The following is a 72,089-nucleotide window of genomic DNA, read 5'->3' as shown; positions in this document are numbered from 1 at the left end:
CTCAGTAGATAATTATTATAAAATCTTTAGAGGTTTTTTGTGATTACCATTACTTTAAATTTGTTGCAAAAACATAAAAGAAATAGCATGAACACATTTGACACCAAGATTTAATATGGAAACCCAATTTGGGAAAAACCACTAAGTGCAGCTAGTTACTATTTTCCACTCTACTGAAGTGAGCCCTGTTAGGAGCCAACCTTGTTAAAGGTTACAAAACACACTATTAGGTATGATCCTATTAGAGTATTTAATCACCTTGTTAGGAGTGGCCTTGTTAGAGGTCTTTAAGACAATTCAATAGAACTACCACCTTGTTAGAGGATTTACAAATAGTTGTTAAGCCAACTCTATTAAGAGATTTACATCATTGCTACAATGGTTAGAGAGTAACAATGACATTGACCTGGTTTGGATGCAACTGAATTTTTTATTACAAATCTCAATTTTTTCTTGTATACTTGATCCTTCTTGATTGAATATATCTTTTCAGCTTGACAAGGATATTCTACTTATCTTTCTAATTTTCTTCCTCTTTGCATCATTAGATCTTCAAAATATTTCATGCTTTCACATACTTCACACAACCTTTTATTTATATCTTTCATATTGTCAAGTTAGCTCAAATAAAAGTTAAAGTAACTAATATTCATATTCTTAATTGGCTAGAACATTTAGATAAATCAATTGAACTCAATATGCTAAAACAAGAAAATTCCTTTGTTAGCCAACCTACCTCGATAGACACTAACTCATAAATGATTTTTCCGTGTAAATCAAGTAAACTTGGCTAACATTGCATACTCACAAAGTTTATTTGGTAACTGAGTGAGCTTTATTAGCATTGGTTTCATCCAACATTTCCTTTATTAAATGAGTGAGCTTGGTTAACACTCATCTTTCATAGACTTTCCTTTGGCACCCGAGTGAACTCAGTAGGCACTACCTTCTAAACTAGGAAAACTCTAGATTGCTCAGTATGCATTGATTGGTAATGATATGTCATTTTGTGTAACATCAAAGACAATACACAATTAATCAATTATTCCAACAATATCCCTCTTTGGCATTGATGGCAAGACAACATGACATAATCACAATAAAATTTTGGAGCAAAAATAAAGTAAGGAACATATCCTTAGTTTTATTCTGATTCTCATCCATGAGAATTCCCTCTATTAGTGTGAACTCTTTCTACCTTCAGTTTTCTCCCTCTGTCAGAAAATTTCTATCTGCTAGAACTTTTTCCAAGTTCATTCTTCCTTTTTGCCAATTCTTTCTATGATAGCAAACTTCTCCCTCTTTTCAGAATAAAAATTCTATGAGATATGATAGTAAACTTATCCCTCTTTAACATCTCATGCTAAAGACAATAATCAATGAATATTAATGTACTTCAAGTATAGATTCATTTACAATATGCCCTTGCCAATTATGCATCAATCGATTGATCTTTACTATGCTCTGGTTGATGCATCACTAAACTTCATTTAGTGAGCCTCAAATAGGGGAATGACCCCTAGCTTACCTCTTAGATGCAAAAATGCATCCTTAGGTAATGGCTTGGTGAATATGTCTACAATTTTTTCTTTTGTATTCACATATTCCAATCCAACTTCTTTATCTTGCACCAATTCTCTCAAGAAATGATATGTTATAGCAATTCGTTTTGTTTTGGTATGCATCACTAGATTCTTTGATATATTGATTGCACTAGTGTTATCATGTATATGACTACTGGATCCTTGATCTCTACCTTCATACCTATCAATAGTTGTTTGAACCAAATAATATTAGAACAATTAACTATTGCTACCACATATTCTACCTCTACTATGGACTAAGAGATACAATTATTTTTCTTGCTTGTCCAAGACCCTAGTCTTTTACCAAGAAAGAATGCTCCACCACTAGTGCTTTTTTCGTCATCAATACTTCCTACCTAATCAATGTCTATAAATACTTTTAAGTCCAAATTATCTCCTATTTTGTACCATAGACCATATTCTTTAGTACCTTTTAGATATTTCATGATTCTTTTGACTGCCATCATGTGATTTTCTTTGGGATTTGTTGAGAATCTTGCCACCATACCAACTGCTAATGCAATATCATCTCTTGTGTACACTACATACTACAATTTTCCAATCATTGATTTATATGTGATCTGGCCTACCTCTTTGAAATCATCATTTTTTAAAAGCTTATGTCTAGTAGATATAGGGGTTCCAACTGGTCTTGAATCTTCCATTCCACATTTCTTTAGCATCTCCTTGATACATTTAGATTGAGTGATGTAGATACCATCTTTCTTCTATTGAATCTACAATCTAACAAAGAATTTTATCTCTCCAAACATACACATCTCAAATTCTTTACTCATTTATTCTGAAAATGCTTTGCAAAATTCATCAACAAATATTTCTACCAACACAATCTTCTTATCTAGTCCTTTTTTGATATACAAGCTACTATTATCATTTGTTCTTTGAAAACTAATATGTATCAAGAAGTTATGAAGTATTTCATACCAAGCTCTAGGAGCTTGCTTGAGACCATATAATGCCTTGTGTGATTTACAGACCATGTCCTTTTTTCTAGGATCTACAAAACCTTTTGGTTGTTCAATGTAGACTTCCTCATCAATAATTCCATTCAAGAATGCAGATTTTACATCCATTTGATAAACTTTAAATCCTCTTTGAGCTGCATATGCTAGAAAAGTTCTAACACCTTCTAATCTTGCAATAGGAGAAAGAGTTTCACCATAATCAATACACCCACTTTGTGCCAATGGGTCTAGGAACAAGAACAAGAGTTTTTTTCTTCTCTATCTATTATATTTCTTCATTCATTGCTTCAATCCAACTTTCATTCTCCAAAGCATCTTTAACATTTCTAGGTTCAAATTTAGCAAGTAAACATGTACCTTTCAATTTGCTTCTTGTCATTTTTCTATTTGATTTGTCTCCAATCATCTAATCAGGCAAATGATGCCTTCTAACATATCTTGCTAACACGGGTTCTCTGGATTCACTGATTTCATTGTGAACTTTAGTATCAAGCTCAAGTCTCATTGTTTGTGACTCAAGCCCATTAGACTTAGTATTCTCTAGTTTAGTAGCCTCTGACTCAATTCCTTTAGATTGTGACTCGAGTTGCATTGTCTATAACTTGATAGTTGTTGGAGATTTTGGGGACTTGGGAGGTGAAGCTTGCTTTCTTTTAGATAGATTTGGTAGGGTATCAAGTTCATAGTAAACAAAATTTTTGAAAACCTCGAGCTCTTTTCTACTTTTTTCTTCACTCTTTTCTACAAACTCATCAATTCTCACATGTGCATTTTCTATGATTTATGAGTAGACAAGTTTAGACATTTGTATGCTTTACTATTGTAGGACTATCCAAGGAATATTCCTTCATTGCCTTTGACATCAAATTTTCCTTTTCTAGATTCTTTCAAGATGTAACATTTTCTACCAAATACTTTAAAGTAACTTACATTAGGTTTGTAATCATACCATAATTCATAAGGAGTTTGGTTTGAGTCTTTATTTAGATGTACTCTGTTCAAGGTATGAACTATAGTATTGATAGCTTCCTTCCAGTATTTGATTACCATTCTGCTCGAGTATACTAGGGGCTGATACTTGTCTTTTAATTAATTTTTCAATGTAGAATTTATTGAATTCATTGGAGATGAATTCACCACCTCTATTTGATCTCAAACATTTCAATTTCTTTTTAATTTCTTTTTTCTACTCTTGCCAGATATCACTTGAATTTTTGAAAAGCTTCTAATTTTTCTTTTAGATATATTACAGTCATCATTCTACAATAATCATCAACCAAAAGAATGAAAAAAAATTCTTCACTAAAACTTTCTATTCCAATAGGTCCACATAAGTTTGTATACACAAGGTCTAAGACTTCTTTGAAATGATAGTTTTTGCTTTTGAAACTAGTCTTTCCCATATTACCAATTTGGCAATTCTTGCATAGACCCATTTCAGGTTTCCTCAAGCTAGGAATACCTCCTACTCTTTTATGTTTGATTATCTTAACCAGATTATCAAAGTTTACATGACATAATCTTTTTTGCCATAAAAATCTTTCTTCTACTTGAGCAATGAAACATGAACTTTCACTGAGATCAAGATAAAATAGATTACCTTTTGTTTGTTTTTTGGATCCAACCAGATTTTCTTTTCCATCCAGCAATTTGGCCTTCCCATTCATAAATTCTACCTTGAATCCAATGTTGTTCAACTATGCCACACTCAATAGATTATGCTTTAATCCTTCAACCCAATAAGAATTATCACATACAAGTTCATTTGTTAAAGAAATACATCCTTTTCCTTTTATGCAACAAGGTTCATTGTTTCCAAATCTCACACTACCACCATCATAATATTACATATGTTCAAACTTTTTTTAATCCCCAATCATATGATGTGAGAAACCACTATCAATAATCCATGTATATTTTTTGCTAATATGAGAGATAAGTGCCATCTTATCTCCTTCATCATGAAATTCATCTTTTACAACAATTTATACCATTTCATCTTCACTGTTATCAGAATCTTTAGCCATAAAACAAGATTTCTTTCCTTTCTTAAAAAAACTTTTCCTTTCATCCTTGTTTTCTCTGTTTGGGCACCTAGTAGCAATATGACCAATTTATTTAGAAGAAAAATAGATTAGAGTTTCCTTGGCCTTTTGAATATTTCTTTGCAAGTGAAGCTTCAACAATTTCAAGATCACTGTCAAAACTTTCTTTAGTTTCTTCTTCACTTCCTGATTGATTGATTTTTAATTTCTTGCTCTTTTCCTTGAGCAAGAGTTTGGATTCAAATGCAAACTCAATAATTTTGGAACTAAGAACATAGTTATCATAGTTATCCAACTAAATAGTTCTCAGTCTTCCAACTAGAGCATCCAAAGTTATTTTGTTATTTGGATCACATCTCATTCTTGAATAGTTGACACTATAATTTTATTAATTGTAAGAAAAGTTCTAAGTACCTTGCTTACAACTATTTTTCCATCAATATCTCCTCCAAATGCTTTGATTGTGCTCACACTTGCTTTGATTTTTTTCACATATTTTGCAATGTTTTCATCTTCTCTCATTTTCATTTGATCAAATTGTCCTCTAAGACTTTCTTCTTTGCCTCTTCTTACATTATCGTCTCCTCCATAGATTTCTTTCAATTTGGTCCACATTGCATGAGCTATTTTTCATTCTTTTACTTCATCAAATTTAGCATAACTAAAAGTAGATGCAATATCAATCATCATGGTGTTATGATTTTTCTTTTCAGCAATATCTTCAACTAATAATGTTCTAGTGGGAATCTTGTATTTAGCATCAAGATAATTAAAACCTAAATTACTAATGGTTGCTAGATGTAACCTCATAAGTCCTTTCCATATTGCAAAGTTGTCTCTGTTCAACTTGGGATTCTCTCTTCTATAAGACATCCTAATCTTTAGCTTAGGTCCTTGATGTTGGCATTAAGTTATGTTTGTTATTAGTGATAACAATTATTCATAATTCTATATGGTTTTTGAATTCATCATTTAGTGGTTGCCAAGTGAGTTTAGTAGTTTGATAGTTCACACCAAGCATTTTAGAGGTTATCAAATGGAAATAGGTAGTGTGAAATACAGCAGCTATCATCAAGCAGTCAGTGGTTACCAAGCTTCACAATGTCTACTAAGTCATCAGGTAGAGCTCTCCTCAACTTTGGATGATCTTAAAAATTCTTTTACGAATGTAACATCTCTTTTTGCCAAACTGTGTGATGTTATCGAGTATACAAAGGAGATAAAAGGAAAATTGAATAAAATTGATGAGGATCTAAAGACTAGCACTCAAAAGTTGTAGCTTGACCCTAGCTCAAGCTTGACACATCACATAAGGGTCAAATTATTATCTGACATGCAGGCTAAATTATTGAGAGAGGAAGCAAGGATCTGGTCTACACTAACAGACATCTAGAACATGATCCTTCCAATCATGGACACAATGTAGAAGCATAGTGCTTATTTAAAAATATTGATCCATGATCACAATTTTTCAATTGTAGATCATATGATTGAACTCTTAGCAAAAGTACAAGTTGCACTTCAAATCTACAAGATTTTGCAAGAAAACTGGGATAAGACATTAGCTCTTATTCTTAAGGTACATTCTAATTTTTTCTCACATTTTAGTGTCTCTATGTAAGTATGTATAAATGTTTGGCATTATTGTCAAAAAGGGGGAGAAAGAGATACTTGTGGAAAAACGTATTACAGTACAAAATAAAAAAGGGAGAGACTTGTAAAGAAGAAGAAATAGTTGTATATACACTTTGCATGATATTATGTTATGTTATGTGCATTGAATGGGGGAGATATGTGAAAATGTATATACAGCAGAATTACAAAGATAAATTTTGAAAAATCAAAATCAGCATGACACTATACATAAGTTTTGGCCAATAAGTGTTTTTGTCACTAATTCCAAAGGGGGGGATTGTTAGCATTAAGTTATGTTTGTCATTAGTGACAGCAATTATTCATAATTTTGTATGGTTACCAAGTTCATCATTCAGTGGTTCCCAAGTGAGTTCAATAGTTTAGTAGCTCACACCAAGCATTCTAGAGGTTACCGAGTGAAAACAAGCAGCGTGAAGTCTAGCAATTATCACTGAGTAGTCAGCAGTTACCAAGCTTCATAGTTTCTACCAAGTCATCAAGTCTTGTGATGTGAAGCCAGTGTCAATCGAGTGATGGGATGAGTAGTGTTTACCAAGTGCAAGCAATGTAAACATGGTATTTAGTTTCTACTAAGTGACACTATATCTACTGAGTCTCCCATGTTCATTGAGTTCAAAAGCTATATTGAGTGATTAGTATGGATTGAGCCTCTACTTCTACTGAATGCATGATGATGTTGAGTAATGCAATGGACGTCAAGTATCAGAAGGTAACCAAGTTAGCTTATAGAATCTGAGTTTCTACATTCGGGTTGACTCAGTAATATTTGTATTAACTTGTGTTTTAGCCCACCTTTTAATTATGAGAATTGGGATGGTATATATGTAATTTATTGTGTCATACCCAAGTAATGAATGATGATGATGATGAAGTTATTTTTTGAGAAGAGTAAATGCAAATGTGAATCAACAGTAGAGAAAGGCATACAGCAAGGTCAAATCAGGAGCATCAAAGTTTTATCTATCACAAGAGGTGATTAGCATTTCAAGGATCTAATCAGAAATTTAGTTGTAAGTCAAATCTATTGTTTCATCCAAACAGGTGAATCAGATTCAAATCCTATAACAAGGTAGACTTAATAGTGTTTTCTTTAAATCTTTTAACTGAGTGCATACTTCATTGTATGTTTGTAAAACCTCTAACAAGGTGGACCTAGCAGTCCTAATTGCTCCTAACAAGGCAGATCATGAGAAGTGATCAATTAAGCTTTAACAAGCCAACTTTATATATTAGTATTGAAGTTTTGTGGGTATCATCCCCACCCCAGTTTTACTTTCTTATTGGAAGGTTTCTGGGTCACCAAATATTGTGTTCATGTGGCATGAATTTTTATCTTTCAATTTCTCATGCATACAGTAGATTAGATCAATTAATGGTGAATGGATTATTTTGTTAAGTGTTGAATTTGATAAAAAAAATTGAGGTTACTGATTCACCCCTCCCCTCTCGGTAACCTAGCTAGTCTTGATTATTTCCAACACTTGAAACCTTCTTCACAAGCACCAAAAGCTCTAATACCAATTAATGAAAATATAAGAGGAGTAATTGAGAGGGGAGGGGTGAATTAGTTACTACAAAAATAAATTCTTGATCCCTTAGATGTTAGTACAAATTAATCTTTTAAAAGTTGGACTTGGTTGATGCTCAGCAAACACACTAAAAATGTTGTAACTCAGTAAATAATTAATATGAAAAATTTAGATGTTATCTATGATTACCATTACTTTAACTTAGTCACAACACATTAAAAAAATAGCATGAATACATTTGAAACCAAGATTTAACGTGGAAACCCAATTTGGGAAAAATCACTAATTTGAACTAGTTACTATTTTTCACTCTTCTAAAGTGAGCCCTATTAGGATCCAACACTATTAAAGGTTAAAAAACACACTATTAGGTGTAACCTTGATAGAGGATTTAATAACCCTATTAGGAGTGGCCTTGTTAGAGGTCTTTAAGACAATTCAATAGAACTACCACCTTGTTAGAGGATTTACAAATAGTTGTTAAGACAACTCTATAAAGAGATTTAGATCACTACTACAATGGTTAGAGAGTAACAATGACATTGACCTAATTTGGATGCAACTAAATTCCTGATTACAAATCTCAATTCTAGCTTTTATACTTGATCCTTCCTGATTGAATATATCTTTTTAGCTTCACAAGGTTATTTTTCTTATCCTTCTAATTCACTTCCTCTTTGCATCATTAGATCCTCAAAATCTTTCATGCATTCACATACTTCACACATACTTTCTAATCCTCAACTTGACCTTTTATTTATATCTTTCATATTGTCAAGTCAGCTCAAATACAACTTAGAATAACTAATATTCATCTTCTCAGTTGGCTAGAACCTTCAAATAAATCAATTGAACTCAATATGCTAAAATAAAAAAATCCTTCGTTAACCAACCTAGTTTGGTAGACACTAACTTAGAAATGATTTTCTTGTGTTAACCAAGTGTGCTCGGTTAACACTACATACTCACAAAGTTCCTTTGGTAACCGAGTGATCTTGGTTAGCACTGGTTCCATCCAACATTTCTTCACTAGTACATTTTCACTTATTTTTCTACCAAAATTTTCAACCAAAGCTATGAATCCTTCTTTTTTATTTTATCTTTCATTCCTGCGTTGGTCAAAAATAAAACTTATATGCCCAATTTGGTCAAAATTTTGACCAACTTGAGTTTTCCCAAGTTGGTCAAAATTTTGACCAACTTGAAATTCGCATAATGTTATAACAAAAACCTTTTCATTATGTTGTAATGAATTCACTTGCTAGCTTCCTTCATTCATAGTAAGGGTTCATAGTAACAAGCACTCTTCCTTTATTCACAGTAATGTAAAGGTTCGCAGTAACAAGTACTCTTCTAGGTGGGGCCTTATAATAGTAGGTGGTTCCTTTGATTATGTTGCATTAATATATTTGTAAACCTTTTCATTCACATGGGCAATAGAAAAATTAGGGTTTCATGGAAAAAATCACCTCTGGTAATCCATTTCTAAGGGCCCGCTATCTATATTGATGGAAGTGTTAGTCAATTTCAGGGATTGCAATATCATTTGGAGAACCCATGTATGATTGGTGAGGGCTCATCTTGTATTCAAAGGTGCCAAGGATTCCATATCAGCATCAATGGTAAAGATTCTTAATACCCCAACAAGCTGAAATATCTACAAAAGGATTACAATAGTTATCAATTTAGTCATTCCAAGTTTTCATAATTATTGATTAATTTCATCTTTTTAGATTCCAATAATTGTTGTTGAGATGAATCAAATTTCTTGTTGAATAAATTGGAGTATTTTTGTTTGGATTTGCAAAGCAAATAGTTTATTTTGTGCATCATTCTATGTTAAGAAATTACAAAATCAATGAAATACAAACAAAATAAAACATACATATATGCAAGAATCAAAATTTAAGGATTGCATAGTAACTATTTGATGAAATTCCAATAGGTCAAATTGGGTTTTCAAGGGTAGAACTAAAGTGATTGACAAAATGTCAAACATTCAAAATTGCAAACCCAAATCAGAATTGAGACTATAACCTTGTGTGAGATATTATAGATTTAAGGAAGCATTTTTTAGCAAATTTTTAGAGAATAGTAAGGTCTAATTCAAGAGGTAGGTTAGTACTTATCACATCACTCTTTGGGGTTTTGTGCCTCATTCAAAGGGATTGGTGTCTCCTACTGAATTGGTGTTTGATTGTAGGGTTTGGTACCTCTAATGGATTGGTGCCTATGAATCATCTAAAGGGGACTAATGTCTCTAGTGAATTTGTGCCTACAAATATTGTAAGAAGTTTCAAATGAAAATGAGCTATTTTGTCATGGTTTTCTCCCACAAAGTTTTTTGATGTAAACCTTGTGTTCATCTTATGTTTCTAATTGGTAAATCTTCCATTTATGTTACTATTATGGATGTCTAAGTTTTGAAATTTTTTTATTTGTGATTCATTGAGCTCTCAAAGAGTAAAAGGTTATTATTTTGCTAATCAACCCACCTCTCTAAATAACTCAGTTCTCTTCATTCAAACTCATTGACACATATTTCATGAGTAATAGTTTGCACAAACCCATTTTTGATGAGAATGCATTGTCTCCTAAGCATTCATTACATCAAGGTGATGCCAACAGGGGTGAAGCATCAAGACTTACTTGAGGGAAGCCACCCATGCCAATAGTACTCTGACTTGAATGTGGTTAACCATGGAGTTTTCCCTAGGATCAAACCCACTTAGCTTGTTACCTCATCAAGTGTTCTACCTTATGAACCATTTATCATAAAGCCCCTTTAGTTTGTAAATTGATGAGTGATTTCTTTCGTGTGTCAAATACACATTAACATTAGAATTATATTGTGTAACTTTTGGTTCAAATTCGTTGAGCCATATTTTATAATATCAGTTCACACAAAATCCAACTCTCTTGATAAAATTTATATACAAGTCCCCTTTGACTGACTTTCAATCCAAATTTTTTGGGAAACCTATGTTAGAGTAGTATTCTAGTCTCTCAAGGATTTCTTAGTCTTAGTAAAACAAATCAATTATTCTCTCTGAGTCTTAAAACCAACCCAACTGATAGTTTGTGTAGATTTCCCTTGCACCACAGTGATGGAGGAGGGGATGGCTAGTGAAGTCTTTTTTATTGCAAGCAAACATTGCACTTGTAAAGGCCAAAAAACCCTATTTTCTTAGATTATGACGTGTCACTTTCTTCTATATAGTGGCTAATCAGAGGAATGCATTAGTCTTGAGGAATCCAAATGTTCTCCATTATCTAGTTTCACAAAGGGAAAAGCATGATTGGGTTCTAACCTTTCTAGCCTCGAGCAAGTTGAAAATGGTCAATTTATAAGCAACTGTAACAATGACTAAAGAAGACTCCTCTACGTACTTCAGATTGTCTTTCTAGATGCTCTCAGAGATTTGTATCTACCTTGTAGACTTTAGCAAAGGTGATCATGCAAGAAAAGCATACTCTTAAGTTTTTTTTTATTATTCTTTATCACATAATTGCTTGGCTGATTCCAAAATCTTAATTTTATAAAAATAGACCATGAGAAATCAAAGGTGTGGAAAGGACCCAATCATCCTTCTAGAATCACAACTTCTTGACCACTTCTGATTTCCTATATAGTATACTATTCTAGTTAGTCAAGTGGAGGAGCTAGTAAAAGTACAAAGTACAGTTTTGTGAGGGAGCATCTAGGGTTCTGTAGTAATTATTCTCTTCATAATAAATTGTTGCTAGTGTATACATTATAAACTTATATGTATATTTCATTTATACTCAATAATAAATGACCAACTTATTTTTATTTTATAGTTCCTAAAGTATTCATCTTTAATTGTATTTATTCCCATTCTCTGGAAGAATCAAATACATTATAAAATAGGTACTCACAAATTTCATTTTAATGGAAATATTTTTTTGCACCTAGGGCTTGATTTATAAGCAATTGTCAAGCAATTCTTGTTTGTTTTTAAATTTTGTATCATCTCAATTTATTTTCCCTTTAATCTGTTAACTATTTGATGAGAACCCATGCCACTTTATTAAAACATAAGTGAATACAAGTTACATCAATACTACCATGCAAGAAGGAAATAAGTGGAAGAGAATGGAAATCTTAGAGGAAGAAGAGAAACCTAAATTGAACCATAATGAAAAGAGAGGAAGACATGAATCCACAAGAAGAGTTAGCTATATAAAACAAACAACTAAAGGATCCAAGCCAACACAAAATTAAACTCTTTTATTATTCTAAAAAATGAGATCATCCTTGGTCCATTGAACCCTCCTCCATGGCTTCCTCGATTTTAATGCCTAGTTTTTCTGCCTCTAACTTCCTTCCATTTTACATCTTTAAAGCACCACTATCTAGTTGTGATTTAATCCTTACAACCTAAGAAATCTCACATTTTTGTGGAGAAGCTAGCACAATGTTATGATTTTAATAATCAAGAGTTGTATCATCCAAACCCTCATGAAAGGAAAGGTGCTTTTTGACTCAAAGCAATGTTTATTTGGCTCATATGAAATATCAGTCATATTATTGTGAATAGGAATGATAGGAGGAAAAGCCTTTGTAGGCTGCACCAGAGATAAAGACTACATAGGTTGCATTATATTAGGTCTTGAGATTGCTTGGGATCTATAAAGTAGCCATGATTTCTCCAAGGAAAATCAGCATCCAAAATTTCAAACTTCTTAATCTATTTTTCGAGGCTAACATGCCTAGTGCTAAACAAGCACTAGAAAGTGCAGGTGTCAATTTTGACCCTACTTGTTTTAGCAAAAGCATCAAAATGAAAGCCCTTCAAATTTTAAAACTCAAGTCCAATAACCAAAAGAAGAGTGAATCTAGACAAAAGGTGTAGAAATATCTACGATAGCACAGTCTAAGAAATCTCACATTTTTGTGGAGGGGCCAACAAAATGTTATGATCAAAATAATAAGGATTTGCATCATCAAGACCAACCATGAAAGGAAAGGTGCCTTCCAACTCAAAGTCATCCTTGTTCGGCTCATATGAAATATCAGTAATGTTATCATGAATAGGAATGACTGGAGGAAAAGCCTGTGTAGGTTGCACTGGAGGTAAAGATTTCATAGGCTACATTATATAAGGTCTCAAGATAGTTTGGGGATTTATAAACCTAATATGTTTATGATAGCACAAGCCCTAATGAAGCTACATGCAACAACCACCTCTTCCATATCTAGCCTAACAAAGGAACCCATTTGATTGATTAGGTTTATGATGAATCAATGTTTCACATAACCAAGAGTAGATAGTAAAGCTTGTTTTAGATGGGAACATATATGATCTAGCTTGTGGTTGGGTTAGTAAAGGTATCCATGGAATGAGAAAGAGGCATGATTGCACAAAAAATCATGGACCATTTTGATGGCAGCATTTATCAAGCCACCAGAATGTAAATCTTACCAAGGAGAGTTGGGGGTTAAAAAACCTAGAAAAGAAAAAGTCCCTTCTGGGTAAAATTTAGATTTTGATGGCTGCACAGGCGCTTCCCATTTTGAACTATGAAATTATGATCTGCAACTAAGTTGAAACTAAATATTAAAAACCCAAAATCCAAAGATTCAACTACAGGGATACTCAAACTAGTCCAGGTAGATTTAACCCATTTAGTATCAAGCCAAAAGAAGGATGCCTCTGCATAAATCTCAAAATAAAAGAACATCCTCCAAAATTAGCAACAACTGAATTGATAGTCATCTGAAATGTGGAATTCTATTGGCTAGTCAAAGAATTTCACCTCCACATCTCCAACAAAGTAGAGAGAGCCTCCATTTTGATGGACAAGCTTTACTATGGGAGAGGAAGGTGGCCCCAAACAATAGGTACTGTACTCATGGTTAGGGTTTGTTATATTTGTGCACACTATGAGGGTTTCAAAATTGAATGTCTTCCAATTGCACCATTGGGTTCTTATGCATTTTGGATATGTTTTGCATAACCTAAGTATGCACAATATCACTAGAGCAATTTGGAAAATTCAATTTGGGTTGGAAGATATTGAGGTATTTGTACAGGTCTATATATACACTATGATAGTTTTCTAATTTCTTCTAAATGATGACAGTCAAGACCATGCCCAATTATTTGATTTATTTGATCTGTTGGAATAGTTGGACAAAGGCTTTGAATAGGAATGGTTAAAGAAAGATGAGTGAATTTATAAGAGAAATAATAAAGTTAATGTTTGAGAGAACATTTAACTTACTAAAGTACTTGTTTTCACTTAGGTTTGCACCCTTTTCCAAAGCCTATGCATGAGGACAACCTAGTGAAACATGGAAACAACCTCCAAGCTATGGGACTTGAACTGTGAGGTTGAGTCTTCGGAGAAGGCCAGCTTCCTCTTACTATTAGGGTGCACCTAACTACTCTTGGAGAGGAAAAGGGAGAAGGAGAGCATGAAAGCAAATCTACCTAGTATAATCTAAAGAGGGGATGCACCAAAATAGAGTGTTCAGACCAATCTCTGCCTATATATGTGCTTTTTGAACAAGAATGAAACTAAAGATATACACATTCAAAGTTGCTTTAATCTAATAATCACATGCAGATCAGAAGACCAAGATGAATGACACAAGGAAAGAGAGATTTGCTTATATTATCATTCATAGGCCAAGGAGATACAGTCATACAGATCATAGAGATACACCAGCAGCAGGTAAAAAAGAGTTTTGACAGGAAGGCGAGGGTTAGAATCTTCCAAGAGGGAGATTTGATTCTAAAATTGGACACAGATAGGGAAAAACTAGGAAGACACCCAAAGTTTCATGCATTATGGAGTGGTCCTTATTTTATTGTCAGTTGTAAGTAGGCCAATGCTTTCCAGTTAAGCAAGCTTGATGGTGAGATTCTACCTATCCCAGTCAATGCGATCTATCTCAAGCCATGTTTATGAGGGTTTGAGATTCCATGTACATAGTTAGCTTAGTTTTGTTTCCAATTTTTTCCTTGCTTTTCCAAGAAGTGCATGAGCACAGGATTGTCTCTGTGAGATAGTAAGTTTTGAAATTTTGAAGGTCGCAGAGGAGGAGCTTTGGTCTCTGATTCCAGTTGCAAAGACAAGGGTTTCATGGTTTTCCTCTCAGAAGTAGGGTTAGGGTTTCATAGTATACATAGGATCCACATTTTTTTTGACTTTGTAGCAGTAGGATGCATGAGGTCACTGGTCTATGCATAGCTGGCTTGTGTCCCCTTTGAGTCACCAGATTTGTTGGTCATTTTTGCCTTCTCACCAGAATCACTACATTTGAATTTGACGTATTAACGTTCACAAGTTTTAAATATTCAAATATTCAAAAGGGGCACAAAATAATTTATGCTAACCTCATATATTTCTTTTCGTATGCATTTTAATGTTTCTACAGGCCCGCAGTCCCCATCGTCAGATCAATCTAGATCAATGGTTGGTGCTATCTTGCTATGGGAAGTTGCACGTTGTCACGCCTAATGGGACAACATCTTAGAAAATTTCAAGCCTACTGGTGTCAAAAGGTAAGATTTCAAGATCAATATCGAGGAGATAGTACTGGCTTCGGTGTTTAAGCCTTCAAGAGGCTCATTCTTCAAAGTACTTGGCAACTTTGAGCTTCAAATACATATCTGGTTCCAGACCAAAGTTGCAGTGATTCATGCCTAGAGCTAAAACAAGGGCATCTTCTAGAGGTAAGTTTCAGTATCAAGAGCTTTCATTTTCAAACCCTAGAAGAAGGAAGACTAGAATATCTTTATCATCGGTTGGGAGTACAATAGTAACAAATACACCTACAAGATCTATCTCTACTCCTCCTACTGTTAGATCTTAGCCTAGACTGCCATCAATACATATCAATAGATCACTTGTCTATATGGCATTTCCTAGAGCTCATACTTTTGCCACCTTTAATGGTGTGAGCCCTCTCTTATTAGCCCAAAGACATGACATACCAGTAGGTGCCCTCAAACATATACCAGAGTTTACTGGTGAAACTTCTATCTCTCCCTTAGAACACATTCAAGAGGTTGTAAATGTCTACAATATCCATGGTATTATAGAGTATGATGTTGCAGTTAGGCTCCTAGCCTCATCTTTGAAAGGAAAAGCACTACAATGGTATAGAGGTTTAGCTCATGGTTCTATAACAGATTGGGATGGATTAGGAGCAAGATTGTGCAAACATTTTGAGGATAAAAGTGACTATTTGTCACTTTTAGAGTAGTTGACTACTATAAAAAGAGCCCCCCATGAATGTATGACTGATTTTAATTATAGATTTCAAAAGACATGGGATAGAATACCTACTTCAGTGAAGCCTACCCCTGGTAATGCCTTCTTGCATTACCTTAGAGCTTTTAACAGTGATATTGCCACTACAATCCAAACTATGGGAGGAGATACCTTGCCTAATGCTTATGATGTAGCAATAAAATCAAAGAAAATCCTAATTGAAGGAGGTAAGCTAGCTCCAATTCCTCCTATGCCTTTCTTCCCTAATGTTCCAAATCATCAACCATCAATGGCTCCTCTTCCCACAACTTCTACATCACAATCCCTTGTCCTAGTCCCTCAAGCTTCCACATCTTCAAATGGGATAGATGAAATCAAAGAGATGATGCAATCTCTGATGTAGAACATAGATAAAAGAGAAAAGAACCTAAAGAAAAGATTGCAAGATTATGGGAAGAACCTGAAGGATAGCTCCTCTATGATGCAGAAAGTAAGCAACAAGGTGGTGACTTTAGAAAGATAGCAAGCTCAAGGTAGTAAGCCTCATCAATTGCAATATCAAACTCCAAGTAGTGGTAGGCCTCCAAATCCTAATCATTGGAACAATTCTTTTGATCAGAGTAGGTAGGGTGGCCATGCTTCAACCTCAAATGTAAACCAAAGTAGGGCCATAGTCCCTCAAAACAATATGGCTTAAGATCAAGATTTTTTTCCCTCCTGTAACTACTCCTATGCCTATTGTATGTGTCAGAAGGCTTAATCTTTTATGGCTTTGATAGTCCAAGAACCTACAGCAAAATAATCATACAAGGAGGACCAATTTAAAGATGCCTCAAACATGCAAAGATAGGGCAATTGCTCTTTTATGAATCATCAGATGGAGGAGCATTGTAATGTAAACTAGGATTCCATTGCTCATAACACTAGAAGAAAAAGAAGAGTTATGGAAGATGTTATCCCCCCTCCCAAGTAGGTCTCAACTTCAAATGCAACATCTTATGAGCAAGAAGCAAATAATCAATCAAGTGCCTTTACGCAACAAAGGCAAAATCATAGCAAAAAGGATGAAAGTGATCCTCAGGTTATTCCATCTCAACCTCATACAATCACAGCTCCCAAGGGTTATACCAAAATACCTACTATGTCATTCAGTGTAGTAGAGAAAATGAAGAAGATAAATGTGAATATCTCCATGTGGGATGTTGTTGCTACTATACCCATGCAAAAGAGGTTGATGTAGCAAGAATTGGAAAGAATTGAACCAAAAGATCAAACACCTAGTATGGAAAGTGGCACAAGCCTAGTACAACCATCAAGGGAGGTAGAAACAAGTAAAAAGGTTAGACCTCCTCCATTCTACATTTCTCTAATTATAGGGGGCAAACTAATCCATAATTGCATGATTGATTCAGGGGCTAGCAGTTCAGTGATGCCTAGGTGTGTTGCTGATGTTTTGAAAATGAAATATGAGCCCATTGTTAGGGATGTATTACAGTTGGATGGTAGTACTGTTAAGACCATAGGGATCCTTAGGAATGTGGAGATGGCCTTACATGCATGCCCTGGTTGTACTATAACCAAAGATATCTATGTTGTTGAGGTCAAGCCATATTTTTCCATATGTCTATCAAGAGACTTCACTACCCAAATAGGTGGTTTCATATCTTTTGATCAGTCATATATGTCTTTTAAAATGAGATATGGAGGCAATGCTTCAATTAGAGTAGAGCCTCAAGCCCTCCATCATAGTGAATCTTACACCCCCAACCCCATCAACATGAATTGCCCTATTCTAGAGATGGATGAGAATGACATAGTGAATCAACCCACCACTTCCCTAGTAGAGATACCTGATTTTTTCTTGGATGAATGGGCTGATGCATATCAATTTGATCTTATGCCAAAAACCCTTCAGATAGGTCTCAGTACATATTGTATATTGGAGAAAGATTCTCTAGTTCCCAATCTTGTCGAGACTACAGAAGATATGAGTGGGATATGGAGTATGTACTTTGATGGATCAAGGAATAAAAATGGATCAAGGGCTAGTGCGATGTTGATTTCTCCCACACAAGTAAGGTACTACTTCTCCTTTAGGCTCCAATTTAGTTGTACTAACAATGTGGCTGAGTATGAATCCTTTATTCAGGGTCTCCTACTTGCTCAAAAAAAGGGGAATCCAAGCCTTAAGAGTATATGGAGATAGTGAGTTGGTGGTTAATCAAGTGAGGAATCAGAATACCACCAAGAATGGTTTGCTCAAGTCTTATAAAAGTAGGTTATGGGATTTGCTTCAAGGTTTCAATGCATTTAATATTCAAAGCATCCCTAGAAAGGAAAATAGACATGTTGATAGACCTGTAGCAATAGGTGCATCTTATGATGTGCTAGGGAATCTTGAGGAGGAGAAGAAGTAACAAATTAGAGTGGTAGTAAGGCCTACCATCCTTGATAACAACATCCATTGGCAAGTGTTTGAGTCTGAAGAGAAAATTTTGAGCTTCTTGTAGAATGAGGCAGAAATTTTAGAGAGAAATCAGTCAAGACTGTAGGATTAGTATGGTGATCAGATCATTCATCTCAATTCTAACAAATTTCCTAAGAGTCTCATTACCTTAGAAAGTGTTTTCAATCTTGATGACCAAACAAGAGGTAGGGCCATCAACATAGCTGCTGATGAAGATGACTACACTCCAGTCATGATTGGAGATGGAAAGTTGTTAAACATGGGGAAGGTATGTTCTGAAATTGAACAAGAAAATTTTATTCATCTATGTCAAGAATTTAATGATGTATTTTTTTGGACATATGATGACTTAAAGGGCTTTAACCCAAGGTTGGTTCAGCATACCATAGATTTAATTAATGATGTAAAACTAGTAAGACAAAAATAGAGACCAATGAATCCCAAGATTGAACCCCTAATGAGAAAGGAGCTATCCAAGTTGATTGAGGCCAATATAATTTTTCCCATCAAACACTCATCATGGGTAGCAAACCTTATCCCTGTTAGGAAGAAGAATAGAGAAATTAGATTGTGTGTGGATTTTAGGGACCTTAACCAAGCTTCCCTTAAAGATCATCATCCTATCCCTTCTATGGAGCAGATTTTGTCCAAAGTTAGTGGTTCAAAGAGATTTTCATTTCTTGATGGATTTTCTGGCTACAATCAAGTGTTGGTTAAAGAGTCTGATAGGTACAAGACTACATTTACCACTAAATGGGGTACCTATGCTTATTGTAAGATGTTATTTGGGCTAACCAATGCAAGTGCTACATTTTAGAAGGCAATGAAGATGGCCTTCAAAAGATTGATTGACAAGTTTTTCTTAGTTTACCTTGATATCACTATTAGTCTCAAAATGGTTTTTGACACTTGAGTGCCAACACACTTAATCACTTTCTACATTAGAGCCAAGTACACCATGTATGCCGAGCCACAAAATCAGCTGAGTCAGGGAAGCCTTCAGGTGCCGAGTGAAGATCAGGTGTTGAGCATGATACAAGTGTCGAGTGACATTTGAGTGCCAAGTCATAGATAATGCTGAGCAATATAGAAATACAACAAGTGCCGAGTAAGCCAGTTTAATTAAGTGCTGAGCATAAAAGATCAGTAAGTGATGAGCAACACAGAATGCACATATGAGTTTGTAACTTTATAAATTCATATGTAAATCATTTTTATGGCCGACATATGATAAATCTCGAAGGATTAAAAGATAAGATTGAATCTTTTGTTTTTCCCATGCAATCAGCATGCAACCAATAAGAAAAATGAAGAAGGCATGCAACCAATTGTAAATGTGCAAGGAATAAGTGAGAAATAGAGATTCAATATGGATCATAGATCCATACCTAACCCTAAGTCTTCGAATGTCTTTATAAGGAAGATGAAATCGCATTGAACCCTATGGTGGATGGATTAGGGTGTGCAAGGAAAACTAATTCTCAGAGTGAAGAGTATCAGATCACAGAGGATCAAGATCAGAAAAAGTTTATCAAGTGCCTGTATTCAACAATCAAAGGATTGTAAGCTATCAAGTTTATTATACCTACTACTCTCCAGCAATTGTATTAGAAAGAAAATCCTATGGTAATAGATTAGCGTAGCAGCTATTTTGTAAATCCTATAAATAGGTGATGAAATCCTTTAGCAGGGTAACACTTCTTGTAAAGTGTTTGAAATTCTTTAACCAAGTCACTATTGATATAGTGTAAAGCTTTTAACGGGCCAGGCCTTTAATAGGGCAGACCATCAGAAGTGGTTAAACTATATTGCTGCAGTAATTTTTGTGGGTATCATCCCCACCCTAGTTTTACCTTCTTATTCCTGGAGGGTTTTTGGGTTACCAAAATCTTAAGTGTTATGCTTATGTGTTTTTCATAATTGTGTGATATGTTTATATGCATGCAATTTACTTTCAGTTAAGAAGAAAAAAAGGTTTTAATAGTCAAAGCATAGTACTTCTAATTCACCCCCCCCCTCTCAAAAGCATTATTCCTATTTGAATATTCCAAAAATTGGTATCAGAGCAGCAAGGTTCTCACAAGAAGTCTAACAACTTGGAGAAAAAGATCTAAAGATGGAAGTCTTCAAACTTGGGAAGATTATTGACAATCAAGTGATTGATGTGCAACTAGCTCTACACAAAGTAGAGGAAGCAAGGGAGGAATTGAGAAAATCCTTGAAGAGAAGGAAGGATATAGTCATAGCTGAAAATGATATAAACTACAAGGAGATTGATACCACAAAATTGTGTACCAATGGAGACACTAAAGAGTTTGATGCAACAATAGCAGAACTGATGGAGAAAAATAAAGTTCAAGCAAACGAGATAAGATCTCTCAAGATGGAACATGAATCTCAGGCCATATTGTTATGTGAAATCACTGAACAAAATAAAAGAGCAGTTGAGGATAAAGTCATGATGGAAGATGACAAAAGAAATCTTGCAAACAAACTTGAAGAAAAATGTACTGAATTATCAAGGATCTCAAACATGCAGATAGATACACTTGCCCAAATAATGAATCTTCATCATGAACTCAACATAAAAGATATTGAGATCTCTACTTTGAAGATGCAGAATGAACAACTTCAGAATGAATTGAATACAGAAAAAGAGGTAGTAGAGAATCTTAACAAATCAAGTGAAGCCATCAAGTACTTTGAACAATTGATAAAATTTCCAAAATCAGCCCATGATACATTAGGACTTGAATACAACAGCACTAAAATTGGAGAATCATCAAAGAGCATTGAACAAAGAAGTGACAAAGGTAAGGATTCTAAACCTAATTGTCATTACTGTAATAAAAGGGGCCATACTACTAATGTTTGCAGGAGTGGAACAATCAATCAGACAAATACACCTAAAAATAAAAGTTACTATGACAAGTGCAACATGCAAGGACATATGATACAAGATTTCAGATCCAAAGTTACAAGGACACAAAGATTTGATGGACATTTTTATAGTTGTAAGAAGTTTGTACACAGAGCATTTGAATGCAGATCAAAGCCTATGTGGACATCAAATCAACAAAAAAAAAAAAAGGAAATGAAAATCAGTGCCATTGGGATTACAACACCAGGTATAGCTATCATTATTGTCAGGAATATGGACATATACCCTAGAATTGCATAAAAACACATTTCAGAGGGAATTATAGTAGGTGGCTAAGCCAAATCACATGTTTTAGTTGCCTGAAAACTGGTCACATCAGCAAAAACTGTCCTACAAGGTCAAAAGCACCAAAAATTGAATCAAATAAGGGCAAAGAAAAGATTGATGAGGAATACATCAGAACAAACATGAAGAAGACATGGCAAAAAAAGAATGAATCAAGTACATCCAATGAAGGGTCACTTCACCCACAAGGTCAAGTGATCATTTCTCATCCAATTAATCTCAAGATAAGTCTATGGGGTTGATACATACAAGGAAGTATCATACATCAGCCCTAAATCATGAAGAAGCAATGCAAAGTACAAATCTGCATGAAATAAGATGCCAAGATAAAATTTTAAACAATGATGCCAAGCTGTCTTTGGATGTCGAGTAAAATCCTAGTGGAAGCCAAGTTCCTTACATTGACTAAGTTGATGACTGATGCTGAGTTAAGAAACTCCTATGGAAGCCAAGTAAAATGAAAATGTAGTGCAAGTTGAGTAGTGTTAAAAATTCTTCATAAGCCAAGTTTGCAGTTCAGCATTTAATGTAGGAAATAGGGTATATTATTGCGATTTCAATCATTTTACTTCATCGCGATCAAGAAGCAAAGGAGATAAAGAGCACAGAGCAACTTCACAATAGAGAATCTAGTATTCCAACTGATTGCAACCTCCTACAATGCATTTTCATCGATCTTGAGGTATTTTCATTTGCGTCAAGCTACGCAGTTTCGTATTTCTTTTTAAAAAAAACCCTAGTTTACATAAATGGCTTCAAGTTCCAAGAAAACCCTAGAAAAAGAATCATTTGAAGTCCAGCTAGTGTCTAATGAGGTTAGGCAACTTGATTTTTGCCCTATTCTTGAAGTGACATACAAAAATAACCCAGCCGAAGCCCTTTCTTGCATACCCCCAAACATTGTCATGGTTCAGGATGTAAGAAGATGTTACAATTGCAAGATAGGAGCCCTAGGAGACATGGAAATTAGAGAAGCCTTTGTAAAGCTATGTGTCGATGGAGTATTAAAAGATGAATACAAAATTGTTGAAAGGGTTTGACACAAGTTTTAAGTTTTCCCACCGTATTCAAGACAAAGTGGATCAGACTTTTATTGAGCAAAATTCATGATGGTAGTCTATGGTTAGAAGATGTTCCTATCAAATTAAAAAAAAGAATAATTCATAGGGTAACTAGATATCCTACCCTAGATTGGCACAAGACCTTGAGAAGTGATTCCAAGGAGGTCATTGAAAAGAAAACAGGTGCTCAGTGGAACAAGAGAGGAATGACTATTCATACCATTCAAGATCCTCTAGTTGAGTTTGTTGTTAGAGTTATTGCCCACAAATTCTACCAATCCTATAGACTCAACAGTGTGCCATGTATAGCAATAGATATAGGTTACAAACTGGTGAAAAAGGATCATACTTATGATCTTGCTGAACTGCAACTACAGCAGATAAATGAAAACCTAACAGCCATAAGAAGGACAAAGGGTGCTCAATGTAAATTTGGAGCAATTTTGGTTTGTATATTCTTTTATGTTCAAAAAAAAAATTTATTCTTTTGGTAAAGTTACATTAAGGAGTGATAGGACTATCATATCCCAAATAAATGAGTATATAGAACAAATGGGAGAAAATTTTGATACTCTGATGACAAGCTATTTTGAGGATTTCAAGAAATCCATGAAGCAAAGGGTGAGAATACTAGTTTCCTTAGTAGAAAAACATATTAATGATATATGTTTCTTAGTTGATATTGACTTCACCTACATTCAAGCTGCAATTCCAAGGGTGAGATGGCTAAGGCCATTTGGTTATGAAATCAACGTTGATGAAGCATCTAAAACAATAACTGCATTATTGGCAGAAGAAACAAGTAAGAGTGCCCCACATTTTGCCATTTATGATGTTGTAAGATCATAAATAAATATGGAATTAAAAACTGCCTCCACATTGAAAAAGAAAGATAAATTGATGAAGAAAATTAAGAAGCAATTTGTTGAAGGGGTAGAGGCTGAAGTTGAAGATGATGATGATGACAATGATGATGAAGAGGATGAACCAGAGCAAGGCCCAATGGAATTAACTCAAGGCCTAGGTGAAGACAAGGAGCAAGGTGCTAAGGAAGAAAAAACCAAGGAAGCACCAACCCAGGCTGAGCCAAAGAAAAGAAAGGCAAAAGATTAGCCTCTAGCTCAGCCCAAACCAAAGAAAGCTACCATGCCATCACCCCAAAAGCCAACAACCAGAACTGCAACAAGGGCCTCTACTCAAAAAGCTAAAGAGAAAGCAACAAAGAAGAAACCAATCAAGAAGACACAGGATGAGCCTAGGAAAAGAAGAAGATATGTAGCTCAACCTAATACTGATGAAGAAGATCAATCTGAAAAGGTAAGTCATTCTTCAATTGATATATTATGTAAAAATATTAGAAATGGAGATTTAAGCAATATAAATAAAGTTGATTTCAATAAGTTCACTAAAGAAGAACAGAATAGAATAGAGGAATCAATTTATGGAATGATGGCACAGCTCAAGTACACCCCTCTTGAACTAGATGGACAATTGCCAGATGAACTGTCAAAAATTGTAGAAGACAGATGGCATTTTTGTTTAATAATGGAAAAGGAGATGAGAGAAATAACCCTAGCAACCATACTGCCTGATTTGACTAAGGAGAAAATAGAAAAAGTAGTCAAAAGGCACAATGCCAGGTTTACACCTAAATACAGGGCATTCTTCATTCTCCAAAACAAAATGGAAGATATTGTACAAAGAACAACCAAATCATGGAAGAAATTGTACAAAAAGATTGAAGATTTTCTTGAAGAAGAATACAAGGAAGAAGCTTCTGCTCCACTAGAAGAAAGAAGAAAAAGGAAAGAAGAGAAGATAGAAGTAGAGCAAGGTAAAGAAGAAAAGAAACAAGAAGATGAGAAGAAGGAAGAAGAAAAGAAAGAAATAGAGGAGGAGACACAAAAGAAAACTAAAATGGGAATAGCTAAGGAAAAGTAGCAACAAGATCAAAGTGTGCAAGACGCACAAATGTCGCCTTCTAGCCCTCCTCATGTACCTATCACACCTGCAGAAACAATAGTTGTACAGGATGTTCTTGACACTTCTGCTCAGAACATTAATCCATTAAATGCAGAGGATCTCAAAAGAATCCTTGACCAATCTATGCAACAAGAAAGATTATGTGCAGATCTAGTATTGGTCAGTATGGATGAACCACAAAAACTAGTAGAAAACACAATTAGAGATAAGGTGAATCCATAAGAACCACCTTCCATCATCTCTACAGCTACTAGTGGTCAACTTCAAATGTCAACAGTTGTTTCAACAGGCATAGTTGACACCACAGTTCAGAAGCCAAGTGCAGGAGCAGACAAAGAAATAGTACAAACATGACAGACTATTACATCTGATCCTACAGCACAAACACAAGGTGCACTTCCTACAATTACAATAACTGGTCAAGGTAGACAGTAGGAGGAGAAAATAGAAGAAACCCCTAAAGAGCAGGAGGCAATACAAACATTGATAAATTTTCCTACCTCAGGGACTCCTTCACAAAAGCCTTTACAAATATCAACCCAAGGATCAAGCTTTACAAATATTGCAAGGGTACTTCACTATGGAGACCTTGAACTAGATGAGGAGATAGTCATACCGAGTTATGACTCAAAAACAATAAACATTGATCAAATCAATAAGGCGTAGGAAGCACTAAATAGAAGAAAAAGGCAAGAGCTACTCAAAAAGGAGTATCAACAATGCAAACAATGCATGAAATTAAAGATATATTTATAGAAGCTGTTGGTGCTCAAAATTGCATTCTCATTTTGAGCGACCATTTAAAATTTTGAATCAAGTCAAGCCTATGAAAGCCCCATAAATGCAAATGTACCCGGTTGTACCCTTAAGGCATGTGAGGTGTTTAATGTTTCTAACACCTTTCATTCAGTCTGCCTAAGCATTCCATGAAGTTCAATTGTCATTTTGAGTCATTTGGCAAAGTTCTGTTTTAAGCTAGTATCAATTTTGCATTTTCACTTTAAGTGTCAAATAGTGACAGGAGGCTATATTTTCCAATGAATATCTTGCATCCAGAAATGTGTCATGACTTTCCATTTTGAGATTATCTAGTGTCCATACCCAAGAACTTATGTTTTAGGTTTCAAGTCGTTTCGAAACCATTTGACTAGGTTTTGAATCCCTCAAAGTTGGTCAGTTACTATTTTCACACATTTGCAAAATGTTCATAATTCTGGGAAGCTCTGTTTGACAAGTTATAATTGTTGACTAGTTGATCGAAATGCTAAAATTCCTTTTGCGTTGCATTTTAGACATCAGATATTTGTCATGTTTCAAGTTTCAATTCTTGACGAATCCGTTTGCACACTTTTCCAGGGTCATTCCATTCGTAAAAAAATGCTTTCTATCAGCATGTCCAGTCTGCAAATTTCCAAGTAGCCTACTTTGAACGTTAGCCATTTGCGCCCAGTTATTCATCTTGAGCCCAAATTGCATATTCATATCATTCTCATAACAGAGAACCAACGCCCCAAATTTCGTTTTCCCAACTATCTATTTATCTAGTTTTCAAAGCCAAATCCAAACCCAGTTTATCATTTTCTAACTTGTTTTCTTGCAGGCAATTCTGAAAGGGTAACTTTAAAAGTCAATATCTTTTGACTGGAAATTCCTCATGAGCCGAGATTTGACGGGGTGGAAGAATGTAGAGCAGAGAGTCAGTGTGCCAGTTTTCAAAGCCCAATTAAGTGATTTGGTCAATTTTTAAGGCCAGTCAATGGACATTTTGGCACTAATTTGACAGTTGACAGAAAGTGATAAAATGGGTTTTTAATGATAGATTGTTGATTGAATTTTCTTCGAATCAGTATCGAAGGTTCATTATATCATTTTGGAATATCAGTTGTCCAAAAACGAAAAAAAATTTAGCCGAACCCACTATGGGACCTAGCTAAATTCATCAAAATTGTGAATACTAGACCAGATGGATCTATGGAGGCACATCTTAGAATGATGTAAAAGGGATGGTCATTTTAGATATTGAGACAATTGCTTTGGATCCTAAATTTTATATTACATACCACAGCCATGTAGATGTTGAGTTGCTCTATAAATCATCTAGCAATAAGGAGTTAGGGACTCAAGATAAGTTGAGGGAGTGCTTAAGAGCTTGTGCAATGATTGAAACAGCAAATAATGCTAACAAGACCATCAAAAACTCTAATAGTGTTTCCCCATCTCAATGCTTTGCACGTATGATAGAAAACAAGCATTTGACTGGTGAGGACTATGAAAGAGGTGTGCGACACATTGAGTTTAACTTGGGATGTTCAGACATTTGATATGAAACTAGCAACGTCATTGAAGTGATGCTAAGCCAAAATGTAGCTGCAATTGATGCTTTCTAACCTTTATTAATACAATAAAAAAGATAAGCATCTAAGAATGAAAAGAGACGCCAAGTAGAGCAGCAAACATTAGAAGAAAAGGACTAGAAAAGGACCAGAGGCCCAACGTAGGAAGAACAACACCCACATGTGAAAAGGAGTAGCTCATGCTATTAAATGGCAAGCAACGATAAGAATAAGTGACTGATGAAGAAGTCACCCACGCAATGAAGGAGATCCTGCGGTTTCAAAAGGTAAAAGACCCCACATTTTGAAGCAGGGGTGGAAGTCAAAGCCGCCTGCAGAGAAAGAAAATGCCCATGTTAAGTTGGCAGCCTTGTGAGCAGACAAGCCGATCAACTCCATCATCAATTTTATTCAGCTGCCGTGAGCCATGTGAAATAGCTAATTGTCCCTCCTATAGAAAAATTTGCCCATGTCTATTGTAGAGGGAGTGTTCACACATGTTAGAGTTAGAGCATTAATAAAATAAAGCTCTCACAGCATTGAAGGGATATCCAATAGCATGGGGAAACCATATAGTCTGCATTTGTTACAAGAAGAGGGGCCCTCCATATATCTGCGTATGGAGATAGTAGAGATCAGTCAACGCAATCAAACAAAAGGGAGCAGCAGTCTTAGCACCAATACAAAGAAGAAACCACTGTTTAGAAGCAATGAACAGAGGCATTTCAAAAAGGAAGCCACCAAATTATGTTGCAGAGGAGGTCACGTGAGTAGCAAGAAGTCGCCAATCCACTAGTAGTAGCATTAGAAAGAGGAGCTGCCATGATGCAACTCATGTGATCAAGGAGGCAAAATGGCCGCAGTCTTAAAATTGAAGAGAAGCTGCCAAATGGAAGGAGGCAACACATAAAAATGACTCCATGCATCCAAGCAACGCTTGTCTAAGCAGATCCAAGGCACAAATAAAGAGGAAAGTGCAGGAAAAGTGCTTCAGTGATATATCCCACATTGTACATGTGGTGATAGTTATAATTTTTAAATACAAACCATCAAAATATGTATAATGACTTAAAGTGTGAGCCTTTTGAGGGCAAGGCTTGAGTGCGCGGGTCCCAGCTAGTGGTGGATGACGTCAGTTGAAGGTGAATAACACAAAATTTTAATCAAACTTGCATGTGAGCTGATGTGGCGCCCGAAACTCAGATTGCGACAGATTGCGCCACGTGGCCGCATCTGACGACATGCGCATTTCTGCATTATGAAGATGTCGGTAGTTAAGTAATGTAGGGAAGCGCATTTCTGACAAGTGGCGGGAGGGCCCGCCCAGTGATGACGAGGCAGGTGACATGGCTGGGCCAAGGGTGAGGTAAGTTGGTGATTAGGCAATTGGCCAGCCAATCAGGGGCCACCACGTGGCAGCCCGGGTGGAGCCCGGTGGGCCCAGAGAAACATAGAGAAAATTCAAAAATGCAAAAATAATAATTTTAAATTATTATTTCAAAAACTAGTTTACACGTGATTAAGTTTTAATTCAAATGGATGCATATTATAAAGTTTAAACATTAGATATTTTTAATTTTTGAAATTTAAACTCCAAATGTGCAGACCTGGTTCTCTAGCAAAGGAGTCATTTTCAAAATGACTTTCAGTGGGTTTCTGAGATGCAAAATAGAAGATGTTATATATCGCCAAAATCGAGAGAAGATGAACTTTTCAATTTTGGAGTCAATTTTTGCACAGGTAGCAATGTGTTCCTGCTACAGGGGGTTTTGTCCCAGGTTTCCAGGTTGCAACCATTTTCAGACCAGGAAGTTCAGTTGTGATTTTTGGCAAGATAATAGCTTGAATATGCATAAAAGACAAGGATAATTTAGTTGGGAGCATCTCTGAGTCAATTAAAGCAAGTTTTATCAGCATTTTGATGAAAATCAAATTTCTAGCAAATAACAGATTTCATCATTCAGGAGGGGATATTTTGCAAATCAGTTGCAATGTAATGATGAAACAGAAAATCAAATCAGATGGAAGAAAGAGGTTAGAGAGAGTCTTTACAGTTGCAGGAGATGGATTTCTAAGTCGACAGATGGCAGTCGCAGGTTCAATCCGGGAATTCATCTTCATCCTATATTATTCTTTCTTTCTTCCATTTGAGGGGTTCCAATTTTTTGGGAAGTTCTAGTTCCTTGGAAGAAATCTGCTCATGACTGTGATACCAGAGCTTGGATCTAGTTCTGGATGCATTCCCATGATTTTGACCACATTCTTTAGCAATATTCTTCTTGTATGAACAGCAGTAGGAAGATAAATACATATAGTTTAGATCTGTTAGGTTGTTTCATGTTTTTCATTTCATGCATATGACTGTATAATTTAAAGGAAATAACGCAAAGAGCAGTAGATGATTAAGTTTCAGGTGAATCTTGTCTCCATTCTCATTGAGTTTCAATATTTTATGATCTCTGAACAAAGAGTTTAGGTCGTAGTTGCAGTCCCCTAAGACTGTATGTTGTTTCATTGTTGCTAATAATTCAAGAAATTGTGTAAATGCTTCATAGAAATCAACAGGGTTGCAGATTTATTGAGAAGGATATCAAGTAAGAACGAGATTTTAAACTGAACATAGATGTCTATTTACAAGTTAAATAGATAGATCTATATCTGAAGATACACATATGTCTCAGATATTCACATGTATGTTTGTGATCCATGAATTTGCCCAGTGGAATAGGTATTGATCAGCTACAGGGTCATTACTTTCTTACTGCTGCATATCTAAGGGTTGTTGAAATCAACATTATAAATCAAATGCTTTCCCCTTTCATGTTGAAGAGCTATAAAATTTGAACCCTCACTCAGCTTATGAATGTCATAGATCTATATTTAGCTACTGTAGATTGTTGTTATTTCATGAGTTAATAGGAGAAATAAGGGTTTTATCTGCTCTGAATAGATTCAGTGTATGCTTTGACAACTGGTACCATATAAAGAATCTGTAGGTCCACCCACCTAGGTTTTGCAGAGCCTGAAGAAGAAGAAGGGTCATGCCTTATAGTTGGCCTGGTGTCTGAATGGATGTGTTGATAATGGGAGTTAGCTACCCCTAGATGTTTTTTGTTCTCATCAAGGTAATTGGAAATAGGTAACATTTTCAAACACCAACAAAATGGTGACTCTGCTGGGGAGTCTATGAAGAAATTCATTGATAGAACTACTGGAATCTCTGGTATAAATAGCAAGGTCATGAATTGCTTTCCATTTCTTTGCTGAAAGATTCATATCTCCCAGTAAGGTTTTATTCATAATCAGCAGTATGTTATAAAACTAGATGAAAATTGTGTTCTATGACTGTCATAGGTCTATCTTCAATCAGTTAAGTTTTTGCAAATACTATTGAGAAAGTTTCAGAGTCAAGAATTCATTTATAAAGTATATTTTCTTTCGAAGATAATAGTGATCTGCAAGTTTCTCCTACATTGAAGGTTTGGTTCAGATTTGATGTGACAAATTATGTTTTATTTCTCACCAAGTGTGAGTGGCGACTCTCAAATCTTTGTACTAGTTTGTTCCTAATTGATTTCATTGCAAAATTTTGAAAGACTTTCAGTTGTATGGGTAGATCTAAAGCTTTTGGTAGTTTCTTGAAAAGGAGTTTCAAATTATTGATAAGTTTTTAAGTGCTGGTTGCAATCTGCTATTATAAATAATTGAAATGTAAAAGTAGATCACAGCAGTGGTTATTTTCATTCCTCTTGCAAAGAGGTGGCGACTCTACAAAGTTTGATCAGTGGTGTAAAGGATTTTCTGTCTTGCACCTGTGCCAAATCAGCAGATCTATCAGCACTAGAGGTATTTTGGTTTTCATGTTTTCTTCTCATGGAAGTCAAGTGTTTAAAGAAGTTGCCTCTATTTAGTGATTTTCAGCACTAGAAAGAAGAGGTAGAAAGTTTGTTTTATGATGGAGTCAGATCTTAGATCTGAGAATAGTTCACCAAATTCTGAGAGTTTGAAAATCGTGAATAATAACATTACTATGTTGAATACAATGGTTTACAAAAGGATTGTAAATCTTATAAGAATTGAGGTAGGCAGTACTCAAGGTTTAAGTGTCGAACAATGTTATTTAAGGCTTAAGTCAGTAATCAGTAAGATGCCTTTTCATTGTAGACCTAAGGAATCTTCCCTGCCAAATGTTTTCCTTGATGTTCTAGTACCCAATTCAGTCAATTGGCCAGCACCTATAAGGTTACAAATAATTTTGGAAACTGAAAAATTCCTTAAGGAGATGCAAAGTGGTGATTATAGATTTCATGACATGTCTTCTAATGATAATGAAAGTGCTGAAAGCCAAGGTAGCAATGAATATAATTTATCCGTAGAGCAAGATAATCTTCCTTCTGAATGTGAAGGGATGGGTTCAAATGGTAATGAATCAGGTAACAACAATCAGCATGAAAAAGATGGATATAAAAGAGAAGATAAATTAAGTTATAGTACATATGAAGTTGAAGAAAGTTGTAACAATAGTAGATCCAGTGATTGCCATAATAGAAATGAATGTTGTGATAATACTGATTTTCCATATTGTTACACTAAGGATCCTGTTGTTGTAAGTTCTTCATGTTTTCCAGATAATAACCACAGCCGGGAGAAGATTTGTGAGGCAATCTTCTTGAGTTCTGATGAAATCTCTGTTTCGTTGGCTCATGAGTTTAAAAAACACGTAAGCATCTCTAAGGATCTTCATATTTTCTCTCATAATACTTTCTCATTTAGTCAAATCAATTCCCCAAAGTTTGATATGGAAAAAGAGGTAGAATCCGAACTATCTTTGTTAGACTTTGGAGGTGTATATAACAAAACCTCAAATGTTTTTGCACATGAAAATTTGTTGGATGTAGAGAATGTTGATGAAGGGAAGTTTAATGTTGTTTCAGATTCTTTTCATGTTGATCTTGCTGAACATTGTTTTGATGTTTCATATGATGAAGTGGAAAATAGTGAGTGTTGTCCATCCAGTTATATATTTTCTTCATGCACTGATAAGTCTTGTGAAGATAAGTTCAAGGTGTATTCTGACTTTCTGTTTGATGAAGAAGATGATAGTGATCAACATAGTTTGGATCAGTACTGTCAGAATGAGTTTTCAATTTTGGTGACTAATCAATTATTTGAATGTGAAGAGGTTTCAGCAAAGGATAAATCTGATTCGATGAGTAACATGGTTGCAAGTAGGCAACGATCAGATTTCACATACTCTTCATTTACGGAGGCACAAGGTGAGTTACAATCTGATCCATATAACTTGTTGAATAAAGTTGAATATGAGCACTTTGTGTTTCTAGTTGAAAGAATCCATGATTCAATCAGTAGTGATCAATTTTAGTTTGATATCAGTTGTTATGGTCATGCTAATCCATTTTTTCATAGTGGGCAAGATGAAGAAAGTATGTCTAATTTTTATACGCACTATGAAGATGATGATAGTTTTGTTTTGCCTATTGAGCTAATTGCAAATGTTGATACATTGGGTGAAAAAAATGATAATGAGAATTTCAGTTTACCTCAGAAGGATGTAAATGAGAATCAGCTTTTTGACAGAGGTAAGGAGTTCTGAAACTTTTCGATGGCCCGGGTCATCGTGTGTACATAGTAGAGTAGTTTTCCTGTTTTCAATAAAGTTGTTCAAGAGTTTTGTTGTTCAGGTGTGTGGTCTGCTTCTCCCAGAGATCTGAATCCTTGCCATGCCCGCAAGGGACATGCATCCCCAGACAGAGTCACTGTTGGTGCTCAAAATTGTGTTCTTATTTTGAGCGACCATTTAAAATTTTGAATCAAGTCAAGCCTATGAAAACCCCATAAATGCAAATGTACCTGGCTGTACCCTTAAGGCCTGTGAGGTGTTTAATGTTTCTAACACCTTTCATTCAGTTCGCCTAAGCATTCCATGAAGTTCAATTGTCATTTCGAGTCATTTGGCAAAGTTTTGTTTTAAGCTAGTAACAATTTTGCATTTTCACTTAAGTGTCAAACAGCGACAGGAGGCTATGTTTGCCAACGAATATCTTGCACCCAAAAATGTGTCATGACTTTCCATTTTGAGATTATCTAGTGTCCATACCCAAGAACTTATGTTTAAGGTTTCAAGTCATTTTGAGTCCGTTTGACTAGGTTTTGAATCCCTCAAAGTTGGTCAGTTACTATTTTCACACATTTGCAAAATGTTCATAATTCTGGGAAGCCCTATTTGACGAGTTATAATTGTTGACTAGTTGATCAAAATGCTAAAATTCCTTATGCGTTGCATTTTAGACATCAGATATTTGTCATGTTTCAAGTTTTAGTTCTTGACGAATCTGTTTGCACACTTTTCCAGGGTCATTCCATTCGTAAAAAATGCTTTCTATCAGCATGTCCAGTCTGCAAATTTCCAAGTAGCCTACTTTGAACGTCCGCCATTTGCGCCCAGTTATTCATCTTGAGCCCAAATTGCATATTCATATGGTCTTCATAATAGAGAACCAACGCCCCAAATTTTGTTTTCCCAACTGTCTATTTGTCTAGTTTTCAAAGCCAAATCCAAACCCAGTTTATCGTTTTCTAACTTGTTTTCTTGCAGGCCATTCTGAAAGGGTTACTTTGACAATCAATATCTTTTAACTGGAAATTTGTCATGAGACGAGATTCGACAGGGTGGAAGAATGTAGAGCAGAGAGTCAGTGTGCCAGTTTTCAAAGCCCAATCAGGTGATTTGGTCAGTTTTTAAGGCCAGTCAACGGACCTTTTGGCACTAATTTGACAGTTGACAGAAAGTGATAAAATGGGTTTTTAATGATAGATTGTTGATTGAATTTTCTTCGAATCAGTATCAAAGGTTCATTATATCATTTTGGAATATCAGTTGTCCAAAAATGAAAAAAAATTTAGCTGGACCCACTATGGGACCTGGCTAAATTCATCAGAATTGTGAATACTAGACCAGATGGATCTATGGAGGCACATCTCAGAACGATGTAGAAGGGATGGTCATTTCAGATATTGAGACAATTGCTTTGGATCCTAAATTTTATATTACATACCACAGCCATGTATATGTTGAGTTGCTCTATAAATCATCTAGCAATAAGGAGTCAGGGACTCAAGATAAGTTGATGGAGTGCTTAAGAGCTTGTGCAATGATTGAAACAGCAAATAATGCTAACAAGACCATCAAAAAGTCTAATAGTGTTTCCCCATCTCAGTGCTTTGCACGTATGATAGAAAATAAGCGTTTGACTGGTGAGGACTATGAAAGAGGTGTACGACACATTGAGTTTAACTTGGGATGTTCAGACATTTGATATGAAACTGGCAACGTCATTGAAGTGATGCCAAGCCAAAATGTAGCTATAGTTGATGCTTTCTAACCTTTATTAATACAATCAAAAAGATAAGCGTCTAAGAATGAAAAGAGACACCAAGTAGAGCAGCAAACGTTAGAAGAAAAGGACTAGAAAAGGACCAGAGGCCCAACGTAGGAAGAACAACACCCACGTGTGAAAAGGAGTAGCTCATGCTATTAAATGGCAAGCAATGATAAGAATAAGTGACTGATGAAGAAGTCACCCACGTAATGAAGGAGATCCTGCGGTTTCAAAAGGTAAAAGACCCCACATTTTGAAGCAGGGGTGGAAGTCAAAGCCACCTTCAGAGAAAGAAAATGCCCATGTTAAGTTGGCAGCCTCGTGAGCAGACAAGCCGGCCAACTCCATGATCAATTTTATTCAGCCGCCGTGAGCCATGTGGAATAGCTGATTGTCCCTCCTATAGAAAAATTTGCCCATGTCTGTTGTAGAGGGAGTGTTCACACATGTTAGAGTTAGAGCATTAATAAAATAAAGCTCTCACAGCATTGAAGGGATATCCAACAGCATGGGGAAACCATATAGTCTGTATTTGTTACAAGAAGAGGGACCCTCCATATATCTGCATATGGAGATAGTAGAGATCAGTCAACGCAATCAAACAAAAGGGAGCAGTAGTCTTAGCACCAATACAAAGAAGAAGCAACTGTTTAGAAGCAATGAACAGAGGCATTTCAAAAAGGAAGCCACCAAATTATGTTGCAGAGGAGGTCACGTGAGTAGCAAGAAGCTGCCAATCCACTAGTAGTAGCATTAGAAAGAGGAGCTGCCATGATGCAACTCATGTGATCGAGGAAAAATGGTCGTAGTCTTAAAATTGAAGAGAAGCCGCCAAATGGAAGGAGGCAACACATAAAAATGACTCCATGCATCCAAGCAATGCCTGTCTAAGCAGATCCAAGGCAAAAATAAAGAGGAAAGCGCAGGAAAAGTGCTTCAGTGATATATCCCACATTGTACATCTGGTGATAGTTATAAGTTTTAAATACAAACCATCACAATACATATAATGACTTAAAGTGTGAGCCTTTTGAGGGCAAGGCTTGAGCACGCGAGTCCCAGCTAGTGGTGGATGACATCAGTTGAAGGTGAATAATGCAAAATTTTAATCAAACTTGCACGTGACCTGATGTGGCGCCCGAAACTCAAATCATGGCAGATTGCACCACGTGGCTGCATCCAATGGCGTGTGCATTTCCGCATTATGAATATGTAGGTAGTTAAGTAATGCATGGAAGTGCATTTCTGACAAGTGGCAGGAGGGCCCGCTCAGCAATGATGAGGTAGGTGACGTGGCCAGGTCAGGGGTGAGGTAAGTTGGTGATTAAGCAATCGGTTGGCCAATCAGGGGCCACCGCGTGGCAGCCCGAGTGGCGCCCGAGTGGGCCCAGAGAAACATAGAGAAAATTCAAAAATGCAAAAATAATAATTTTAAATTATTATTTCAAAAACTGGTTTGCACGTGATTAAGTTTTAATTCAAACGAATGCATATTATAAAGTTTAAACATTAGATATTTTAAATTTTTGAAATTTAAACTCCAAATGTGCAGATCTAGTTTTCTAGTAGAGGTGTCATTTTCAAAATGACTTTCAATGGGTTTCTGAGATGCAAAATAGATGATGTTATATATCGCCGAAATCGGGAGAAGACGAACTTTCTGATTTTGGAGTCAGTTTTGCATAGGTAGCAATGTGTTCCCGTTACAGGGGGTTTTGTCCCAGGTTTCCAAGTTGCAACCGTTTTTAGACCAGGAAGTTTAGTTGTGATTTTTGGCAAGTTAATAGCTTGAATATGCATAAAAGACAAGGAGAATTCAGTTGGGGGCATCTCTGAGTCAGTTAAAGCAAGTTTTATCAGCATTTTGATGCAAATTAGATTTCTAGCAAATAAGGGATTTCATCATTCAGGAGGGGATATTTTGCAAATCAATTGCAATGTAATGATGAAACAGAAAATCAAATCAAATGGAAGAAAGAGGTTAGAGAGAGTCTTTATAGTTGCAAGAGATGGATTTCTAAGTCGACAGATGGCAGTCGCAAGTTCAATCTGAGAATTCATCTTCATCCTATATTATTCTTTCTTTCTTCCATTTGAGGGGTTCCAATTTTTTGGGAAGTTCCAGTTCCTTGGAAGAAATCTGCTCATGACTGTGATACCAGAGCTTGTGTCCAGTTTTGGATGCATTCCCATGATTGTGACCACATTCTTCAGCAATATTCTTCTTGTATGAACAGCAGTAGGAAGATAAATACATATAGTTTAGATCTGTTAGGTTGTTTCATGTCTTTCATTTCATGCATATGACTATATAATTTCAAGGAAATAATGCAAAGAGCAGCAGATGATTAAGTTTCAGTTGAATCTTGTCTCCATTCTCATTGAGTTTCAATATTTTACGATCTTTGAACAAAGATTTTAGGTCGTAGTTGCAGTCCCCAAAGACTATATGTTGTTTCATTGTTGCTAATAATTCAAGAAATTGTGTAAATGCTTCATAGAAATCAACAAGGTTGCAGATTTATTGAGAAGGATATCAAGTAAGAATGAGATTTTAAACTGAACATAGATGTCTATTTACAAGTTAAATAGATAGATCTATATCTGAAGATACACATATGTCTCAGATATTCACATGTATGTTTGTGATCCATGAATTTTCTCGATGGACTAGGCACTAATCAGCTACAGGGTCATTACTTTCTTACTGTTGCATATCTGAGGGTTGTTGAAATCAACATTATAAATCAAATGCTTTTCCCCTTTCATGTTGAAGAGCTATAAAAGTTGAACCCTCACTCAACTTATGAATGTCATAGATCTATATTTAGCTACTGTAGATTGTTGTTATTTCATGAGTTAATAGGAGAAATAAGGGTTTTATCTGCTTTGAATAGATTCAGTGTCTGCTTTGATAACTGGTACCATATAAAGAATTTGTAGGTCCACCCGCCTAGGTTTTGCAGAGCCTAAAGAAGAAGAAGAGTCATGCCTTATAGTTGGCCTGGTGTCTGAATGGATGTGTTGATAATGGGAGTTAGTTGCCCCTAGATGTTTTTTTTTCTCATCAGGGTAATTAGAAACGGGTAACATTTTCAAACACCAATAGAAGCTTTTAGTATTTAGTCACTAGATGAGTCAAAACATATCATGAAAAAATTATCAGATATTGTTGAATAGGTGACAAATGCAGACCTAGAAACAAATGCAAAACTCATGGAATGGTCTGAAAGAAAATTTCATGGAAAAGTTAATGAGAAAATATCTAGTGAAATAGAACTTTCTCAGATTGAATTGGCAAAGGTCATAGACAAAGTCAAAAAGATACTTGAGAATATATTCTCATTATACAAAAAGTTGTGTGACTTTTCATATTTCACACAAGAGACTAGCTAAAAGATAATGAGCCTGGAGTGAAATTTGAATATTTCTAGCATGCAGCTACCTAAAGATCCAGCTCAAAGTATGAAGTATTTTACTTAGATGCTTCACACTCAGAAAGAGATAGCTGTATTAACAGTAGAAGAGGCCACCATCAAGGCCAAACTATTATAGCTCCAACCTTCTATAACCCCACATTTGGAAATCCTCCATAAAGAATAAGTCTATGCTAAAACTATTCTCAAGAAAGACCCTAATCTTTCTTCTTTAGAAGGACTTATTCATCTTGCTACAGAGACTGTCCTCCAACATAAATCATTGGAAATTGCTTTGCATAATTAGGATGTAGCTCTTAGGATGATTATGGGGGTAAATAGCACATTTTTGGCGAAATATGATCTTAACCCTTAAAACCCTTTGACATAAGTGTCAAAAAGGGGGAGATAATAGAAAAGGGGGAGACAAGATAACAAAGGTGGAGCATAATATACAACATCAAATTTTGTTTACCAAGATAGCACTGATAATGGCACAATCAACTTAGGGGGAGTTACAATACTTTTGAGGTATATATATTGTACATTAACAAATTTTGATTAAGGTTTTTGTACTCATAAGGTTAGTTAAGTGTTTTTGTCACTCATGTCAAAGGGGGGAGATTGTTAGTCTCAAAATGGTTTTTGACACTTGAGTGCTAACACACTTAATCACTTTCTACATTGGAGCCAAGTACACCATGTATGCCGAACCACAACATCAGCTGAGTCAGGGAAGCCTTCAAGTGCCGAGTGAAGATTAGGTGCTAAGCATGATACAAGTGCTAAGTGAAATTTGAGTGTCGAGTCATAGATGATGCCGAGCAATATAGAAATATAGCAAGTGTCGAGTAAGCCAATTTAATATAAGTGTCGAGCATCAGAGATCAGTAAGTGACGAGCAACATAGAATGCACATATGAGTTTGTAACATTATAAATTCAGATGTAAATCATTTTTATGGCCAACATATGATAAATCTTGAAGGATTAAAAGATAAGATTGAATCTTTTGTTTTTCCCATGCAATCAGCATGTAGCCAATAAGAAAAATGGAGAAGGCATGCAACCAATTGTAAATGTGCAAGGAATAAGCGAGAAATAGAGATTCAATATGGATCATAGATCCATACCTAGCCCTAAGTCTTCGAATGTCTTTATAAGCAAGATGAAATCACATTGAACCCTATGGTGGATGGATGAGGGTGTGCAAGGAAAACTAATTCTCAGAGTGAAGAGTATCAGATCACAGAGGATCAAGATCAGAAAAAGTAGATCAAGTGCTTGTATTCAGCAATCTAAGGATTGTAAGCTATCAGGTTTATTATACCTACTACTCTCCAGCAATTGTATTAGAAAGAAAATCATATGGTAATAGGTTAACTTAGCAGCTATTTTGTAAATCCTATAAATAGGTGATGAAATCCTTTAGCAGGGTAACACTTCTTGTAAAGTGTTTGAAATCCTTTAACCAGGTCACTATTGATACAGTGTAAAGCTTTTAATAGGGCAGGCCTTTAACAGGGCAGACCATCAAAAGTGGTTAAACCTTATTGTTGTAGTAATTTTTGTGGGTATCATCCCCACCCCAATTTTACCTTCTTATTCCTGGAGGGTTTCTGGGTTACCAAAATCTTAAGTGTTATGCTTATGTGTTTTTCATAATTGTGTGATATTTTTATATGCATGCAATTTACTTTTAGTTAAGAAGAAAAAAAAGGTTTTAATGGTCAAAGCACAATACTTTTGATTCAACCCCCCCCCCCCCCCCCCCTCTCAGAAGCATTATTCCTATTTGAATATTCCAACAATCACTGTGTACTCAAAGGATGCAGAGGATCATTTTGATCATCTAAGATAGGTATTCTTAAGATGTAGAGGGTTTGGTGTTTCCCTTAACCCAAGCAAGTGTGTCTTTGCTACTAACCAAGGAAAATTATTAGGACATATTGTATATGAGGATGGCTTAACCATCAATCCAGAGAGGACAAAAGCAATACTTTCCCTCCCTCTTCCTAAACACAAGAAAGGGCTACAAAGTTTCCTAGGTAGGATAAATTTTGTGAGAAGATTTATTCCAAATCTTGCTACCATGGTGAAACCTCTTACAGCTATGCTCAAGAAAGGTATGGTCTTTTCATGGACCAAGGAAGGGAAGGAAAGTTTTGAAGAGATCAGCATAGCCATAGTCTCAGCCCCTACTCTCATGAATCCAAATTTTGGGAAAGATTTCATCCTTTATACCTTATGTGGTGAGTCGAGCATTTCTACTATCCTGACTCAAAGAAATGATAAAGATGAAGAGCAGCCCATAGCTTTCTTTAGTGAAGGGCTTAAAGAATATGAAGATAAACATAGCTATGTAGAGAAGCAAGCCTTTGCAGTCATCAGAACTTTAAAGAAATTTAGACATCTCCTTTCTCATAATAAGATTCATTTGTTAGTACCCCATGCCAGTGTGAAGGATTTCCTTTTGAGCAAAGATATTAGTGAGAAAAGAGCTGGCTAGATTACTAAAGTGATGGAATATGATATTGACATTCAAATTACCATGCTGGTAAGAGGGAGGGGGTTGTGTAAATAGATGTTATCATCTCAAGAACCTGATGAGGACGCTGCTATGATACTGACAGAGTAACAAGAGGTAAGAAATGGCAACCCAAGGAGTTGGATGGATAATATGATGAATTTCTTATTAGGCAATGGATACCCTCAAGGATTAGATAGAACTAAAAGGAGACAGTATAGATTACAGTCAATTCCTTATGTCATAGTTGACGGTGTCCCCTTTAGAAAAGATTTTAATGGAGCCCTATTAAGATGCTTTGATACAGACCAGGCTGAAAGAATGATCAAAGAACTTCATGATGGTCCTAATGCTGGCCACTTCTCAGCAAGGACAACTACAATGAAGATCATGAGGGCTGGTTATTATTGGCCATCTATGTTTTAGATTGTCATAAGTATGTGAGGAAGTGTGAAAAATGTGCCTTCTTCTCTAGAAAATAGAAGCTTACAGCTCTTCCCCCTCATCCCACTCAGGTGGACCAGCCTTTTGCCCAATGGGGATTGGATTTCATAGGCCTTATCAATCCTCCTTTTAGTTTAGGTCACAAATGGATTTTAGTTGCTACAGATTACTTCACCAGATGGATAGAGGTAGTTGCATTAAAGGATGCCACTGAATCTTCAGTTGTGGAATTCCTTGATGGAATTGTGACCAAGTTTGGTGCCCCTTCAACCATTATTTTAGATAATGCAAAGTCTTTTGTTGGAGCTCAGATTTGTGCATGGGCAGTGGATCATAATATTTATTTGAGCACATCCTCAAATTACTATCCTCAGGGTAATGGTTTGGCTAAGTCCTCCAACAAGAACCTGATCAGGATCATGAAAAGGAATATAGAAGATAACCAGAGGTGCTGGCATAAAAAACTAAAGACTGCACTGTGGGCTGATAGAATATTGCCTAAAAGGTCAATAGGAAATTCACCATTTGTGTTAGTCTATGGTAGAGAAGAAAGGCTTCCACTTTCATTGGAGTTCCCATCCCTAGAGCTAGCTCATCAGCTAGAGTTGATTGAAGATGATGCCATGGTAGTAAGAATGGCAGAGCTGATGGAGCTGGAAGAGAAGAGAAGTAAAGCCATGTAGACCCTAGAGACACACCAGCAACAAGTAAAAAAGAGTTTTGATAGGAAGGCTAGGGTCAGAATCTTTCGAGAGAGAGATTTGATTCTAAAATGGGACATAGATAGGGAAAAACCAGGAAGACACTCAAAGTTTGATGCATTATGGAGTGGTCCCTATCTGATTGTCAGTTGCAAGCAGGCCAATGCTTTCCAGTTAAGCAAGCCTGATGGTGAGATTCTGCCTATTTCAATCAATGGGATCTATCTCAAGCCATGTTTCTGAGGTTTAATATTAGATGTACATAGTTAGCTTAGTTTCATTTCCAATTTTTTCCCTGCTTTTCCAAGAAATGTAGGAGCATAGGATTGTCTCCGTGAGACAACAAGTTTTGAAATTTTGAAGGTCACAGAGGAGGAGCTTTGGTCTCTGATTTCGGTTGCAGAGACAAGGGTTTTAGGGTTTTCCTTTCAGAAGTAGGGTTAGGATTTCACAGTATACATAGGATCCACATTTTTTTTGACTCTATATTCCAATGGATGCATGAGGTCACTGGTCTATGCCTAGTTGGCTTGCATCCCCTCTGAGTCGTGAGATTTGTTGGTCATTTTTGCCTTCCCACCAGAATCACCACATTTGAATTTGACGTAATAATGTTCACAATTTTTAAATATTCAAATATTCAAAAGGGGCATAGAATACTTTATGCTAACCTCATATAGTTCTTTCCTTGCACATTTTAATGTTTCTGCAGGCTCGAGGTCCCCATCGTCGGATCAATCTAGATCAACGGTTGGCACTATCTTGCTATGGGAAGTTGCACGTTGTTTTACCATAGCGACATAGCACCTTTTGGCCGCATGTCAGGTGGGTCCTCCCTTTCCTTGTTATTTCTACGGTGCCAAGTTTTGATAAATTGATGGTGGGCATTATGGAACTATTGGAAAATCTATGTTCCTCGTCATTAGCGACATAGCACCCAGACAGAAAGTGATCCTGTGGTGACATCAGAAGGAAGGTGGGTCCCAAGCATGCCCCATTGAATATCAGTGATGAAATTTTGCACACATGGTAAGACCTCAGGCAACATAGAAGGATGAATGTGCTTGGAATGAGGCTTTGATTCATCGCTAGCTAGGCAGTTCGTTGATGTTAGTAGTTACCTGGACCCACGCCCCTTTCAAACACATGAAGATTTCCTCACCCTCCGATCAGTTTGGATCGATGGTAGGTGCTATCTCGCTATGGGAAGTTGCACATTATTTTGCCATAGTGACATAGCGCCATTGTGCCATGTGGATCAATGGGGCTAGGTCACGCCAAGATGAAGATGCTAGGTTGTGCCAGGTGGTTGCCAAATGTTTCATGGGCCCAAAATTTTGAGGAGGCAAGCATAGTATTATGAGGATCTTCCATGATTGTTGATCTCATGGAGATCAATGATCAATGCTTTCCCATAAGATGAAATTATGAGGATTTTTAAGACACGTTGGTGCATGGCCAGTTTCTTATTAGTTGGTACACTAATAGGTCAGATCCATTTTTCTCGCCGCCAGATCTTGAAAAATCAATGGTGGGCACTATCTCGTTATGGAAAGCTACAAGGATATTACCCATAGCAACATAGTTCCTTGATGACACGTAGCAAGGTGGGGCCAAGTTGGATGCCAGGCGTGCTAAGTTGGTTTGTGGGTCCAAAATTTTTAAGGGTAGAGCACAGTAATACGGCGAGTCTTCATGATCATCAGATCAGTTTGGATCCATGGTGGGCACTATCTCGCTATGGGAAATTGCTTGAAGGATATGCATAGTGACATAGCACCTCGATGACATGTGTCCCAGTGGGTTCAGTGGAGGCAGTAACAGTTAGCGATCGGTAGTTAATGTGACTATCGTGGTCAGGGTTACAAGGTGGTAGAGTTAGTAAAGAAAGATTGGTCAACCTCAGGAAGACCTTGTGGGTGGCAAAGAGAAATGAACTGATTGGTCCACGTGGCCTATTTTGCTTGCAGTTTTCGGTTGACTCACTGACTCTATTGATTCATGAACCAAAAATGATAAGAAATCAAGTTTTTAAACAAACCTGATCTTCATGATCAATTCCAACCACCAGAAGTGAATGTGAAGCATGCAAAGACACTCTACCATCCTGATCTAATCTATCTACTTGGTCAGAGCATAGTTATAGCACTGCCTCTATCTTCTCAAGGCCCTATTTTGGTTAACAATTAGATTTTATGGTACCTAAAGCTATACTTAGATCAAATTTCTTTAGATCCCCATGATTTTCCTTGGCAGAGCCTTGATGGCAGTGGTTGTAGGATAGTTTTGGAGGGAAAATATCAGTTATGCCTGAACTATGAAGGCAATTTTTGTAAATTTTGTAGGGGTCGACCTTTCTCTATTTTCTTTGTTACTGCTCTACAGATTCTCAATGTAAATTCCCCTATGCCTTTGAACTACATGATTTCCTGTCTTATCTCTTTCAGCCATTGGTATGAAAGTACAAGAACTCTTTGCCTCTTACTGGTGTTTTGTAGAGATCTATGATCTGCATGACTGTATCTTCTTGGCCTATGAATGATAATATAAGTGAATCTCTCTTTCCTTGTGTCATTCATCTTGGTCGTCTAATTTGCATGTGATTATTAGATTAAATCAACTCTAAATGTGTATATCCTTAGTTTCATTCTGGTTCAAAAAGCGCATATATGGGCAGAGATTGGTCTGAAAACTCTATTTTGGTGCATCACCTCTTTAGATAAGACTAGGTAGATTTGCTTTCATGCTCTCCTTCTCCCTTTTCCTCTCCAAGAGTAGTTAGGTGTGCCCTAATATTAAGAGGAAGCCGGCCTTCTCCTAAGCTCAACCTCACAGTTCAAGTCCCATAGCTTGGAGGTTGTTTCCATGTTTCACTAGGTTGTCCTCATGCATAGGCTTTGGACAAGGGTGGAAACCTAAGTGACAACAATACTTGTGTTTAGGAATTTAAAATAATGGAGAATGATTGAAGAATACAATGGGCCTCAATTTTATTGATGTTGTGAGACAAATTAGTGTTGTGAATAAACAGATTTAGAGACTTTTTGATTCTTTGTATCAAACTGCAACCTTCATTTCTCCTTGTTTACATTTTAGTTTGTTTGTTGGATGTTCCCACCATTATGCAATTATTTTGTAGGTGCAAATACCATAGGGGTTTTTGCAATAATAGTAGTGATTTTACATGGGAGGAATGGAGATCCTCTCACCATACCTAGAAAATCCATAGTTTTATTGGAAATGTTGTGTGAAGGGCCAATAATGGGGCTTCCAAAGTCAAATAAATTATCATTGTCTAGTGTTATGTTTGATCACATTCAGAGATAGCTGAAATTTCCATGCAAATCCATATGTGGTAGCAAGTTTGCAAAGCCAAAAGGATAATACACATATACTAACTATCTTATTTCTAGGGCACAATTTGAAACTATCTAAAAATATATTCGCTGCATGTTTCTTGTTGAACAACTTGCAAATTTCATTTTTTAGATTTGAGTATTTATTTTTATCAGTTTAGCAAATTTTTTGGCTCTGCATTATCAATATATTTAAAGAGACATCATAAAATGAAGAGTTGCTTAATATTCTAAACCTATTTTCTAAGTTTTGACTTCCTTGCCATATTCTATTAGGTTAAAAAAATTCTCCTTCTAAAATATATAGAGTCTAGATCCATTGAAAATACTATAGGAATGCTTCCAAGTTATCGAAAATACATTGTATGTGTATTTTTCAGTATCAATTTAATGATTTGAATATAGATCTGAAGCTTTAATTTCTCCACTCTCATCATCCATATTTAATCTAGAAATCATGTCTTGAGATGGATCTACATGATACTCAAACTCATGTATTTCACTACAAGAAAGCCTCTTACATGTATTAACATTCAATACAAAATTATAACTGCTTCTTTTTTAAATGAGCCAAATTATGGGATAGAGTTCCACAATTAATATTGTTAAATTCAATTCCACCTTGATAAATACCTACAAATTTTCAACTACTTCACTACTAGGTAATCTAGCCACTATGACTGTAAGAAACAATGACAAAACAATAAAAATTATAGTTCCTATTACTTACTAATCCATTAAAGTACGATCACCATTATGTTTGAAAAGGTTAACTTTTATGAAATGTGTGACTAGTTTTCTAGAGAAACATTCACACATAGCTATGAATTTAATTCATATTATGACAATTGTATCAATCTTTTCATCCAAAGAGAAAGACCAGAATACATGATTTCACACCTTGTGACACTTTTCAAGTTCAAACTGGCATTCAACCTATAGTAAATCTAGCATAGTAGTTATTAGATTTAAAATGGATGGAAACCACCAAAGCATTTGCACCTAGAAGCATTTTATCAGAGATGTAGGAAAGGAAAAAGATGACCAAAGTGATTTCTTATATTGTTAAAGTTAGCATAAATATAATCAATAGGCAGTCACTCTTAACTTCTTAAGGCATTAACAATATTGCAGGGGAGGATCATCATTCTTGCATTAAATTCTTTCCATAAATATTTTGCTGATAGATTCAAGAAGACAATGTCTATCGAGCCCACTAAAGCATCAAAAGAAATTTATGGCAAAAAGCAGTGTCAACTGAGTTCACATGGTTAACAAAGGAAAGGTGGATAGAGTTAGTGCTAATCAAGTTCATTTGGTTACCAAAGGATGTTTGCAAGTTTGCAGTGTTAACTGAGCTTCTGTTGGTTAACACAGGAAATCATCTCAAAACTAGTGTTTACCAAGCAAGGTTGGCTAACAAAGGATTTTGTTGTTTTGACAAGAGAAGTTTAATTATTTTAAGTATTGTTTCTAGCTTATTATGAAGATGAATATTGGTGATTCTAATTTGTACTGAGCTAACTTGACAATCTGGAAGGTATATATAAAAGGTCAAGTTGAGCTTTCTAGAGTCTATGTGCAAGTGTGTTGATTGAATTAAGAAGGAAAGAGTAAGAGTGAACTTGAAGGATAATCAAATATCCCTGTGGACCAGAAAATTAATATTTGATTAGGAGGATCAAATTCTGAGTAGAAAAAAGATCTAGATCCAGCAATTCAGTTTCATTACAATTAGATCATTTCATTGTTACTCTCTAACCATTGTAGTAGTGATATAAAATCTCTTAACAGAGTTGGTTTAATAGCCAATTGTAAATCCTCTAACAAGGTTTCAATTCCATTGAATTATTTTAAGACCTCTCACAAGGCCACTCCTAATAGAGTGATTAAATCCTCTAACAAGGTCACACCTAACAACATGTTTTGTAACCTTTAAAAGGGTTGGCTCCTAACAGGGCTCACTTCAAAAGAGTAAAAAATAATAATTAGTTACATTGGTGGCTTTTCCCAATTTGGGTTTCCACATTAAATATGGTGTCTCATGTGTTCATTTTATTTCTCTTATGCTTGTAAATTAATTAAATTTAATGTTTAAGATCTATTAAAAGTAATTCACACTACATTTACCAAGTTACAGCATTTTCTGTGTGTTTACTAAGTAAAGCAGCAATTACTTTTCTTAGTCTAAATTTTATTGTTGACATCTAAGGGATCTAGGATTTATTTTAGTAGCAACTGATTCACCCCCCCCCCCCCCCCCACCCTAGTTACTCCTTCTATATTTCCAACAATTGGTATCAAAGTTTTTGGTGCTTGCAGGGAAGGTTTCAAGGACCTAAGCTAAAGATTAGGATGTCTTACAAGAGAGAGATTCCAAAGCTAAACAGAGACAACTTTTCAGCATGGTAGGGACTCATGAGACTTTATCTAGCCACCATTAGTGATTCAAGCTTGAAACACCTTGATGAAGAATACAAAACTCCCATTGGCACATTATTTTTTGGAGATCTTACTAAGAAAATGAACCATAACATCATGATGATTGATATTGCATCTGCTCTCAGCTATGATGAATTTGATGAGATCAAAGACTGTGAAACTGGTTTTGATATGTGGAACCAGCTAAAGGACATCTATGGTGGTGATGAAAATGTAAGGAGAGCTAAAGCAGAAAGCCTTGTAGGACAGTTTGATCAAATGAGAATGAGAGAAGATGAAAATGTTTCCAAATATGTGAAAAGAATCAAAGCTAGTATCAGTGCAATCAGAGCTTCTAAAGGAGAAATCAAGGAAGAAATTTTTGTAAGTAAAGTTCTCAAAACATTGCTTCCTATCTATATAATTAGAGTATATTCTATTCAAGAAAAGAGATGTGACCCAAATTACAAGTTAAGTTTGGATGCCTTAGTATGATGATTGACAACTTTTGAGCTAGACAACTTTGACAATTATGTTCTAGCTTCCAAAAATGTAGAGTCTACATTTGAAGCCAAACTTTCACTAAAAGAGAAAGGCAAGAAAATAAAGGACATTTAGTTAGAAAGTGAAGAGGAAATAGAGAAAAGTTCTAACAATGATCTTGGAGTTGTTGAAGCTTTACTTGCAAAGAAATATTCTAGAGGTAGAGGAAAATACAAAGGTAAATTTCCCCTAATTTGTTTTTCATGTGAAGAGATTGGTCATATTGCTTCCAGGTGCCCAAACAAAGAGAGCAAGGATGAGAAGAAGAGTCACAAGTAAAAAGGCAAAAAGGATTTCAAAAATCACAAATCATACAAGGACAAAGGTAAGAAGACTTTTTTTATGGCTAAGGATTCTAATAACAATGAGGATGAAATAGTATACATTGTTGTAAAAGATGAATGTGATGAAGAAGAATATAAGATGGCACTTATATCTCATGTTAGTAAAAATGATACATGGGTCATATTTAGTGGATGTTCCCATCATATGGTTAAAGATAGAACAAGGTTTGAACATTTTGAACACTATGATGGAGGTAGTGTAAGATTTGGAAACAATGAACCTTGTTGTATAAAAGCGAAAGGTCGAATCTCATTAACCAAAGAACTTGTATGTGATAATGCTTATTGGGTTAAAGGACTAAAACATAATCTTCTAACTGTAGCACAACTAATCAACATTGGATTCAAGGTAGAATTAATGCATGGCAAGGAAAGACTACTACATGACAAAGGGAATCCAATTGGATCAGGTAAACAAACAAGAGTAACCTATTTTATCTTGATCTTGGTGATTGCTCATGTTTTATTGCTTGAATGGAAGAAAGTTGATTATGGCACAAAATACTTCGTCATGTAAACTTTGATAATATGGTCAAGATAAGAAAATTTAGAAAAGTAAGAGGTATCCCTAGTTTCAAGAAACTAGATGTTGGTTTATGTAAAAATTGTTAGATTGGTGAAATGGGAAAGATTGGCTTTAAGAGCAAAAACTATCAATCTGAAGATGTCTTGGAAATTATGCATACTAACCTATGTGGACCCATTGGAATAGAAAGTTATATTGAAGAAAAATTCTTTATTATTTTTGTTGATGACTATTCTAGAATGATGATTGTTATGTATCTTAGAGAAAAGTCAGAAGTATTTGAAAAATTCAAATGGTTTCTAGCAAGAGTATAAAAAAAAATTGGAAAAAGATTGAAATAGTTAAGATCAGACAGAGGTGGTGAATTCATCTCCAATGAATTCAATAACTCTTGCATTGAAATAGGAATCAAAAGACAAGTATTAGGCCCTGGTACTCCTGAGTAGATTGGAATAGCTGAAAAAAGAAATAGATCCATCATGGATTGTGCAAGGACTCTGATGATTGAAAAGAATATTGATATCAAATACTGGAAGGAATCCATCAACATTGTAGTTCATACTTTGAACCAAGTTTAGTTGAAGAAGGACTCACACAAAACTCCCTATGAATTATGGTATGGCTACAAACCCAATGTAAGTTACCTAAAAGTATTTGGCAGTAAATGTTATATCTTGAAAGAGTCTAGAAAAGGCAAGTTTGATGTGAAAGGTGATGAAGCTATATTTTTATGATATTCTTGTAGAAGTAAGGCATATAGATGTTTGAATTTATCTACTCATAAAATCATAAAAAGTGCACATGTGAGAATTGATGAGTTTGTAGAAAAGACTGAAGAAGAAAGCAAAAAGGAACCAGAAGATTATAGAAGATTTGTCTACTTCGAACCTGATACATTGCCAAACACATCTAACAATAAGGAGACTTCAACTCCTAAGTTTTCCTCAGCTACTGAGTTGCGAGAAGTACAAATTGAGTCACAAGGACCCAAGTCACATTTTGAAGCTACAAGGCCAATGCCTACTGAGTCTGAATGACCCAAGCAAGAAGTTGAAATTCAAAATGAAGATAGTGCAATTCATTCAAAAGGAAATGAACCTATATTGGCCAAGTATGTTAGAAGGGATCATGCACCTAATCAGATTATTAGAGATAAATTAGAAAGTACTATGACAAGAAGTAAGCTAAAAGCTACATGTTTACTTGTTGATTTTGAACCTAGAAGTGTTAAAAATGCATTGAAAAATGAAAGTTGGATTAAGGCTATGAATCAAGAAATTGAAAAAATAGAGAAGAACAAAACTTGGACCCTTGTTCCTAGGCCTAAAGATAAAAATGTGATTTGAACAAAATGGGTATTCAAAAATAAGATAAATGAAGATGGAAAAGTGTCAAGAAACAAAGCTAGATTAGTGTGCAAAGGCTATTTTCAAGAAGAAGGAATTGATTATGGTGAGACTTTTGCTCCTTTTGCAAGATTAGAAGGTGTTAGGACCTTACTTGCATATGTAGCACACAAAGGATTCAAAGTATATCAAATGGATGTTAAATCCCCATTTCTCAATGGTATTCTTGATGAAGAAGTCTACATTGAACAACCAGAAGATTTTGTTGATCCAGAAAAAAGGGACATGGTTTGCAAATTACACAAAGCATTGTATGGTCTAAAAAAAGCTCCTAGAGCATGGTATGAAAGGTTTCATAACTACCTTATACAGATTGGTTTTCAGAGAACTAATGATAACAGTAGTTTGTATATCAAGGAAGGATCAGATAACAATATTGTATTAGCAGAGATATTTGTGGATGATACTCTATTTATAGGGAATGATGATCTATGCAAAGAATTTTTAGAAAAAATGAACAAAGAGTTTGAAATGTCCATGTTTGGTGAGATAAAATTCTTTGTTGTATTACAGATATAGCAAAACAAGAATGGTATATACATTACTCAATTTAAGTATATCAAGGAGATACTCAAAAAGTTTGGAATGGAATATTCAAAACCAGTTGGAACCCCTATGTGTACTAGACTCAAGCTTGCCAAAGATGATGATTCCAAAGAGGTAGATCAAACCTTATATAGATCAATGATTGGAAAATTATAGTATGTAGTTCACACAAGGCTTGATATTACTTTAGTAGTTGGGATAGTGGCAAGATTCTCAGCGAAACCTAGAGAAAATCATATAATGACAATCAAAAGAATCTTGAGATATTTGAAAGGCACTAAAGACTATGGATTATGGTACAAACTTGGAGGAAACTTAGACCTAAAGGTATTCACTAATGCTGATTGGGCAGAAAATCTTGATGATAGAAAAAGCACAAGTGGTGGAGCATTCTTTCTTGGTAAAAGGTTGGTATCTTGGACAAGCAGGAAGAAAAACTACACATCCAAATCCACCACAAAAGGAGAGTATGTAGCAGTAGTAGTGAATTGTTCTAACATTGTTTGGTTTAAACAATTTTTAGAAGGCATGAAGATTGAGATCAAACAACCAGTTGTCATGTTTTGTGATAACACCAGCACAATTAACATATCACAGAACCTAGTGATCCATTCCAAAACTAAACAAATTGCTATAAAATATCATTTTGTTAGAGAATTGGTGGAGGATAAAGAAATCAAATTGGAATATGTCCATACAAAAGAATAGATTGCAAACATATTTACCAAGCCATTACCTAAGGATACATTCCTATATCTAAGAGGTAGGTTAGGGGTCATTCTCTATCTAAAGCTCACTAAATGAAGTTTTAGTGATGCATCAATAGGAACCAAGTTGAAGATCAATCAGTTGATGCAACATAGTCAAGAGAATATTGCATATGAATCAGTACTCAAGGCGCATTGATACTAATTTCGTATGTGTTGTCTTTGGCATGTGTTGTCAAAGAGGGAGATGATTACTGTCATATCTATGAAATTTGTTTATATCTTTTTGAGGGAGAAGTATATTGTCATAAAAGTTATGTAATTCCTTCATAGAGGGAGATTACTACATGAAAGAAGAAGTTTTTTTGTAAAATCTAAGAGGGAGAAAATTTCTATCAAAGAAAGTCTTGTTCACAAATTTCATTGTGCTATGACACGTATTTCAATCAATGCCAAAGAGGGAGATTGTTGGATACAATTGTCTAATTGTACGTTGTCTTTGATGTCACACAAATTTCATATCAATTGTCAATAAGTACTTACCAAGCTCACTTAGTCAACAAGATAGTTTTCTTTGTTTACCAAGCATTCCTAAAGCTTACTCTACAAAGACAAATTCTAATAAGCTCACTCAGGCACCAAAGAAAATTATGGCAGAAGATAGTGTCTACCGAGCTCACTCAGGCATCGAAGGAAATTATGGCAAAAAGTAGTGTTAACCAAGTTCACATGGTTAATAAAGGAAAGTTGGATAGAGTTAGTGCTAATCGAGTTCACTCAGTTACCAAAGCATTTTTGTAAGTTCGTAGTGTTAACCAAGCTTTTATTGGTTAACACTGGAAATCATCTTAGAACCAATGTTTACTGAGTAGGGTCAGCTAACAAAGGATTTTATTGTTTTGGCACGAGAAGTTTAATTATTTTAAGTATTGTTTATAGCTGACTATGAAGATGAATATTGGTGATTCTAATTTGTATTTAGTCGACATGAGAATCTAGAAGGTATATATGAAAGGTCAAGTTGAGATTTCTAGAGTGTGTGTACAAGTGTGTTGATTGAATTAAGAAGGAAAGAGTAAGAGTGAACTTGAAGGATAAGAAGATATCCTTGTGGAGTAGAAAAGTAATATATGATCAAGAAGGATCAAATTCTAAGTAGAATAGAGATCTAGATTTAGCAATTCAATTGCATCACAATTAGGTCATTTCATTGTTACTCTCTAACCATTGTAGTAGTGATCTAAAATATCTTAATAGAGTTGGTTTAACAACCAGTTGTAAATCCTCTAACAAGGTGGCAATTCCATTGAATTGTTTGAAGACCTCTCACAATTCCACTCCTAATAGGGTGATTAAATCCTTTAACAATGTCACACCTAATAGTTTGTTTTGTAACCTTTAACAGGGTTGGCTCCTAATAGGGCTCACTTCAAAAGAGTGAAAAATAGTAACTAGTTACATCAATGGTTTTTCCCATATTGGGTTTAGACATTAAATCTAGTGTCTCATGTGTTCATCTTATTTCTCTTATGCTTGCAAATTAATTATAGTTAATGTTTAAGATTTTTTAAAATTAATTCACACTTTGCATTTACCAAGTTACAACATTTTCTATGTATTTACCAAGTAACAGTAGCAATCAGTATTCTCAATCTAAATTTTATTGTTTTGATTAAGTGAATTTTAAAGGACCCAAAACCTTTACATCAATAGAGTTCTAGAGATAAAAATGAGAGAAGAACAACACAGAAAAGTATCTAAAAACAACATGAAATAAACCTTTAAAAAAAAACAAGAGGTCATACAAAACAAAGCTTGAAAAGACAACAAAAGAACAACAAAGGAACAATAACTGACTAGCTAAAAAGTATTTATCAAGTCAACAACCTGATCCACTAGAGTGTGCATGGTTTTAGCAGTAGCCTTCACCTCATCTTTCTTACTGGTTTCCTCAATCTTCTTCCAATAGGCCTAGGTTCATTTACTTGGTCCCTCAGTATTAGCCTCCGAAGGAAAATCCTAGCCCTTATCAGCCTCATTCTTCTTCAAGAAATTACTCAAATTGTCCACCATTTCTTTAACCTATTTATCCATATTACCCATCTTGGTCTCAAGTTTGGACACCTTCCTCTAAATGTTTTCCTTCTTCTTCAACATTCCCTATGACCTCTGAAAGCTCATCAATGTGCTGTCCTAAAGTTCTTTCCCCTCTGGATGTTTTACTGACTTCCATTTGCTTACTTAGAAGCAACATTTTATGCTTGAGGATACCCCTCTCCTAAATAGATCCAGGGTTGTTGAATATTCCCTTAGAAGACCCTCACCCACCTTCAGCTTTATCACCCAAATCTGACATGGACCCTTGTTCACTGTCATAACCATAGTCAGATTCTCCACTTTTCTTAGCATCATACTTATCCTTCTATCACCTTTGGGAATTTCTTTTCCTCTCCAACTATTGAGCCAAAGGCTCATCATTAGAAGGAGGAGAGACCCACTCATCTTGAAATCATTTACCCTTTCCTCTACTACCACTCCTCTTTTTGTAATGATCCCTAACAATTTTCTCCACAAATTCACTTTCCAAGTCCTGATCAAAATCTTCCTCCTCAACATTCCTTTTCTTCTTTTTAGATCTTCCACCTGAGCCTTTTTTCAAGCTAACCAAACCACCTTCAACTTCATCCTATGTCTCAGAGTCATAACCCTTATCCTGAATACTCCCTTCCATATCTTGATCAGCCCCTTTCAAGGTTCTAGGTTTTGGGACATTTTTGGATTTCAACAAGTTCATAATCAAAACCATGAGACCCTCATGGCAAACATACTCACTAGTCGGGTCTTTATGGATGGCCTGGGTAGATATAGAAAGAGATTGCAAAAGATAGAAAGAAAAATTTACCCTAACATCATGTCGGAAATGGTTTGCCAACATGAAGTGGTATCCGTACAATTTTTTAAATCTTCTATCCAGAGTCAAGTATTCCATAATCACAAAGAGCACAAAATGCCAAGGACAAGAAACAGAGGTCGGGTTATTCTAAATTTTATTGTTGACATCTAAGGGATCTAGGATTTATTTTAGTAGTAAATAATTCACCCCCCCTCTTAGTTACTCCTATATTTCCAACACTTGCTTCCTCCCTTTTGGACTTCTACAGTAGATTTCAGGTCCACAATTTGTTCATGTGTTAGACTGGAGCCCATGCCCTTCTCTAAAGTTGTCATTTTTTTCTTTAAATAGTGTTGTCTTGTGTGGAACCACCACTAAGGATGCGAAATTTAGTTTTTCATTTCCTTAGATATCCCTAAGGCCTACATCATGGATCTTTTTTTCATTACATGCTAGACTAGCTTACCCATTCACATGGAGATTTCAAAAATTTCTATAATATTAGTTGGGTCCCACATGACTAGCCTTTCTTCTTTTATGCTATGTATTTCAAGTGAGAATCTGGGCTTCGTTGTTTGTGGGTCTGACTAGTAGTTACCCATGAAAGATTTTTACTTCATTTTCTATTCCTCATGGGATTATGGGTGGAGCCTTTGATAGCTATCAGTAGATTGCTTTTTTTGGGTAGATGAGTGGCATCTCTTCATTGCAGCCTTAATGTGAAGCTCTTCATTGCACCTATTGATTGATTAAATAACTAATCCACTTTAGAATTAATTAATAAATTAACCATTCTTTACAAATTGATTTTTGATCTATTCATTTGGTGATTGAAACCAAATAATCATTATTTTAAAAGCGGTGATAATAAATGGATATTATAGTAATTATGATGATCTATCTACCTTAATATATAGTCCACCTAGTATTCTCCTTGCTTGTAGTAATCATTGATAATATTCAATACTATTCAAAATTATGTTCATTGATCATTACTAAAGTAATATTTTAAATCTGCATCATACTTCCTTCGATACCATATTTGTCTTTAGAATATTAATGAAAGGAACTTTACGATCAATATGTGGAATGCCATATAATGAACATGTCAGAACATGAAATCTTTTTTTATTATGTGAACCGTACTAGTTTGATTTAATCAAGGGAAATATCATGATCTTCATGTTGATGAGGTTGGCAACTAATAAGATCATTGAACCCAAATCATACTTTGGATAAGCTTAAGTATAGATTTTTCACTGGCACCACTTGGGGGCCACTTCTTGAGATTTAGGACCTAGTCATCTCAAATTTTAGTAAGCTCTTTGTTCATTCATTGGCATCATTTCAGAGTTTATCTTTAAAAGTTTAATGTTTTTTTTATTCCTATTAAGGAAATGATTGGAGAAGTAGTTTTAGAGGTGAAATATCCCCCCTAGTCTTTTGGTTTCTCCAATAAGATGAAGCGTGGTAGTGTATTTTTGTTTTGAAAAAGTATTTTCTCTTTTTTTATTGTTACAAGATTAATATAAGTTAATCTTGTATGTATAAAGAGTAGGTAATTTCTAATAAGGAATTTCTATACCAATGATTTGTAGCTTTCAATCCCTTGGACTTTTCCTTGTGTGTTCCTACTGGATAGTCATTACATTTAGTAGTCACTCTAACATCTTAAACTTTACATTTACATGAATGAACAGGAGAGTGGTGGAATAGTGATCCAATTGAAGTTGAAGCTAAAGCAAATGAAACTGGAGGTGCACCTAATATTCAAACACTTTCACTATAAATGGACAACCAAGAGACCTCTATTCATGCTCAAGATCAGGTGCCCATTCTTTTTGTTAGAAAAGGCATTAGATTCAATTGGATATAGCTCAATAGATTAAAAATAGTTAATTCTAAACAATTTGTCCATTTTTAACTAAACAAAATCAACATACTGAGTAATGAAATTTGATGTAAACCAAAATAATTCATTGTGTATTCATTTTTTTCTTATTTTGACATGATTTAGCCTTTTTAGATATGATTCTATCTTTAATTAGTGCTCCCTTTTGAATCTAACATACCAAGTATGACACTTTATTTTCAAATATTTTAGTGTGGCGCTTGTTATAACAAGGATTACATCTTGATGGAAAACTTTAAATCTGGGCAATTTGGTGAAACATTGAAATATTTTTGAGCCTATGGGTTGCATATAACAAAAGAAAATTTCTAGATTATAGGTTGGCTCCCCTTGAGATCACATAAAACTAACTTTGATAGAGAAAAGGGGAAGGATTGCTTTGGAAGGAAATGTTAAATGATTTAAAGGTGATACAACAAACTACTAGATTTCATAATACCTAATAGTTGATTTAACTTGCATTATCTTGAAATGAAGTTGTATTTGTTCACAACTCAATCATAACATTCCATGCATGTATTTTTTCAAATGAAAGAACATTTTTTCAACACTTGTCTAAAAGAAAATTTGAGATTTTCACAATTTCAATTAATTGAAAACCAATAACACAACTTAAGATTTGTATAATTGTGAAATTTCTTACAGTGAACTGAAGCCTTGAATGAGATAAAACTATAGAGCTTGCATGTAAACCATAGAAGTTAAAGCAAATTCAAATAAATATAACTAAAAACATGACAATTTAAGAAGAAAGATGTTAATTTTCATTGAAAATAAAGGAGCTTTCTATTACAAATCCTAAAATATGCTTCTAAACTCAAAAGCTTTTTTGTATCTGAGTTTCAATACATTTTATGCCTCTTCTCATGCAAGAGGCATTAATAGGAAAAATATAAGAAAAATAGGAAAAACAATTGCCTTATAGAAAGGTTTTCAATTGATCTGAAATGGAACTGAAGATTAAACTATTACAAATGGTGAAAGGAACAATGGAATTACTAAACACTATGTTTGGCTTGTAGGAAAATTTATTGAATTAAACTGGAAATTCCTTAATGTGTCAAACAAGCTAAACCATAAAATCTTCCTAATGCCTGATGGATCTCAAATTGCTACTATCAATTACTAATCAATAAATCTACACAAACCCCAATCCCATTCTAAAATTTCACAAACCTCTTAGTGTATTACTCTAGATTCCAAACACCTCTTATTGTTTGAGTTCTCAGTCCCAGTACAACAAGAAAAGATTGGCAAGAATGGTACTACTAGCTCCAAAATTCACTAAGTCATGTAATAACTTTGAGCAAATCAGTGAGATGAAAACCACTCCAAAAATGTGTTATTACTATGGTATTTACTATGCCAAGGGGGCATGAAATAGCCTACAAGTGGATTCCCTCAAGGCTCTTACCTTCATATATTAGTTGATGATATAATAAAACCATTGTTTTGCTCTTTTGTTTGAATGTGATTTGTGATGGATAATTTGCAGTTGGACATAGACTTTATGCAAAAGTGCTCGATTATGCAGAAGCCAGATATAATTAACAGTTCTTTGGAATCTCCTAGACTGGATGTTCTTGATGGTTTTTTTGCAAGTTTGTCTATGGTCATTGTTAGTGAACTTTTTTTTTAATTAAATTCATTGGGATCATTGCACCATAATTGCTTCTTGCAGTATGACTTTTAAGACTTCTAGTATACTGATTAAATATTTTTTTCCCTACAAGATTGGAGATGATACTTTCATTATTGCTACACTCATGGCAATGCATCATACAAAGTCCATTGTCTTGTCTGGTGCTCTTAGTGCACTTATTGTTATGACTGTAAGTAAGACAGTTACTCTAGCATTGTATATTTTTGGCTTCAATTTTGGAATACTGTGTTCTTAAGGGAAGTGATTTTGGTAAAGACATCTTTGTCTCGTTCATATGGGGTTGGGCTTTAGAAAATACTAAATTGATTTAATTTGTATGATGCTATGAGTGAAGGTGCTATCAATTGGATTAGGGCAGACAGTTCCAAATTTGATCTCAAGGAAGCACACAAATAGTGCTACTACAGGTAGGGAAGTGTACATACTATTCTGATGAGATACTATTTGACTTTCTTTTTGCATAGAGCTTTTTTAATATGTTATCATATCAGAATTTCTTAGTGCTCTAAATTACAACCTCACCATGTTTAGAGATTTGTGATACTTAGTTCTCTATTGTTTGTTTGATTGCATACTCTATGTTCCTTATTTGATATTTCCTTTAGAAAGCTTAAGACACCTATGTCTTGCGGTATTCATCATTTTCCATTTCAATGCATTGGGTTTTAGAGAATCACAAATATAATCATAGCGAAAACATTTTCCATCAAATGTTAGAAATGAAACCAGAGTTAGAAATTGGTCAAAATTCTTTTGTGACTACACTTTTTGACTGATTTATGATCTTAAACAAATTAAAAAGGATAATTTTTGGATTCACATTCTTTCTCAAAATGTAGAAGAGCACATCTAGCAAAATTAATGTCCTATGATATATGGAGACTTTATTCCTTTGTATGTGGTGGTCATGGTCGACTAGCTAATATATGGAATTATATTATGTTTGTTAACAAGTGATGTCTCTTTTTAGTTTTATATGCTTTTTTTGGCTTGCATTTACTTTATATCTCCTGGAGGTCGGACTTAAAGAATTCACAAAAAAAGAGATGCATGAGGTGTGTTAGTGTTTTCCCTCTCTTTACTAGACTATGAACTCTTGATATCAATTGGTTAGAGGATCATTTTTAATATATTTTCTAAGAAATTAATTTTCCATAGCACTTTGGATTATTTAAAATATTTTTTACCTTAGTTTCTGTTGATGTCATTTATATACTCCACATTTTTTGTAACTTAACATCATCTCTGCAGTCCAACATTTTTCAAATCTTGTATAATTTTTACATGTGTAGTTTATAAGTTTTATTGGCTCTTGAGACCATTAGCAATGTTTATGTTCTTTCATTGGTTCTACTAGTTTGCTTTTTGTGACAGGTACAATTTTAATGTGTTTGGTGCAAGCATTTATTTTGATATTTTTGGCTGAGTAGGGAGATTGTAGCCAAATACCCACAATTGCAGTAAGTTGTCCCTTGGATTTCCTCTTATCATTATTTTTTTTGATGATCTAGATAAAAAAATCTTTAGAATTATTTCACATGTTGCTAGCTATTTACACATTACAATAGTTGTACTTTTTCTCTACTTGCTTGATAAGTTGATGGTTAAATATTTGTTTTCCTCTTTGAAGGCATTTTTAATTCAATTTAAATAACTATGTTGTACTATTAAAATGTTTTTAAACATTACATATTAGTGGCTTCAAAATTAACAAAATGATCCTCTAATGGTAAAAATGAGCTTAGATCATTTGTGATTTCCTCCTTTATTTATAAATTATTATCTCAATAATAGGTCACAAACAAGTTAACAAAAATGAACTATTGTTGTTTGTTATAAAAAAATCACAAATATGGATTGTCTTGGCTCCTTACACAATATTCCATTATTATCATATTCATTATGTATATCATCTTGATAAGTTGGCTAGCCACTTTTATCATTCTACTCAATCCATCCAATTGTAGACTATTGATTCCTCGATTGTCCAATGATCAATTGAACTCATCCTAACTTGTGTATTAACTGAAAGTTTGGCATATATCAAATTAGACATATAATTAGTATATATATATATATATATATATATATATATATATATATATATATATATATATATATATATATATATATATATATATATATATATATATATATATATATATATATATATAGATATGTATACAAGTCTATTGAGCATATCTATTGTATTATCTACTGATTCATATCGAGTTGAAGACATTTTCTATAGTTCAACATACTGATCAGGGATCAGGTTTAGTATCATTGTTGATATTCTAAGTATCAGGCTCTCATATGGATGATTACTAATCATCAAGCTATGCATATTTTCCTTTCATATAACTTGTTGTACATAGTTGGTGAGTTTACTTATTTACCTTTCATATAACTTGTTGTGCATATTTACATTTCATATAACTTGTTGTGCATAGTTGTCAAGTTTACCGTTCATATTACTTGTCCATAGTTGCCAAGTTTTCTTACACTATTTAATATATATTTCTCATTCCACAGCTTCTGTATTTCTAGTTCACATGCTGTTGAATTTCTCTAAGAGTGAAGCTTGTCTGAGGTAAGTTAATCGTATGCCTTCATTTTCATCTTCAATTTTACCTTGAGATGTTTTATGTGCTACTACCATGATGGAAACCTTCTCTCTAAATGAAAGAGTTGAGAAAGACCTATCAGAAACTAAAACAAGAAATGGGTATTATTTTTTGCAGCAAATAGATGCATTACCAAATCGCTTGAAATTGGGGATGGATATAGAGTTGTGTTTAAGAAAAACCCACAAAGAAGAAAGTGCAAGGCCAGAAGAAGCAACCAATAATCTATTTCCTCCTAGGGCTATATAGGTAATAGTTAAAGAGGATGCAATGCACTACATCTAATTAGACATTGAAGAATTTCCCAGTCCATAGCCCTTAAATCAACAATGTTGACCAAGTCAAGATTAGAAACCTTATTGAACATGCTTTCACTTATTTTTTCTACTTTGGCTTCTACATCAGCACTCACATAGGGGATAAGAGCCTACAACAAAGATGAAGACCATTGGTCTGTGGCGCAAGTTAATTAGTGATGAAGTGGACAATGAAGAAGTGTCCTCTCCATAGCTCTTACAACCACAATGTCAACCTCATGGAGATTAGAAACCTTATATTAATTAGTGGTGTTGACCCCAAAAAATTTGGCTACATCTGCATCACTCACATAATTGATGGTTCCATATGCATAAATGTCCATTTGTTCCATGTTGTATCAAGCAATTATTTCTTATCCAAGCCATTTAATTTACAACCTTTTAAATCTTTGCAAACATAAAGTTTGAGTAGGAGAATTTTTCTTCTCAAAGGTGTCCTTTGATTATAAAGTGTCCATTCCATTATCTGTTGAACTAGATATGTCTTGTTTGTTGAACAGATAATGGAATGGACACTTTATAGTTAGAGGACACCTTTGAGAAGAAAAAATTTCCTACTCTAACTTTATCTTTGCAGAGATTTAAAAGGTTGCAAATTAAATGGCTTGGATAAGAAACAATTGCTTGATACAGCATTAAAAAAAAATCGACCAAACATTGGTGGAAATTTTGACCAATTCTTGATAGTTTTCTACCAAGACTTGGTCAAAATTTCCAAAAATTATTTTAAAAAATTGGTGGAAATTTTGACTAATTCTTGATAGTTTTCTACTAAGAATTGGTCAAAATTTCCACCAATTCTAAAAAAATCAGCTAAACATTAGTGGAAATTTCGACCAACAATGAAAAATTAGAGTTAGCAAAAATTTAAAAAATTTGATGAATGTATTGGTCAAATTTTGACCAACCTGCAAGTTGGTCAAAATTTTGATGGGAAAATTTACCACAAACTGCTTGGTTGAAATTTTGACCAAACTTCATCAAAAATTGAGTTCAAATTTACTAGTGCTTTCATTAACTGAGTGAGCTAGGTTAACACTCATCTTCTAGAGACTTTCCTTTAGCACTTGAGTGAACTTGGTAGGCACTGCATTTTAAACTAGGAAAACTCTGGATAGCTCAGTATGCACTGATTAGTAATGGTATGACATTTTGTATAACATCAAAAGCAATACACAATTAATCAATTGTTCCAACACAAGTGTCCTCTCTACTCCCATCCTAGTCTATACTATCAATCGAGGCATGGGTGAGGAAAGACAAAGATTGTTATTAGGTTAATTTTACTCTCATTTAGTGTAGTGTTTTCACTTATTAAAATAAGCTACAATGGGTTACCTAGGCAGCCACTTTGGGCTCTGACCTCCATTGCAAGCTACTTCCTAACATTACATACAGATAACCTACCCTAAGCTCACAAAAGTACAAATCAAAAAATCATAATTTTCACCTCAGCCCTATACAAGTGACTGGAAAGCATTAAAAGAAAATTCACAATAACACCTCATTCCTTTACAAGCAATTGGAAAGCATCCAAAAATAATTGATCAAAGACTTAAGGTTAAGTCAAATAGGTCAACCCATTCATCTTAGTTTCACACAAGAACACTAGAAAGCAATAACAAACAATAGATCCAAACTCATCATAGAGCATACTAGACACATTACCATGGTTGAGTATAAAAGATCGAGATCAAAACATCATCACAAAAATAGAACTCTCGAGCCTCTAGTAAACATCCTAGGACTAGTCATCACTCTAATCAACCCAAACCCCAAAACATAAGACAACATATAGTTCATAGTGCAATTTCATAGTTTTATTTGATTTTGAAGACACACAATCTGAGTTAATAGTAAGTTTTAAGTTTCCATTTCAAAGTAAGTTTTTGAGTATATTAGATTTACATTTTACCATTACAACTTAACCCATTTCTTGTATTTGAACATATTGCACAATTATCCTTATCTTATGAAATTACAAGGATTACAATTAAATATCATAAGATAATTTCAAATTAATTCTTTATATAAATTATTAAAATAATAATTATTGATCATTAATTAAAATTACTACGATTCCATTAACAATCAAAATTATTAGGAAAGAGCCTACAACACAATGATAACTTGTGAGCCTCTCATGTGGGAGGTCTTGGGTTCAAATTTGCTTAACACATAAAAATAATTAATTACAATAAATAATAATAATTAATCTAGACTTCGGCCATTTACCGATAAAAAAATCAAAATTACTAAATAATAATATCAATAAATAACTTAAATGTTATTAAATAATATTTTATTATTAATTAAAAACTCAATTAAACTAAATTAATTTAATTAATTAAATAATTAAATAAAGTATTAATTATATAAAATGTTGCCTTGAAGGATACTCTGAGCATAGAAAATTAGGAGAATGGACTATTGGTTCCTTTCTAGCCTGGGCAAAACAATGACAATATAACTGATTCGATGAACCAAAAAGTCATATATCAGAAGAATGATATAGAATGAGAAGAACTAGTAGTGATAGAGGAAATAGAGGAGGGAGAAATTCTAGATTATAGGAGTAGATTTTTGGTTTCGGAGGAAACACAAAATGTGAAATTCCAGCCTATTGTGAGCTAGAATGTTGATCCCTTTTCACTTGAAACTCCTCTGTGCAAATATATTGTCCCTTTTTGCAATATTTCTGAAGATGAGGAAAGGTGCTTGTAAGGGAAGGATTTGAATCAAAAACAAAGTCAAAGGAAAAATACTAAAAAGAAAACTCATCCTGCTCCAAAGGAGTAGAGACTCGAAGTGGTAAACTAGAGCAACAAATCAAGGTAAAACTGAATGTTGGAACTCTAGAGAAACCTAGAAGGAGATCTACTAGGAAAACCAGAGAGCTTGAAAGTTTATAGAATATTGTTGGTGGAAGAAAAGAAACTAATTTGGATTTTACCGCCAAAAAATTGTCATGAAAATCATCACATGGAATATTAGGGGGTTGAACAGCAGCCATAAACTTGATATTGTTTGAAATCTTGTTAGAGAGAAAAAGCCAGATTTCCTGTTACTTCAAGAAAACAAAATGGAGAAGGGAAGAGCTGAAAAGATTAAATATTTTCATGATTATTGTATTAAGGTTAGTAATTTCGAAGGAGCTTTAGGACATACTATGATATTATGGAAAAAATCTTTTTTTTCAAGAATGATATTGAATGCTAGTAAACATTTCATAGTGGCTAAAATTATGAGCATTGATCAAAATAAAGTGTGGTTTATTGTTAATATGTATGCTCCTAATCTCAAAATTTATAGGAAGAAAATTTGGGATTCTTTGTCTATTATTAAGAGTAAAGACTACTTTGGTAGATGGATCTTCTTGGGAGATTTTAATGCTCCTCTTTATGATCATGAAAAGAAAGGGGGAAATGTGTGTCAGATGGATGGGAGACTAGATTTCATGGATTTTATTAATAAAGAGGGCTTAATGGATATGGATCTTCATGGTATAGAGTTCACATGGAGTAATAAGAGGACAGGTGAAGATTGTATCCAGGCATGTTTAGATAGAGTTCTTATTTCTCTTGATTGGACTAAGGATTTTATTTGCAAGTTAGAGGCTCTTCAAAAAATTGGGTTGGATCATTTTCCCTTGATCTTTACTATTGATAAGACTAATATAAAAAATAACTATCCTTTTAGGTTTGAAAAAATGTGTTTGTAGCACCCACATTTTGAGAGCAATTTGGTTGAATGGTGGAATATTGTTATTGATGGAACTGCTCTCTTCAAGGTAGCCTCTAAACTGAGAAATGTCAAAATGAATGTTAAAATATGGAGCAAAAGATGTTTTGGTAATATTTTTGAGAATAAATATATTATCAAGGAAGATTTGCAAAAAAATCAAGAAAGGGTACAGAAGGAAGGTTACACTCTTGAGCTTGTTAAAGAAGAAAATGAAAAATTGATGGAATATCATGACATTGTTACTAAAGATAAAATGTTTTGGAGGCAAAGATCTAGATTGATATTGTTGAATGAAGGAGATAAGAACACTAGTTTCTTTCACCTTTCTACTATGAAGCATCGAGCTAAAACTTGTATTTCATCTCTTATGAAAGGTAACATTAGGATTTCTGAGGAAAAGGAAATCTCAAAAGAAATGGTCTCCTTTTTTCCTCCCTAATGTCTACTAATTCTAATATTGATCCTAATCTTCAAGCTGATCTTTTAAATGTTATCCCCTCTCTGATTTCTGTAGAACAAAACAAAATGTTGGGTGCCATTCCTAAGGAAGAGGAAATTTATAAGGTTGTTTGCTCTTTAGGAGGGGATAAATCTCCAGGACCAGATGGTTTTCCAATGTTCTTTTTTAAAAAAGAATGGTATTTGGTAGGGAAAGATGTGTGTGATGCTATTAAAGAATTTTTTGGAGTTAAGTGTATGCTGAAGGAGATCAATTCTACCTTCTTGTGCCTTATTTCCAAAAAAATTGGGGTTGACTCTCCGGACCACTTCAAACCTATAAGTTTGTGTAATTCTTTTTATAAGATCATTTCAAAAGTCCTTACTTCTAGGTTGTTGTTGGTGTTTCTGTTCCATATTTCTGATCAACAAAATGGTTTTTTCCCAGGTAGACAAATTCTTAACTCTATCATTGTGGTTCATGAGAATAGTCATTCTTTAACTAACTCTAAAAATTAGGGGTTTATTATGAAAATTGATATTACTAAAGCTTATGACAGAGTGGAATGGTCTTTTCTTGGAAATAGTTTACTAGCTTTTGCCTTTAGTAAAAGTATAGTGAAGGTTATTCTATAGTTGATCTCTACTAATTTGATTGTTGTGTTGGTGAATGGTTGTTCCTCTCAATTCTTTAGCCCTTCTAGGAGATTGAGACATGGAGATCCTTTTTCTCCTATTCTCTTCACCATTATGGTGGAATTTTTGGGGAGGTATATTGGGAAATTGGTTTTGCAAGGCAATATTAAAGGTCTTTAGCCTCTCATTTGTTCACATGGTCAATTTTTTGATGATACTACTTTCATGGGGAAGGCTGAAGTCAGGGAAGCTAAAAATCTTTAAAATACCCTCAACCTCTATTCATATTCCTCTAGCCAACTAATTAATTGGAATAAGAGTTCTTTGTTTTTTGTTAATATCCCTCTTTGTAGACAGAACAAAATTGCTAATATTCTTGGGTGCTCTATAGGTTCTTTTCCTTGTCTCTATCTTGGTCTCCTTTTGGGGACTTATGCCTCTAATTCCTTTTGGGAAGGTCTCATAAAGAACTTTAATAAGAAACTTTTTGGTTGGAAGGGTAACCTATTGAGCCAAGGTGGGAAAGTCATTCTCCTTAAAGCTTGTCTTCAAAGTCTCCCTACTTATTCTTTGAGTCTTTTTAGAATTCCAATAAAAAAATTTGAAGCTATTGACAAAATTCAAAGGAATTTTCTCTAGTCTAGTACTGAGGAAAAGAAGAGAATGGCTTTGATAACATGGGATCAAGTGTGTAAGCCTATCAGGGATGATGGACTAGGAATCAGGTATGTCAAAAGTATGAATAAAGCTCTTCTTGCTAAGCAAGGATGGAGAGTGTGTCATGGTGATAAGGAGTGGAGTACTGTATGGAAACATAAATATATTTTCAATGCTCCTTCCTTATCTAATTTTCTTTCTTATCTTAATGTCCTCTCCCCTTCTACTATTTGGGGGGCTATGCAGGGAGCTAAGAATACCTTAAGTAAAGGGTGTTCCTAGAAAATTGGAAATGGGTTGAAGGTCAGATTCTGGGAAGATGTTTGGATCCTGGACCACCCTCTGATTGAGGATTATGAGGATTGGACACAAATAGATAAATGTAAGCAGTTGTATGGTAACCTAGTGGGACATTACTGGTTTAACAATAGTTGGGTCAGTCTTACTGATATTAACAAGGAATTTTATAATATCTAGATTATGTTGAATGCCTTTTGTTTGTACCCTCATAAGGAAGATAAAATGATATGGAGTGTTGATGCTAGTGGTGGATTCAAAGTGTCTTTTGTCTTTAAACCTAATGTGAAAGGGGCTCCTCCTTTGTGGACTGGAGCCTGGATAAAAGGTCTAACTCCAAAAATTAACATCTTTTGCTGGATTTTACTTCAGAACAAAATTCTAACACAAGATAAGTTGCAAAAGAGAGGCATCAATGTGGTTAATCAATGCAACCTTTGTAAAGAAGGTTATGAGGATAGAGATCACTTATTCTTAAACTACACCTATAATCAAAAAGTTTGGAGCACTATTCTCAAATACTGGAAAACTATTTGGATCCATCATGATAATATTGATCTATGCTTCCAGAGCTGGGCATGCCCTTCTAAGGATAGTAATGTTGGATTCCTATGGAAGATAACTCTATCCCATCTATGGTTGGGAATTTGGAAAGAAAGAAATAACAGAATCTTTAGAAACAAAGAGATGCCTGAGTGGGGTCTTGGCCAAAACATTGTCAAAGCTATAAAGGAAAATTTCAATTCTTAGAGAAAGTGTAATGATGATTTCTAAATTGAAAATCCAATGCATTCTATTGTTTCTAAAACTAATAAAGAAAATTTAAGATTGAATATTAGATGGAAGGATCCTCCAATAGGATTGATAAAAGTGAATTTTGATGGCGTTGCCAAAGGAAATCCTAGCAAAGTAGGTTGTGGAGGATTTTTGAGTAATCATTCCTCTAATATGATAGATGTAATTGCTATTCCTATTTGTATTTCAATCAATCATAAAGCTAAGGCTACTGCTGCTCTTTACATAATGAGGATGGCAATGGAAATTGGTTATCAGTATCTTTGGCTAGAAAGAGACTTGTTGAACGTCATAAACATGATTAATGATAATTCCCCGACCACTTGGTCTATCGATTCTAGTTTAATGGAAATTAAAACCCTAATGGGTAAATTTGAAAAATTTACTTTTTCCCATGTGTACCACAAAGGAAATGTTGTGGCTGACTAGATTGCCAACTAGGTTATCCTACGGGAAAGTAAGCTGACATGGCATGATGACCTCAGTAGGAGCATGGATTTAAAAGCTCTAATTAATTATGATAAGACTCATGCAACAGAAGGAAAGATTTCCTAAGATTGACAATTTAATGATAAATGAAAGTGGGAGTACAAAGGACAGTGTTATATTCCCAATGAAGTACCAAAAAATGAGTAAAACTTGTGTTTGGCACATAAGTGATTTAATGAGAACTTTTATCGATTTTATGACTACCTTGGCTTTTCTCATTTATTCATTTTTCCTTCCCTACAACACTTTGGCTTTTTGCAATGAAAAAAAATTCCTTAATATGGGTGCGGAAGCAAGAAAGTAGGAACCTAAGAATTGCAAAGCGTGGAAGGATAAAGACTAGTTTTGGCAGATTCTAGAGAAGGGGAATGTCACTCCTTACATGGAGAACCTTCATGGTTTTAAACCCCATATCATGGAGGCTCTTGTTAAAAATTTTATTGATGAAAGGGTTACTTTGCATGGTACTATGGTGCATCTGAATGAAGACTTCATTGCTGAAGTCATGGGGCTTCCAAAAGATGGCATTAAGTTTAGTAAGGAGACTAGTATATCAAATGTGGCTATTAAGAATATCTTGAAGACTGAAGAAGAGCAGAAGAAATTGGAGAAAAATGGTGACTTCTATGAGCTGAACCAAATTAAAGTCATTTGGAGGGATGTTCTCTCATGCATCTATGAGTACTTTATCCTTGATGGTAGGGCTAAATGTGTTCACAAATTTCATTTTGTCTTTTTAAATCATTTTCGGTATAAGGACAGGATTTCCTTCCCTTTTTATTTGAGATTTTCTTTAATCCAAAGCCTTCAAGCCCATAGGAAAAAGGATTCCTACCATGTTTTGCATGAAGGGTTAATTATGTTAATTGAAAATTATTGTAAAAGTAAGGCTATCATGTCTTCCCCAACCTCTGAGAAAAAGAAAGGGTCTGTCAGTGAGACATATTCAAGAAATATTAAGGGTGAGGAAGGGGGTAGAGCAAAAAAAAAGGGTCAGAAACAAGACACTCCTCAAAAATATGTTGAGGAAATCACAAAATCTAAAAACTCAGAGAAAAATGAGGAAATGAATTTTGACAATGAGGAGAATATTGATGTGGGGGACTTCAATTCTAATATGAATGTTTATTCTGGAAGCAAAGGTGAATCTCGAAGGGCCGAGGAAGAGGAAATTCATGAAAATAAAACTAAGTCTGATAATGTGGGAGAAGAGGGAAAAAAAACCTGACTGATCATCCCTAGGATGTTTAAGAGGAAAAGATGGAGGAAGATATGGGAAAGATGGAGGAAGATATGGGAAAGATGGAGGAAGATATAGGAAAGGAGAAGGATAATATGGAGGTTGATATGGAAAAGGAGAGAGATGACCCTACTAGCATGGGTATCATGCTTTCATTCCTCCATACTACTAAACTCAAGGTTAATTCCTCTCTCCAAGGAGACTCTTGGATGTATAATGAGTTAATGACTTTAAAAAATAGAATTGGAAAGATACAACAGGACCAAGATGCTGATAGGGCCAAGATTCTCTAGATGGAAGTTCAGGTCGAAAACATCTTGGAAAAGCTAAAAGAATATGAACATGAACTTCAACTCTTAATCAAAGAAAGTGGTAACAAGATGGAACAGGTCACCTCTAGCCTTTGTGCGGCAGCTGTCAATTTAGGAAAGAAAAATAATGAGGAAACCCTTTCTCCTAGTCGGCCAAGCAAAAGAACTAGATAGAGTTCGAGGAAGAAGGTTGCTAAGGCTAGTATGGGTACCAAAATCTCTTCTAATGAGATGGTCCAAAATACTGCAAAGGCCAGCAAGGAGGTGGTGAAACTGATTAAGGAATTGCAATAGCTCTTGCTGGTGGTTCTAGTTTCTATTTCTAGTCTTTTAGTTGGTTTGTTTATCTGTTTATTGAACTCTAGTCAGGTCTTTGTAAAACCTAGTTTTGTTTTCTAGTCCTATTTTGTGGTTTTAGGTCCCTATAAAACCTAGTTTGCTACTTTCAATACTACAGGTTTCAGCTCCTTGTAAAACCTAAATGTGCTTAATTGACTATCTTTAGTTTTTTTTTGTTAAAGGGTTTTGGGTCCCTTCAAAACCTATTTTTACCGTAACCTAAAACTAATTTATTAATAACTTTTTTTTTAATAAATAATAATCAAATTTATATAAATTAAAATGTAAAAAAAAAAAATTTTAAATGATATTGTAAAGGCATTTATGGCCAATTGGCCTATCTATGTCATCCGGCCATTAAAAGTCACTGCCACAATAGCAGTACAAAGTGTTGTTGCTACTATCATAGTACTTATTGCAAGCAATTGTAACAATTATCACCATCAGGTGGGGAGGTGGGGTGTGGAACCCACCTCCCTCCCAATTTTTTAAATTTTTTTTTAATATTTTTTTTTTTTAAAACAAGCCCCCAATAAATATTTTTATATACATTATAAACATTGTGAATATAGTCTAATAGAGAAACCCAAATAAACCAATTGAAATTTTCATTCTAAATTTTGATTTCATTTCAAAACTATTCTTGATTAAAATAAAAACTATTCAATTTATAGAACGAGGGTTTCCTAATTTTTCAATCCTCATATACAGATAAAAATTCAATATGAAAACTAGTAATTCATAATGAAAGATTCATCATAAATGAAATTTAGAAAATAGTTTCAACAAACATGATGTAGATAGGAATTTCAAAGAACATAATTTATTGTATGAATAAAACACAAGACTCTACCTAAATCTGATGCTAATATGCAACCACCTGAAGATTGTGAGAGAATTCTCTTTTCTCTCAAAACCTTCTCTCTAAAAATCCCTTCTCCAAAAATCCTAGTCCTTGTGAAATGAACTCCCAATCTCTGATAAGGAGTTCTCTCATGAATTTGATGCATTGATTGTGCGATCATGCGAGAGAACTCGTTCATCACAATCTTTTAACTTTTCGAATATTCATGCACACTTTTTGCAATTTAAAATATCTTTAATAAATTAATTTCTCTTTCACTCTCTAATTAATTTTAGAAGCATTTTTTTATACAAAAGTGTGTCATCTTGAACTATCACTTGAAAGAAAAGTATTACATGGGTGTTCTAAATTGTGTTGCACAATATATTATGTTGTCCTCATATTGTATGGCCTCTAAAAAAGTATCACTTGAGTTTATTTACTATCAAAATAGAGTCTGTGTTCTAATTTTTTTGATCTAGGGTCTCATTACTTCCATTTGCCTGGTCCTAGTTGCACATTCATGTGTTAGGAAACTATCCTAGGTTGAAAAGATGGGTTTCGTCTATCAGATGTAAGTCTTGAAATATCACTGATAAATCAGTTGTCAAGATCCAATTACCATTCTATTTTAACTATTTTCTATTGAGCTTCTTTCTCGCTTGCTCGGCTCAAGTCACTAGTGCTGTAAATTCTTGAGCATTGATTGATGAGCCATTTGTTATACTTTGACAAGTGACTAATCTTGATTGTAAGAGCTTCAAATTTGACTTACTTTTCTTGTCCTATTAAACAAAGATAAGTCCTTACATGCTAGTTACAACTAGATTTCAAGTTGGGAGTGGTAGTCATACCCCTTTTATTTTCAAACAATTAGAAACCCCACCTAGACATCCTTGTGGACAACCTTGTGTGAAAGACCCTGAGCTTATTGAAACACAAATAGCTAGTGTTAGGCAAGATCCAATTTATAGTTTTGACAACCTATTTGGCACACCTATGAGACACCTAAGGGTGAGAATGGTCTGGTCACCATGGTGCACCCCAATGAAGTCCAATGTCGTTTAGAAGAACAAGCACATGAAAATCAAAGGATCTTAGAAGCCATGTACACTAGGGAGAAATAACATCAACAAGCTTAAAACAATAATCATACCTACCATGAAGCGAACAAGGGGACTTGCTCTCAAAATCCTTTTGATGGCAATGATGGAAACAACACACCTCCAAGAACTCCTAGAGTCACCATGGGTGCATGCCCTTCTCATCATGAAAGTGATGAAGAAGTAATTAGTGAGGATGTTATAAAATTTCAACAAGACAACTTTTCTCAAAAACTAATACTTAGAGCTTTAGAGGAAAATGGAGACTAATACTTCTGATACATGGCAACAAGAGGATGGAAAATCCCTCAAGATTTTGATATAGAGTA

General features: G+C 34.7%; 1 protein-coding gene across 1 annotated transcript; it reads left to right on the top strand.

Moving 5' to 3' along the window:
- The first annotated feature begins 35,027 nt into the window (after positions 1 to 35,027).
- On the top strand, positions 35,028 to 59,349 carry LOC149542739 (GDT1-like protein 3). Its single transcript, XM_089795751.1, has 6 exons — positions 35,028 to 35,234; positions 57,756 to 57,885; positions 57,992 to 58,092; positions 58,258 to 58,330; positions 58,894 to 58,978; positions 59,298 to 59,349. Exons 1-6 carry the CDS (start codon positions 35,028 to 35,030, stop codon positions 59,347 to 59,349), a joined length of 648 nt encoding a protein of 215 aa, XP_089651877.1.
- Positions 59,350 to 72,089: the final 12,740 nt, after the last annotated feature.

This window comes from Cupressus sempervirens, chromosome 8, assembly GCF_028749045.1.
Source record: "Cupressus sempervirens isolate cs-2001-9-10 chromosome 8, ASM2874904v1, whole genome shotgun sequence".
NCBI classification, from domain to species: Eukaryota; Viridiplantae; Streptophyta; class Pinopsida; order Cupressales; family Cupressaceae; genus Cupressus; species Cupressus sempervirens.
Note: the sequence above shows the minus strand (reverse complement) of the source record. Positions and strands in the feature narration are given on the sequence as shown.

Coding starts and splice junctions, on each gene's coding strand:
- LOC149542739 (XM_089795751.1), top strand. CDS start 35,028: ATGGGGAAACCATATAGTCTGTATTTGTTACAAGAAGAGGGACCCTCC. Junction 57,886..57,991: donor GTCTATGGTCATTGTTAGTG/AACTTTTTTTTT, acceptor TTTTTCCCTACA/AGATTGGAGATGATACTTTC. Junction 58,093..58,257: donor GTGCACTTATTGTTATGACT/GTAAGTAAGACA, acceptor CTATGAGTGAAG/GTGCTATCAATTGGATTAGG.